The sequence below is a fragment of the Dermacentor variabilis genome, chromosome 3, assembly GCF_050947875.1.
Source record: "Dermacentor variabilis isolate Ectoservices chromosome 3, ASM5094787v1, whole genome shotgun sequence".
Classification (NCBI taxonomy): domain Eukaryota; kingdom Metazoa; phylum Arthropoda; class Arachnida; order Ixodida; family Ixodidae; genus Dermacentor; species Dermacentor variabilis.
The window spans coordinates 34,210,284-34,282,372 of record NC_134570.1 but is presented as its reverse complement, the minus strand read 5'-3'; the positions used below and the strand labels follow the sequence as shown (position 1 = coordinate 34,282,372).

The following is a 72,089-nucleotide window of genomic DNA, read 5'->3' as shown; positions in this document are numbered from 1 at the left end:
GCTTTCAATTTTCATATTTGAACAGCTTGGTGGAACCGAGGTATGTGAGTATCTTGACGGTGATGTACGCAGCAACATTCCATGCAGGTCATGGCAATTCAGCCCCAACTGCAACTCACGATGTCAGAACCTGACGCAAGATTAGTGTTCAGGTGCCATGCACCTTGACGAATTGCCTAGCAAGAAAAAAAGCTCGATGATGTGTACCGTATTATGCATGACGTAACTGCTTAGCCAGGTGTACGTTTGCTGTAGAGAGTCTATGAAACACGGATTCCCCCTTTAGTTACGCAAACTGCACTGAAATGCGTTGCGGAATCGTTCTTCGTAATGCAAGGACAGGTGACTCACTTTGGCGTAAGCATTTGGCCAGCACTGCAGACTGGCCCTTCTCATTACCGAGTACCACGATCTCTTTCGCAACACATCGCTCCTTGTCGTCCTTTTTCTTTTTTTTACTCATACAAAGTTTCGTTCTCAGAAGTCCACCGCACGGGAACAATTTTTTCTCCGAATAGTCTCCAAGATGCCGGCAAGATTGCAAACACACGGCCCGAGGCAGCTGTCAGTGAAAGGAGCGTTTGAGTAATCTTCCTTCCTCGTCGTCACTTCCTTCTGTCGTCCCAAGAAATGGAAAACCGTCTGCTGCGGCTAGTGTCTAGAGGTTAATCCGTGTAGTACCCGTGCAGTATATGTGCAGTATTCGTTTAGATCCGTTTAGAAGTTGATCCACTTAGATCCGTGCAGTTTAGTTCATCCGCGAACTCTCGAAATTTTGAAGGCACGTGTGCCTTCAGAATTTCGAGCTTGTGATTTTTCCGATACTCGCACTGTCTGTATCAAGCTTTGCTAATCCGTGGTGAAACGCTTTACAACAGCAGCAGTTCGTATGGGCGTAAATGTCTGAGGCAAATAACTGAAGGACGTGATGTCATGTTTAATGTAGCACCACAGATGGGACGAAACAATGATCTACGAGTGTCATCCTACAGATACCAGTGAAGAATGAAGCTCGCGGTGTTTCTTTATTGCTTGTCGTTCAGCCATCACAGCACGACAGTGCTCCGAACTAGTGAGTTGCGGTGATATCTGGTCTGTCGTGGAGAGGAGACGTCAGTGACGCGCTTGGTAAGCTTTGTAAGTTTCTCTTAAGCACGAGTGCGATGTAACGACTTTTCGAACACTGGAAAATCTACGTAACACGAACTGCTTTGGAAGCTGAGGTTTGTTCAAAACCGGGTTTTGCCAAACCTCAGCACCCGAACCCCACCTCCCGAAGGGAGGAAGACAGCTCCCAACGTCGTCGGGGTCATGGGATTCGTTAACTATGCTGAAAGGGACGCAAGTTCTTTACTTTCTTTGGAGAAGCATAAACTACCAGTAAACATATATAGCTGCGACGAACATTCAATGCAAATTAATAATTGTAATATATAGCTGTAAATAAACAGCTGTATAGCTGCAGCTTTCGTATAGCTACGTATAGCCGTAACTTTCGTTTAAGGCCTCTCTGACGTCTCACCTGTTCATTTTCCCGTACCTGTTATAGGTAATTTTTTCTAAACTTTGGCAACGTGCTGCATCAGATGTCTCGCGCTTCGGTCCTCGCTGAATTGAGTAGTAATTTAGACTTCCTGATCAAAATGGACCCTGCCAGTCACTGCCGGAGCAAGGTCGTGTGCATGCATTGCATGTAACCATGAAGTTGCTCCTATTCTTAACTTATCGGCTGGAGAATGGACACTGTGATACCGCGCAGTTTCGGGTTTTCTGGAGAAGGTGCGCTCTAAGCCAGCTTTTAAGTTGCGTTACTGGGCGCCTGTGGGTGAAGATTTGTGACAGAGTGATGCGAAGGAAGCATAAATAATGGGTAACTGCGTTTGCTGCGCAGGGAATGAAAATGCTAAAACCTCCTGTCTTCAAAGTCTATTATACTTAATATTTTCCTCCCTTTCCCATTCCCCCAGTGCAGCTTATCCAATCAGGTTCAGTCCTGGTTAATCTCGATGCCTTTCAATTATCCTAATCTCTCTCTCTCTCTCTCTCTCTCTCTATCTGAATTACAATAGGCGGGAATGTACAGTAAATTACATTTACACGCTGTCCGAGAGCGCAACCACAGTAACATTTCTCTAAAAAGTTTAGTCACGTAAGAAAGTTTGTGCTAATTATATACTGTTTATTCAGACAACTGGTAAGTACCTAGTTTGGCTATAATAATGCAAGCAAATAAGTACGTTTCACAAAACCTCTTGAACCGGTATGTACCAAATTGACCGATATTTCCCCCTGTGAAAGAAGAATAACATGAAAAGACTGTGTAAAAAAAGTGCTGTCTCTCTATCCTTTTTTGCATTTTACATGCGTGCAAATCTGACACATTGTCTTTAAGTGCAGGCGATGTTATTTTTTTAATAGTAATTCTTCTCAAATGCACACTCCTCTCCCGTGGTTGCCCGCTTGCTACATGTCAGTGATAGGAGACAATGGGTTGCTATTTTTGCGCGAGAGAAGAATAACGGGGTGCGAGGGGCTCTATTTCGGTTTAGCTACAACAATGCTAAGCAAACAAAAAGCGATACCTGAGAAAGTATAAGTGCAGTTAATTGTTACGTTTAATTGAACAATAAGCACACGGTAGAAGAAGGGAACCAAAAAACTCGCCGCAGGTTGTAGCCGAACACACATCTATCTTCCGCGTTTACGCGTGCGGTGCTTTAACCGACCAACCACATGCACAAAGCGCAAGCATTACGAGGAGACGTTACGAAGTGGCAAGTGGCCTTTTCGTCCACGTTGCTTGCAATTTTCCTTGTCATTACTGCGATAGCCGTTATAGGGACGCTAGGTTAATTTTCGCCGTCGCCATGCTGCTTGCGATAAGATCCCTCCCTCCCCGCGCCTTAGGCTGCGGGTGTCAGGGAAAGTGCGCGAGGGTAAGCCTAGAAAAAATGGAGGCTTGATGCTCGCCGTCTTCCTTCGCGCCCATCGTTGGAGGTCACGTGATCGAACGCGCACTAGGGTTTAGGAGAACTCGGGTCTTCCCCTCTAGCCCGGCCGTGGCTATGCGTGGCTGTCCGCGCGGCTGATGGGCGCATGCGCAAACCGTGCGCCGTGTCTTGGAAGTAATCTGCGGTGGGTGCACAGCTAGCCGAGATGGCTGGTGGCTTCGTGTGCGTTGTCTTTCGCGCGCACATCGTTGGAGATCGCCTAATTTCAGGTATCGGAGATGCGTAGAGCTGAGAGGAAGCACGAAACGTTAGCTCCGAGCTGCCAGTGATCACCTCGATAGCACTGTGACATTGAGTGATCGTGGTCATCGATAGACGTCTATGCATGTTTGCCTGTGTGCGCTTGAAACTGTGCTTGTCAATTTAACTAGCAAGCGAATATTTACTGCAAATTAAGAGGCCAATAAAACTACTTAGTTTGCTTCGTGTAGATTCCTAGTACATAGCTATCACTATGAATGCTTTGTCTCTCGGGCGAAACTACGACGTTTTTCTACATTTCAATCAAAGGTAACAATCACTTTCTACTCTTCTTTCTGTACTTTCATTGTCGATCTGCTTCACGTTGTAGCGGGTATTTCTGCAGGTGTATACTTTTCCGTTGCACGTGTGCATGCTTGTATATTTAGTACCGCAAATACCTTTCAGGCGTCATAATTGCTTTGTACTACAGACTTCGAGCGCTCTCTCTTCTTTCCATATCCCGACTATTACCGATCGTATTTGTCGAGTGGCAGCTAAGACGCATGATCTTCTAAATGAAGACTCTAAGCACTATAACAAAAAATTATTTATCTTCCGTACCTGTCGGGAAGCGATTTCTTCAAGCTGCTTGCCTTGTTCACATTCCTTTGGGCGACGCCACGGAAGCGAGTTTGTAGCGATGCCAGGGAAGCGAGCTTGTAGCGATGCCTTTGCCGATGCTATTCTTTTCCGCGTTTCGTCCGTGATCAGGCCACGCTCCGCCCGCATTATCAATGCGATCTGCCTGCTGTGAGTGGTGGACGATAAGAGTGGCATAGAATGGAGCGAAAGACATCGCTACAACATTGCGGAAAAGCTCGTGCTTCGAGCAACGACACATAATTGAGGAACTTAAACATTGACTAGAATTCTGAAACATGCAGCGCGCACGAGACCTTCGCTCGCCGTTAGCGACTACAGTAGTGCCTAAACCCGTATTAAAAAAAATATTCGAAAAATAAATGTTTTCGCTCAGACGAGATGTTCGTTTCGCGCAAGATGGACGACTGTATCTTGTTTAAAACCGGGGTTTAAGATGCATCTGGTCAACCGACGTCAGGTGCTCTAAGAATTCGAATTGGGAAATAATGCTTGCATGTCCACATTGGCGATCGCGCCTGTCTGTTTTCGTACGAACTTGGTAGTTAGTGCAAGTGTTTGTGTGTTTGTGCGCATGTGGGATTGTGTGTGCGATCGTGCATGTGCGCGTGCACTGAGTATGTGCGTGAGAGAGAGATAGAGACAGACTTGTACACGTTGCAGAGAACTACTCTTACCGATTAGGATTACAATTACTTCATTAAAATGTAATTGATTACAGTGGTTAACTAGTCGCGCACGGCGTTCAATAATAGATAAAATGTAATCGATTACATTTAGGTTACTTTCCTCTTCACGTTTATTAACATTGCACAAACGCACTAAACAGAACGAGCTGGCCTGCCTCTTCAGTTCGCACTCTGCAACGCTTCACACGCTATCTTCACTAAGAACTTATTTTGAAAATTTTCACTATTCATATACCCTTGTGTTCTCGCAAAGTCATCAGCAGCGACACTATAGACACTCGCTCAAAGTGCGCTCTAGAAAGAAAGGCTGTGTTGTTGCAAGGTTAGCGTCTGGGTTCTCTATGAAGCGAAGCGCTTCATTGTTGTCGAGGCTCGGAGAACGCACTCCCGCAGGTTCACTTAAAATGAGAAAAATTTGCCCGTAGGCGATTTCAGGGCAGCCACGTCCAAAGAAGTCATCGCTACCGCGCCACTTCAGCGCCTGTTCAAATCGTTGCCCAGAATCGTTGCCTACCGTGGTTTGCCTGTCCGAAGATGAGCATTCGCGAGGCTGCTGTGTGGCATGACCGCGGGAGATCCACTGCAGTTCCAATCCAACAGAAGTTCTCAAATATGATCATTTACATCATTCACGATCATTCTGCAAACGGTTCGGCGCAGAGCTGACATTCGCGGGGTTGTTTGCGGCCGTCTTACGTTTGCTTGCTCTATTGCTGGATTGCCGAGCTGGCGCTGGGCAGAGGCTTTTCGCCCTTTCATTTTCTATAACGAATCGGTGCGTACAGTTTCTTTATCAAAAGTACACGGGCTACTCCACGCATTCACCATTTTCGTATTGTAATTATTGGTTTCACAGACCAAAACAACAATATAACTTTGAGGGCGCATTGTGAGCTCTTCGAAACAAGTTTTACCACACTGAGGTTATTTAACGTGCACACAATGCACGGTGCACAAGCTTTTTCGCATTCCGTCCCCATTGGAATGCGACCGCGCAGCGGCTGGGATTGAACCTGCAATAGGTTGGCTAGAATAGTTCTAGCCACCGTATACTCGCGACCTCAGCAACGCAAAGCCATGGCCACTGGGTTACTAGGTGGGGTCTTCCCCATATACTTCGTTCAGGTGTGTGCTCGGGTTCCTTCGACTCTTCTGACACTCCAGACCTCTGGTTGGTGAGCACGAGAGTTCGTTTGGTTCCCCAGGGTGTTAGAACGATTGGCGTGCCGCAGGAGCTCCTTCAAACAGCCTGTATAGTCAGCATGGCAGTCACAGCCAACGTAACCTGTATAATTTTGACGACGGCTTTACATAGGTGTTCGACCATATGCGGTGCAGCCGGTGGATTGACAAGGGGAGGGGGGGGGGGAAGGGGGCGCCGATGCACACGGCACTGGCGACTCGGTGAGGAGAGCGCAGTTGTGTTGTGTGGCTGGCGATTGCAAGCATAAAACGTCGCGGCGTCCGCCGCGGAGACTTCGAACTCTTCGAATACCTGCGCGGTCTCGTCAGCGCCGTCGCGTCGTCTTTCGTCTTCGGTGTCGTCAACGTAGCCCGCTGTGTCAGTCCAGCACGCGCCGACAACGCCTAGAAGCCTGTGCCTCCAGAATTTTCGTGTGAGTACTGATTTTACGCAGTATACGGCTCTCTCATTTTTCCGCCCTTATTTTTAAACGCTCGGAGAATATGTGATCCATGTTGCTGAGTCCGTGCAGCTTCGTGGGAGAAAATGGTAGTTGTTTCAACTAATAAAAAGCTTAAGCTCTGGAGTCGTACGCGATAAAACAATGATATGATTATGAGACGAGCCACATTGGGGGACTCCTAAATAATTTTGACCCCCTGGAGTTGTTTAACGTGCACCGAAGTACACGATTGCTTTTGCATTTCGCCCCCATCGAGATGCGGCCGCCGCGGTAGGGATCGAAACTGTGACTTCGAGCTCAGCACCGCAACGCCATAGCCGCTGCGTTATCATGGTGGATTGTTTCAGCTATTCCGACGGGCGAGTTTGATGAGCTAAACCACCGATATGTACGGTAAGATATAAACAGACGCGTTTTCTGCAACAAGTTCACGATTTTTTTTTTCTTTCGTGTGAACCGCTTGCCGTTGGCACACCGCGCCTCGTTAATATGTCCGACATCACGATTGTTTCGAACCTGTTCTTACGAATATTTCTAGCGCAAGAATGTTTCTGCAAATATGGGCCCCGTTTCGTAGCGACCGTGCCGATTCGGGCTAGCCAGTGATCAAACGTTATTTTAGAGAAGAAAATAATGTACACTTCACCTGGGGCGTTAGATGTACACAGTCGCTTTTTGCGTCTTTCTCTTGTCGTGCTGTGTCGGTTTGTGTCAACATAACTATAATCCAATATTGCAGCATCTCCAAACGTTCGATGCCTTAAACGCAGGGGTCCCCGACACTTGGTTACTGTCACGGCTTATCACCCGTTTGCCGTCGGCGCGAAGTCGTCGACGGGGTATATACAAGCCGGTTGGTCGTTCCGTATTCAAGCGAACACAGCGAAGGAGTCACAGTCGGGAGAAAGAGAAAAAAATATTTATCGACTGACAATGACACAAAGATGAAAAAAAAAACGCAAGAACACTAACTCACATACACTTAATCTAGATCAACGATGAATACAAAAGAAATGCAGCGAGCAATTAGCAGTGGATATAAAAATGAACGCTACACAAGAATAAACTTACCGGTTGTCCACTAAACAGAGTTCAAAAGAAAACAAATGATAGCACACGCATGGCCGGGCAGCAGCAGCAAGTGCATCAAGCGTGGAGTCGACGGCAGAGCTTTCCCGAAGAGTGCTGGCAGGCCGATCTCGTTGCGGTGGATGCGATTGCTGGGCTGGGTTTCCCGGAAGTCCAAGTCTGACGACTTCCCTCGAGCAGGTTGAGCTAACCTGAGGGGAACTACCGTGAGCTTCATTGCAGACGTTGGTTTGTCGTCTCTTACGCCAACTAGTAACTCGCAGTTCAGACGTGGCTAGGCGGCCCAGGCTGTACTGGACGGCTCAAGCTCCTTGAGGCTTCTCGGCAGATTGTAGGCTCAGCTTCTGGACTCTAGACTCTAGACTCTGGACTGCCTAGCTCGGTCTAAAACCTGCGCTTAAATAACTTCTTACCCCAGTGCCCTGGGTAGGAGGACGGCAGATATTGGTGACGATCCAATCAAGTTCACCCAAGTGTATACTGGCTCCTCCCAAGGTCATGGCTGCGGCCCTTTTAATTAGGGGCGAGGCAACGGCTGCTTCCCCCCTGCTGATAAAGTTCGCGCACTCGCATGGCACCACACACGCACACCTGTTGAGTCTGTGCCGGGCCTCCATTGTCCGTTCATAAACATGGGAGAAACTACGACAGCTGGCCATACGGCGCTGTCGGCACACATACACTGGCAGCAATTCGTGGACACGGGCTGGCACAGAGACGCCACATACACTGTCAGCACTTCGTGGAAACATGATCTCACAGGCCCACCATACTTCGGAGTAGTCACACCCCCACCTTCTTAGTAAGCTTCTCAGTGCACGCGCGGGGCAGAGAATACACAGGGGTTCCTACAAAAAACCGTCGGGGCTCAACGTCGCGCCGACTACAAAAAGCCAATAATCTTGCCTAAAACTTGCCTTCGACCCTTTTCGGCTGCTTGCCCGAGTGGCCGGCAATAACCGTCTTGCTTGTCGGTTTCTCTTACTACGACCCTTTTGGCGCCCGTTGACCGGTGCTTCTGTGAATGGAATAATGCCGCACCATGACAGTCACGCATGGTAAGGCTCGCGCCACTCGGCTCAGTGTCAGTTACTGAAAACACGTTCTTCAGAGGTAGCGGCGCTACCCAACTGGGGAGAATCGGTGAAGAGTCGGGAAACACGATATAAGTTCTTGTTTCAAAACATGGTTCACACCAGCGACTGCTTTTGAGAACAACGGCTTTCCCTGTTCACTTCGTGCCGCTGGCTTGTATTGAGCATCTCGGTGCTGATTCACTGTGGCCTCACTCGCTGGAGCGCACACTTCAATCGCTGTTTCGTGAGGAAATGCTGCTCGCAGCGCCCAGCTGCCCACACTTTGTCAATGTCGATTCCAGTTGGCACAGTTGTCGGAGTGTCAGTTCTTTCTTGAAACGAAGGTCACTGGCTCGAACTGGCTAAGGTGCTACCCTTTTCAGCGTTTCGTTGAAACGATGGCGTGAGCTAACCGGGGCACCTAAAGCGGTGTCTTATTTTATTTTACATCCAAAAGACCGGGAAGGTAGACTTATTTAGAGCCCGGTACGCCAAAATCCCAATTACATTGCTCAAACAAGAATAAACAAACGTTTGAGACATCGCATACTTCAACTTGTCTATATTTCAGTGTTTCGAAGCAAAAAAAAGAGAAAAAGAAAAGCAAGAAGTTGCAGCAAGAAACTCCCGTGCAAATAATTTGCCAGCCATTGATACGTTACTGGACAAATAAGGGAACAGATTCGACACTTTTGGGGTCCCATTTCAAGGCCCCTCAGCAGGCTTGGGCATTGCAAACAAGCAAGCGCGGCGCGTAGATCGCGCAGTGGCGACCATGTCTGCAAAGCAGGAAGCAGCCGCGTGGCCTACAAACGGTCGAAATTTCAAATAAATGGCCGCGCGCCCTTTCTCTTAAGGGAGCAGCGCTTCGAACGAGACAGTCAAGGTGAAACGCACAAATTTCTCTATACAAGACGCACTGTCTGCAACGTCACCGAGCATGGCGCGGGACTTCGGTTAATCCTCCAACGCGCAACGCGCATTGACGCCACTGGAAGCGAGCCGCGCAGCGAAATTGTAGGGTGTCTCGATGCAAGTAGATATTAAAGGAGAGAGAGGAGAGTAAGCAGATGAGGCAATATGCTAGACTGATAAGCATGTACACCATGCTTAATTAATTCAAGCAGGCTAAGTGACTTTTTGTCACCACTCGCTTTCAAAGGACATACCAGTAAATCGCCATCATCATCGTGCAATACAAAAGTTTCAAATGAGGCCTTGTGAAGGACCCTTCAAGTGTCACCCAACATCACCGCCTTTTAATTATGCTTTATTTTTTTCTGTTAGTGAGTATTTGTTGAGTAAATTTCATCACTCATAGTGCCTTAGCCTATATGCAAGTGAAACGGAGTACAACGAGGCACGTACTTTCAAGATTTCCAACGGATTACCTTGCTGGATCTATCTTGATGTTCGGTGCAGATGTTTATTGCAAACCTCATTAAATTCAAGTCACCGATCACTAATAAAGACGAGGATTTTGTTTCTTTCTTTTTATGTGCACGTGGACCTAGCTTTGCAAAAGATCACTTCTAAAAGTTGAAATACGAGGCAGTGAAGGCGCACAGGTAAACGTCGCAGTCCCTGTGCTTCTTATTTACAAGAGCTGCCGTCGCTTAGACAAGAATGCTGATTACATGTCCCCATCAACTCGCTCGGAAAGCGCCGTCCCACAGTTCTTGTCACTGCCCGTATACAAGCAGAATCGCAGTTTCGCTTCGCACCAGCAACTTTCTTGGAGATCGGGTAGTAAGCCGTGTTTACACGGTGGAGAAGAATCACATTACTGATGCGGCACTGTTGTGGTTATATAATTTTGGTCGTAACATGGCCACTTGTAGTTTATTCCCTACATGGTGTGTAGTGGTTGCGCGTGTTGGTCACGCGGTATTTATAATGAAGACGTTAGTCGAAACCAACTTTGTCTACCACTTTATCCATCATGGAAGCACGGCGACAGCACAACCTGTGCGATCATATTTCAGGTCGACCGAACGCTCTCAACCCGAGAGCCACGAGATTTATTGGTTGTTGCGCTCAATGACGACGTTGTTCTATCTTACCTGTTTGATCTTGGACAAGAGCTGATGCCTAAGTCGGAAGCAATTCGTGTTTTGTGTAGACTCCACTAGACTACAAATTTTGCTGTCTTTCATGCTGTTACGGTTCACTTTCTGCATCAACAAATGGAACAAATGCCGAACACCAGGAACACGGCATGCCTAATCATTACGCTCGTCAACATCAAAACATTTGTCCATCGGGTGTGTGACGGCATTATGCGCGGAATGTGCAAATCCTACTCCCCTCTTTAGGAGGCTCAACCCCTCTACGCCGAGGAGTGGATTTCCTCCCGTGACCCTCTGTGTTGGTTGCGCCGACATGTTCTACGCTCAACCACTTCATGCGAAGGAGTGGGTTCTCTGACGAGCCCCTCCGTGTGGGTTGCCTCGACGTGACCTGCGCTCAACACCTCTGCGCCCAGGAGTGAATTCCCTCCGTGCCCCTGCGTGGAGGGTTGCCCTGACGTGACCTGACAAGGCCCTCTACCAGGAGGCAGTAGAGAATGAGGATGCCCGGATGGTGGAGGGTATAAGAAAGCCAGTGAGCCTTGACGTACGGTCGCATCTTCTGTGCTCTTGCGTGCAGGTCCACGCACGCTGAATGTTTTTATATATTTTTTTTTCCTTCGAGCGCACCGCTCACCCGCAACGATGTATTAAACTTATGTAATTTGTTTTTCCATCGCGTCGTATTCCGTGCCAAACTCTCCGATGGTCAATCTGGTTCGAGCTCCAAGCAGGCGCTGTTGAAGGTTCACAAAACACCGTCCCTTTGACAATGCCCACCTTCGGATTTATCATTCTTGGCGCGATGGCATCTCAGTGTGTGCAAACAGGAATCCGGTGCTTTGCATGTTACCTTGTGTGTTGACTGCGGCTTACAACCTTCTGTGGGAAAAGCTAGCTAAATCCGTCTAAAATGAAGACGGATCAAGCCATAGCTTCCGTGCAAACCGACTACGAAGATACGAACAACCGACGCTTCCATAGAAGGCATCCGCACGCGACTCTAATGCTTAGGAAAATCGCAGCTTTTATTTTTTTCTTTGCTTTTAAGTAAGGACGTTACAAATAAAATCAAAGCCCTAGAATCTGAAGCTTTAGAATCTGCCACGAGGAAAAATGTTTTTGCATGGAATGCCTGGTAGGAAATGCAGAGGCGCGATCGTGTACATTTAGCAATGCACAGTAAGAAGAAATCCGGTAGCATCGAAGCTGGTTTCTATTGTGAAAATGTGTCTATTCAGCTATACTCCAACACTAAACTGACGACGTTTTTTGTAGGATGTTAAAGTGATTAGACAGCAGACCATTTTCAGAGACTAAGATTCTCAGACCATGGCTCCACGCCTCACAGGCTTACAAGGCGACGCGGGCACTGCTACAATTCATGAAATCAACTGGCCCCAGGGACCGATTTTAGGCTTTAAGTGATGGACAACCGCTCGCGTTCACACTGAGAGTACCTGCTTCCCTGCCTCACCTCGTCTCCAAATGCTGAAATATTCATTCCCCCACATACTAAACAAGTTCAATTTTTCATTAGAGCGATTACGTCTTCTTTCGCGACAGGATATGTCCAATCTTATTTACTGACATGATGCACTTCTTGATGTGTTTTCTTGGTGCAAGAAATGCGGCGTGAGATGCTGCATGTTTACGATTTTTTTTGTCTTCTCGAGGAGTACAAATTTTTATGCGTTTTTCGTTTTTGTATAACTATATTTCCTTATTGTACCAATTTCACTATGTATTTATGTGCCTATTTACTTGTTTCCATGACTACGAATGCTATCACTTTTCTGCCTTGTATTGCTGGGATGTGGGGCCAGTCAAGCTGCGTTTATGTCACAGATTTTTTCCCGCATTCCACACCACACATTGTATCTTTGCCTCATGTATGAATATGTAAACATTGAATCACTGTGGTGAAATAAACTCCAAACTCCAAACTCCAAACCTTTCTTTCTTTCTTGTTGTCCTGGTTAACCAGTTAACTGGACGTGCGTCTGGTTGACCTCCCTACCTTTTCCTCCTTCTTTTCCTCCTTCTCCGCTTTTCTTTGTCTGGTAGAAATAGTTACACACAGAGTCAAGGCGTAAAGATTGTACGATGGAGGAGGGGACACACGTGTACAGCTTTCCAATGGAAAGCCTCTGTTCTTTCAACTGAGAGCTGGGCCAGCATAAGTCTCACAAATGCATATCAGTATACTTCCTGAGTCAGCATGTGCAAACGGCCACCAATGGCATCCTTTCGGCAAATATAAATACACGTGGAACAAGACTGTGACTAAACAAATAAGAATTTAATGCAAGATGGAAAGTTATTTAAAATATTACTCATTAAAAAAAACGGATTGTCAGGCGTTTGTTACCAGACGTGAGTGATGAAAATAAGGCGTCGTCATGTATGAACATGCATGAATTAGAAGCAGCGTTATTTATTCATGTACGAAGATAATCAATGCTTATTCATGTTTGTCGCAAATGCTAAGCAGTTAGTGCGCCTTATGCAACAAAGCGCGCAAGGAGCTGAAAAATTAAGAATTGGAGATAATTGCAACTGACAGAGGCCTAAACCACAGTTATTCGGTGTCCTTAGTTCCACTATGTAGGTCGACGCCAATTATTGTTACTTTATTCGCCAGCAGCTCTATGCCACCATCAATGCGAACACTATAGCGCTATCTAATATCACCATAGTCGAACAGGCCATTAGTCAGAGTGAACTGGCACAGGTCTCGAGCCTGCATCGACCTTTTATCTTGATTAGTTCATTGATTTATTATTTGATTGAAGACTGCGTGATTGACTGCGAAATTGACTGTGATGAAATGGGGATTGACAATATGTAAGCGGCTTCTTCACAGCAATAAATTATTGGGTTAAACAATCTTTTGCAGCAATACATCAGTTCATTATCATACCCGGCGTAGTCGTTTCTATAAAAAAAACATGACAAAGAATGACAGAGGTTTGACACATTTGACAACGTCTGCGACAAAGCACAACAAACTCACACGCCCTCTCTGTCACATACGTCAAATTCACTTTCCGAATTACTTTATTTCACCTTCTTGCAAAGTAACGAAAGACGAGCTCGACAAGAGAAAAAAAGAAGCTTCAATGACTTTTTGACAAGCTTCAAGAACTATTTTTTGGACAAGACAAGTCACACTAAAGAACGAACTTAGCGCGCGTCCTGTAGGGCTACCGCTCGATCTGGCAATTGTCAGCCCATAGTGAACTCACCGATAAATTTCAGCAGTTTACTTATGACAGAGAGAGAAAGAGAAAGCTCTAATGTATGCTAGAGAGACTAAGCATGCTACTTCCAGATGCAGGTTATGAATCAAGTTGAAGCCGATTCAATCTCAAGTTAAAGTCGATGAAAGACTAACCGCCGTATTGAGAAATGTATCAACTTGAAGCGCATGTTTGACTTGATATTAATGACGCCTCATGCGAACGTGCCCAGGACGCTCATTGTGTTTCCTTCGGTGCATTCAAGACAGGCGTCATATTATATATATATATATATATATATATATATATATATATATATATATATATATATATATGATGGGATATGTGTCATTCTTATGTGTCCATAACGTGTGAATTAATTTATTTATTCATACGCTGGTATCGGTTTCATTTGCTTGTATTTTGAGCTTCAATTATTGTAAGCACCTTTTTGTATTTGTTTATTTGCTTCATTAACTTCGTGTATTCTGATGTCTGTCGCTGCTATGTTGCTATAATGTATTAATTGTTGCATTGTTAAATTATTAATAGGAGGTCCCCCTGACAGTTCTTGTAACTCCAGGACCTCCATCTGTACTAATGATGAAATGAAGTGCGTATATATATATATATATATATATATATATATATATATATATATATATATATATATATATATATATATATATATATATATATATATATATATATATATATATATATATATATACATATATATATATATATATATATATATATATATATATATATATATATATATATATATATATATGCGGTCTCAGGGGCAGATACCCAGTAGCATATATCGGGTCAAATACTTAGGCTTTGTTACATCCGGGATCGGCCCACGAAAAGGGCGAGAAACATACGTGATACGAAAAAGCGGTGGTAACTCGCTAAATATAAAAGACTTCTTCTTTAATAAAATCATATGCACAGTGCACATCACAGGTACACTACACTACACACTACACTACACTACACTACACTACACACTACAAATAACGAACAGGCTAACAAACAAACAGTGTATCTCATTGAGACGAGTGTTTCGGAGGCAAGTTAAAGGCGACTCCGTTGCACCGAGAAGAACACACAGCGTTGGTCCATGGGCCAATCACATGTCATAGCTCGAGGAATGCCGTTTCTTTGACGACTTGTCAGCGCTGACATTAGCGCTGTTCTTTCTAATGTGCAGATTAAGTGGGCTGTCTTCTCTTACATTGCATACATGGCAGAGTCGTGACCTTATCGTTTAATTTTAAAAAGAAAGGACACGACAGGCTTTGTATATGGGCACTACAGCTCATATTTCTCCCAAGAGCCTACAGCACCAAGGGCACTTCACAGGTGATGTTACTCACATGATGCACCCTTACAGCGCTGTTAGAGAATTCCCAGGCTGGTTAAACTCAGCACAGGCATATGTCGTGCGAAAGCATTGCTCAACGAGGCTTGTTCCTCGATATCTCTCTGAACTGCGAGGTGCCCGCCACGTCACCCTTTTTTTTTATCAGTGACGTATACCGTCGAAGACCTGACGGGTGAACATGCACGAGGCCGATGGTCGGAAACACAGGCAGCGTCTCGGCAGCGCTGGCAGCGATGCGTGACGCAACTTACCTTTGCTCGCCTTTGTGCGTACTCTCGTCATTCTCGTCTTTTTAGTATGCGCGGGTGCTGCTTGCGCGCTGTCAGTTTTTTCAGTTTTCATCGAACTTTTGCCTAATTTATCAGCCAGCATGTGAATCGGGCTGTCTATGTTGTTTGTTACTGATACTGAAATAGAGCTGCTTGGTGATAACCATTTTATTTCATTATTCTATGCCTTCTTATTCTGCGTGCAATAACCTGCAGTGGCAGAAGGAAGAGATTTTACTGTTTTTCAAATGGCCCTTTCTTGGCGTCATCACCGCTCGTAGCACGTTGTCACGTGTTACTTTGTGGTTGACAAATATCCCTGGACGTGCTTAATCTCTTACACGCGTAATAGTCGCCAGGGCACGGAGTGTGGATGAGTTCGGTTGGAGTGGTCGACCTCACTCACGAGTGAGGTAGGAATAGGGTCAGAAGTTAGGGATTCAAGAAATATGGCGAGCACTGGTCTCGAGCATAGACACATCCAGTATAAGTGTGAATGAAGGACGCGGTTTTGTGACCCTAGCACACCTGGCAGGCCGGGTGACTCCGGTGATGCTCTATAAGGTTTTTCATGACATCGCTGGCCAGTGTGAGTGTGCTTGTGCTCTAGAACGACTTCTAGTTATGCAAGTCGGAACGTATTCATTATAAACGATGAGCGAAAGAACGGCGACTTGGAGCAAGAAAAGCGAAGCTCGCGGTGCTCTCACAACCGAAAAAATATTACGACGCAAGCGCCAGCCTCTAAATAGAAATTAACACAGCGACATAAAAAAAAGAGAAGCAGGCAAAATTTCACATCTCGCGCGACCATCAACAAAAGACTAGGCGATAAATATAGAGCATGCCTAAACGGGGAATATGTGTAGCAGATGAGGGAAGTGGCATGGTGTTTGAACGTATGAAGAGGCACTTCGTCGACTGTCGGATGTCTCGCAGTGTAGATCGATGCCGTTTTGTGTGCCCTGCGCGAAGAGTCTTTGGGCACTTACGCGTCAGCCGCAAAGCAGGGGTAACAGGAATATGTGTCTCGCGATCGAGGTAATTAAATAGCTTGTTACCATGCAACCCCTGGGCTTCCGCTACTCGCACCAGAAGAGATAACGCTTTTTTCACGTCAAACGTCTTTCAGTGCGATCAGCATAGGGGGTCGCTTGGTAAAATCGGGTCTGTAAAACCGTAAATACTTCGTTTAGCGCAAAACAACGGACACAAGAAAAGGCGACAGGACAAGGCGCTTTGTCCTGTCGCCTTTTCTTGTGTCCGTTGTTTTGCGCTAAACGAAGTATTTATGGATCCGCACCAACTAGCCCGCCAACACATTGTGCTGTAAAACCGCTTGGTGAAATCATGTAATACTACTGTCGCTTACATCTTTTGCAACTGTACTATCGATGCGCCTTACTTTGGCATCGTTGTGTAGAGGAAAGAAGTTATTACTCGATCATGCGTGGGTCGTGTACGCAAATGGCGCTCTAGTCACACCACGCATGATGCAACTGGAGCTAAACTTAGCCTCTCGCTCGGCGTTCAGAAGCATAGCTCGGCAGTACGTTTATTGATCTCAGCAGGAGTGGCTATGTTTGAGGGAGCTAGCTCAGCCATAGTACGTATGATTAATCAAACTCAAACCTGTGGTCATCAGAAAGTATAAGACTTGCAACTTTGTCATCAGTTGCAGAAATTTGACGGTTGCTCTGCCATGGCATCGCCGCGTTCGAGACGTAGCACTCAGAAATGATGTGAAGGGGTTCGGGCAGCAAGAAAGAGGGATGCCGATTGGCACCCATCACTTTTGACCACGGCGGAGCCAGTACGAATAGGAAGCGAAAAATATTGCAAGATTAGACCGTAGGACCCCCGCCAGCCGTATCATGAGTTAAGCATGCAAGCTTTGTAATACGCAAGTAAATGACATTTGTATATTTGGTTACGTAACTTCTGTGGCCTACCCATACACCCTGAGCTGCACAAGCAAGAGGGTTAACGCATCCCACTGCGACGGATAATTTTTTAAGCGCCTTTAAACCTTTTATTTTGATGGATAAGAATTTGTTTCTGCATTTCGTCAAGCCTATGTCCTTACATTACACGCAACCGACCCAATTTTCTGTCTCCGCCTGGTGTGCTGTTGTCACAGCACATTGACACGGTGATTGCCATGGACATGATGACATAGGTCGCAATGGAATGTCTCTTTCTGCTCACTTAACAAGCTGAGTAGTTTAGCGGACTTCCAAACAGCATACCCAACATGAAAGTACCCATGGATACCCTTTTAAACCTCTCGCTGGTCACGTTCTTCTTTTTCTCTCATTAATGCAAAAAAAAGAAACAAAATAATTTGGCATTCCATTTACTGTTCCAAGCACATACTTTGACATTAATCGAGTATCTCACCGCGCTCCTGAAGCTACTGCTTTTCCTCATAAAGATTATTCTTAAGCCTCGCAGAAATATGGAACGACGATTGAAAAATTTTGCACAGCGGCCTCTTGCACCTCGCGCACTGCGCGACCACTTCTAAATGCGAGTTACATTCTTAAGAGCACATAAGCAGCCGTTCGCTTTCTCTCGCGTTCTCTCTCTGTCTTTCCTATGTACTACAGCGGGCCTTCCAAAAGGCATGCGCGTGTCGACATTTTAGTCATCTTTTTTTTCGTTCAGTGTTCCCTTGCCGCTTTCACGCGCATCCCACGTGCCATATCTCATCTCCCCGGCCATGCCAGTCCAAGCAAGTGTTGCAACTGCGACGCGTGTGCGTTGCCGAGAATGCTGCCGCCGCTACTCGCCGCCGCCTACTGTGCCGTGGAACGGCAAATGTGGCGAAATTGCAGGCGATGAAAAGGGAAAAAAAAAACGGAGTAGCAGAAGTCCAGCAGGCATATTCTTTGTTAACGGAACGTAGAACTTTTCATTTCCTTTTAGGAACGAAAAGTCATTGTCATTGCCGCCGGATCCGAAGCTGCTGTAACGCGAATGTTGCTAAGTCCCTTGCGCGAACATGGAGTTAATTTCAATGCAGGTGATGTTGAAACCAGTGTTGAAACTTGGGCGAGTTGCTGAGTCATATTGAACGAGACAGAGAGAAAGCAAGAAGACGAAAGGCAGGGAGGTCAACCAGACGAGCGTTCGGTTCACAAGCCTACAAGAGCGGTAAGGGAATTGGGGAATAGCAAGAGGAAAAGAGGAAGGGAGTGAGCACTATGTTTGCAGCGAACCACCGTGCCACCAAAGTCCCATAGCTGGTGATGTGCGTTGAATACATCTGGAATGACCTAAAGGCCAATGGTAGTTGCGCGAATAGGAGGCTGCGAGTCAGCCGTGGGGCACTTTGAAAAGGGACAACGCAAATACTACGAGACACAAATGAAGGGGGTCGAACACGGGCACGAAGCGCCTTTTCTGTTTTTTCTCTGTGCTACTTGTGTGCGTGTGCCTGTTTCTTTGTGTGTCGGGTTTATTGCGCTGTTTTTGTCAAGTCCATGATGCTTTTTACACAGATATGTGAAGGCTTAGGCTGCAACTGTGTAGGGCACACTTCCGCCGCGTTTTCGACTTGGTGTGATCGCGTTTATTTCAAGCTGCATTGTGCCAACGCTTCTATTTGACTTAAACTTGAGAGAAGGAACTATATGTATTTGCGCTGTTTACACTGTGACTTCGCCTAGGGTGTCCGGTCCTATTAGCTGCACTATGACGGCACTGTATTCCTTAACGCTCCTAAGCTATGTTTGCGTCGACAAGGACTTTTTCTTGGTGGATTGTGTGCTTCCCGTGGTACCACAGAGGCACTTGGCAAATATAATCTTCGACTGTTCCTTGCTCAATACGCAGGTGGCAACACTTTAAAAACTCCTGCTTTTGTAGGCTTACAAGTGCTGCAGTGGAGTTCATTCTTCTCCCCACTGGCCTTCCGTCTCGACGTTATCAATCTTAGAGAGCCATTCTATCTTTTTTGATGGGGACGCGTTCGGCTATAATTTTTTCTGCAGTTACTGTGTGTGTAGATGTCATCAATTTCAGAGTCCTTTCTCTCGTTTTGGAATGGGCACATTCGTTTATCATTTGAACGGTACTTCAATCAACAGTGCTGCTGATCGAACTCTAAACACTCATTACCACAGATGTGGTGAAACTTTGTGTGTATTAGTGGACAACCTGCCGGACACTGAGTGATGCACTGAACGACCATGTGAGTCGTTCTATTAATTTTCTTCGGTGGGCGCACATCGCATTTATGTTTCTTTGTTATATTCCTTTTTTTTTTATTCTCTCTCCTCTTATTCTATCACCATCTATTTTTTTCTATGTACCTTTATTCTCTTTAAATTAAGCGTTTCTTGTGCCCTTACTGGCGGCAGTATTGCTTTTTTGACCACCAAAGAGGAGCGCCCTCCTTGGCACGAGAAAATATTTAGAAACGTCCACCCTAACAAATCAAGATTCTCGAATTGTAGTCTCGACCAACATCAGTGCGAGCAGCTTTCACGGATTATGTAACAGACTGTCTCTCGTTTAGCTATCTGAACTGTGTGACGTTGTATGTACGTGCACGTGACTTTTAATCGATACGTCACCAACCATGGCTAAAATGAGCTCCTATTTCTTGAACCAATTTTTCGAAATCAGGGCTCGTCTTCGTTAGGGCAACTACTTTGGCTTCAGGCTAAGGTTTCCTTTGTTGACCCGCTGTCGAGCGCTTTTTATCCATCTTCCTGTCATCATCTATTTTGTTTGCACGCTTTGTCAAAGTATCACAGTGCCGAAAGCGAGAAAAAAGGGAGATGACGATCAATGATGGAGATCACACAGGATGATGAAAAGCAACCATCGTCAGAGCAACTTGCCCCGTAGAAGTAGTCCCCTTGTAGAAACATTGGCTCCAGCCTGAGGCGTCTCTTGTTCGACTGTTTGACAGGCTCCTTATACAGCGTTCACAAATATAGTCTTAATAGTTTCTTCTTTCTTCCTCCCTTTATTTCTTTCCTCTTAACTATTTTACAGCACTTCCTTATCTCTAATAAAAAGTAGCCAACGGGAAATGACTGTCGAGTCGATTAACCTCCCTATATTTCATTTTCTCCTATTCTTCTTTTTGTGGTGGTGGTTGCCAGCCTCCGCTTTCGCTTCATCCCTATGTGATCATCTTAAGAGCCATGCGTCTTGGGTCTACAAATGGTTCTACCATCCCACTCATGTTTTTGCAGCAGCAGCAGTCGGGATTCCTACAAGTGGTATAAGCCGAAGCTTCAACGTTGCTCACAAGGCGTCTTCAACATCAGCGGAATCAACAGCTATCCATGGGGCATTACGACTCGTCTATTTGTAGTGACATGCCACGGCGGTGGATAATATTTTCAAATTCTAAGTCAGCTCTACAAGGATCCGGATATTGATTGAAAAGAGGAAGGAACGATCAACTCATCACAGACGTAGCTCTGCTACATGAGAAGGCCCACGTCATAGTACTCCAGTGCATACCCAGTCACTGCGGAATCTTAGGCAATGAGTCAGCAAATACAGAAGCGAAGCTTGCGCATACCGACGCCAACTCAGTAGCCACTGCCTTCTCCGGACACGAAGTTACAGCACTGCTCTCATCTGCGTTTGCAGAGATCCTACAGTTCTCACTGGGATAATCCCAACTCTAAGATCATCTTTTTGCACCAGACCCAGACTCAACACTCATAATTCCACTTAAAGCAAAGCGAAGCCATGAGACTCTACTGGGGCTCGTAGTGCCGCTCATGCGACGTTATCTTCATAAGATAGGACGCGAAAATGACTGTCAGGAATGGGAAACTTACGAGACGACCTCATACATCCTTTGCGACTGCCCTGCTTACCGCTTAACTCCACATTGTCTTGTTTGGACGATAGACCCCTTTCAGGGCAGCAGATGCTAGGGCCATGGAACAGCAGTAAAAATGCACTGCGAGCAACAAGAGCGCTCTTGGCATTTTTACTTGAGCGGCATCACTTCCAGGCTCTAGAGCTGCATGAGAGACGCCTGCAAAATGTGACGTGGGTGAGCGGCGTGAACATAGTTCATATAGTATGCGCACCTAGTTCCCTGTAAACTATCATTGTCATCTGCACTCCATCTTCCTCCTTTTTTCTTCCCCGTCACAATTTCCCCTGCGAAGAGTAGTAGGCCAGGGACAAAACTCCTCTGGTCGACCTCTCTGCTTTTCTCAAATTAAAATGTCCTTTCTCTCAGCGTCTACAGACCAAATTTAATATCACGTAAAGAAGACACCCGATGACGCCAATTGAGACCTTATGATAACAGCGTGCGTATCAAACCCCTTCACCCGCCGTGGTGGCGTAGTGACGTTGACGTCACTACCTTTGAGTCGTCGCCTTTGAGCGACCTTTTCAAAGTCATTGGTGGAAAATCATGGGTACCGTCGGTGTGCTCTATGTTTCAACTGTACAAAGCGCTCTTCATAGGTTTTCTGCGTTACAGCGCTCCGGTGCTATCAACCACCTGGAGGGCAAATCTCAATATGCTTGAGAGCGTGCAAGCTCAAGCGCTTAGAACGTGTATTGGTTTACCGCGATGCTCTTTAACAACCGCAACAATTGCCATCGCCAGTGAGCATCCCACCAGTACGTTTATCGCCACAGACACTCTTAGAAATCATCTTCGTCACTTTTCCCGACTCCGGTCTGAACCCCTTGCTTCTCTCTCTGAAAATAGACCAGAGACAACTTCTTCGGGCGTTGTAGCCTAATACCGATCCTCTCTTCCATTCGATCTCACGGCTGTGGCATGATCACCTTGTCCTCTGTGGCGTCTCCGACACCCACAAGTGTGACCTTCCATTCCAGGAATTGGAAAGAAGTCCGACTTGTAAACTTGTGCTTTGAATCAAGCCACTCTACATCTACGGCATGATTCATACTCCAATCGAGTTCACATTTATGCAGATGGCTCTTCGACTCTAGCTAGCTCTACTGGTGCGCTAGTCATTCCGTCGATGTCAATCTGCAATAAGTTCAAGATCAGACATGCCACAACATCGACAGGCTCCGAACTTGCTGCCCTCATTCGTGCAGTACTATATGTGCAGCAAAAGCTACCAAATCACTGGGCTATATTCTGTGGCCCAAAGGCAGCTCTGCAATAACTCTTATCAGCTCTGCGCCGTAGCCCACATGAACAATTGGTAGCTAGCAGAGGTACGATTACGCTAGCATCAAGCCGTGGACAAAAGCCAGGACATTGTACTGCAGTCACTACCTGGGCACTGCAACATTACTGGCAATCAAATTGCCGCCAAAGCTGCCCGCAGAACACGTAGAATGTGCCCGTAGAATGTGAAAGCCCCTCAATACCATTGGCCACAACGGATGCAGCACGGCACCTGAGCGCTCTTGCCCGTAATATTACTCTAAAGAAATGGAACACATCGGAGTTATCCAACCGGCACCTATGTGCCATAAACTCGCATATGAAATTACAACTTTACCTGGTTGTAAGCGACGGGAACTAACGTTACTGTGCCGCCTGTGAGTAGGAGTTTACTTGGAATAGCGGAATTGGAATGGCGGGCAGTACCAATTTCAGCCCGTGTGGTGTCGAAGAAACGACCAAACACCTCCTGTGTGAGCGCCCCACATACGAAGAAGAGTGCCCTTCAGACATCCTTGGGGCACGTAGACGACCGGCTCTTCACAGAGGAGAAGATATCGGGCCCGTAGCCTCGTGCGTCTGCTATGTGCAAGGCCACAAAGGCGCTGGTGCGTTTCTTGAAATACACCAGCCTGTACGACCACCTGTGACAGACTCAGCGATGAACGCTTGTGTGTATAACAGTACAAACTGTGAACTTCTTTCTACCTTCTCCTATTTCAATCCCCTTTCCCCCTCCCCCAGCTCAGGGTAGCCTACCGGGCTCAGCCTCGTTAACCTCCCTGCCTTTCCCTTATGACCGCTCTCTCTCTCTCTCTCTCTTGACGCTGAGCTGCTAAGCACGAGGGAGGCAGGATGAAATCTCGGCCGCGGCGGCCGCTTTTCGATGGGCGTGAAATGCAAGGGGAACGAGGGAAGCAGAGACAGACAGAAAGACAGGGGAAGACAGTTCTCAGATCGGCTGGCTATCCTGTGCAGGGGAAAGGGGGTGAGGGGAATAAAATATAATAAAAAAGAGATGTTACAAAGAAGAAAAGCAGGCCAAACAAAGAGGGAAAAAGAAACGAGAATACGGCACTGTTCAAAGTCTATCTCTAAGACCAGTTATCTGCAAGAAGCCCAACAACGCTTTCAAAGCCTTCTGTGCTGAGGACGGTCTCTGCTAGCGTCCCAGGACCATTTCCTTCGACAAAGCGTGTTTTTCAAGACCCTCTAACTCTCTTGTAAGTTCTTTCCTGGGCGTACTGAAACGGGGACACTCACAGAGAAGGTGGGTGATTGTTTCCTCGCAGCTACAGTTATCTCATGTAGGACTGTTGGCCATACCGATCCGAAGTGAGTACGCATTCTTGAAGGCAGCGCCAAGCCACAAGCGGCACAGAAGCGACTCCTCAGTTCTATACAGTCCTGGCGGAAGACGTAGCCGGAGATTAGGATCCAAGTTGTGGTGGCGAATGTTGGAAAATTCCGTCTAGTTCCACTGTGCAAGTGTAAGTTCACGTGCGAGCGAACGAAGCCCTGTAGCTACGTTTGTTCTGGATAACGGTATAGCTGCACAGTGGGGACCATCATGAGCAGGTCGGGCGGCCTCATCTGCACGGTCGTTTCCGTAGAAACCGAAATGGTTCGAGATACACTGATAAATCCTCTTGTGTTTTTTCTCTAGTGCGTGGTTGTGAAGAAGTCTCATGTCAGCGACTAATTATTCATTCGATCCATGACGAAATGGCGACATAATGCACTGGAGAGCGCTCTTGGAGTCGGAGATGACGGTTCCACAAATACAAATTCTAGAGCAGCACGGAGGGCGGCTAGTTCTGCAGCCGTCGATGATGTAAAATGCGATGTCTTGTATTTTGTGGCGATGGACTTAGCGGGAATAACCACTGCTCCTGCTGAACTTGCAGAAGAAGTTGAACCATCCGTGTAAATTTGAACACGTCCACTGTGTTTCTCATTCAGGAGCAATGGCGTGGCTCTTTGTAGGGTAAAAATGACGACTGCGTTTTCTTTTCAATTCCAGGAATGGTCACGATAGCTTGGACGGGATGTAGGCACCACAACGGTAATGGCGGTCTTGCTGCAGGCGTGAAGTTCGAGGGAAGCACTGAACACACCCGGGCGTACTGTGCGTTTGGTGCATGATAAAGAAGCTGAGGTGATCAGAATTAAACCGGAGTCCCCCACCATAATAATGTCTTGATTTTGGCATGTGAAACTACAGGATATATATATATATATATATATATATATATATATATATATATATATATATATATATATATATGTATCACTTAATAGGGACACACCGAAGCCGTTTGGCGCGATATACGAAAAATGCTTTCCGTGGTTCATTCTTGGAGCGGCACGTGATGACAGGGCGTGAAGGCATAAAAGACAAGACGCACGTGTTTATTCCATATTTCGCGCTGTTCTAAGAATGAAGCAACGCCAGCTAGCCTAGCTTTCAAAGCTGACGCAGTTCCACGATGCGTTGCTTACAACAGCGACGACATCGGATACATTTGAGCCGGGATCAAAACCTCAGTATATCGCTCGGCTTCGAAGCGACGCCCTAGCGACTTGCCGGAAACACGTCAGAAATTCGTTCTGCCTGTTGCTTTACTCAGCAGTGTACATACTGCAGCTTTGTGTGGCTGCAAGCATTTACTAGAACTCTGACGCTCCGTAGAGCGGTGCTACCTTTTCGTGACAGTTAAAATGACGTCATTGTAATAAAATATCCACTGGCACCTCGGAGGCACATGCAGCGTCGTAGTTGTCATTATTGTATTGCAAAACAATAATAACAATGTACAATAGTGCCGATGAGTCAGGCGTATAGGTCTTACCCATGCCAGTATAGCTACTCACTGCAGGTTTCTGCTTCTGCATTTGTGATGTTGCAACCAGAACCATACGAGCACTTCAATGGGGACTTCCGCAGTGATTTGAACTTGTCCACAATAGCGTCTAGGCAATGCGGCAGTAGTCTACGTATAACGTGTACTTCCGTGCGTTTATGTAGTCTTTAAGCATTTTTCTATTTTGAACAGATGTTCTTTTCACATGTCTCCCTGTTGATTTTCTGCCAAATTATTAGGGTAAAATATGTCCCTGAGGGTGCAAGTTTGGTAAACGGTTCTCGTCTAACCTACTGCATGGCTTCACGTCGATGCATATTGAAAGCTACCATCATCGATCATAAACGACGACAAGATCGTCGTCATCAGCCCATATTTATGTCCATTGCAGGAAGAAGACTTCTCCCATCGATCTCTAGTTTCCCCTGTCTTGCCCTAGCTGTTTCCAAGTTTCGCGTGCAAATTTCCCAGTTTCATCACTCCACCTAATTTTCTGTCGTCCTCGACTGCGCTTCCCATTCCTTGTCACCGATTCTGTATCTCCAATAGTCCACCGGTTATCTGCTCTACGCACAACACTGCCTACGCGGCTCAATTTCTTTCTCTTAATGTCAACTAGTGCCTATGCAGGGGTACATTTATCTAGGTCAATTACTCACAGAGAACTCCGGCCATGAGAATAAAATTTACAGAAGAATAAAACCGAGTTTCAGTGCATACTGCAGGCATTACCAAATCTTAAATGAGAGCTTACCGCTGTTGAAAAGAAAAGTGTACGATCACAGCATTCTACCCGTGTTAACATATGGGGCACAAATTCAGAGGTTGACAAATGAGCTCGAGAAAAAGCTCACGACCGCGAAAAGAATTGTGGAACGAGAAATGTTAGGTGTAACGTTAAGAGACAGGAGTAGGACGCTGTGGACCAGAGAGCAAATGGGGATAGCCGATATTCTTGTTAACATTAGAGACAATAACATCTGCAACGAAATTTCACTTTGGGTAAATTGGCTGTTACTGAGTATTATACACTGTTGAAAAAAAATGTGGCAAAACTGCACTGCTAGTAATCGTCTCATCTTCTGATTGGTAGCTTTTCAATAGCACCTCAGCACACGATGCGGGCACCTGATGGTTAGCGGATGTAATGCTAATTCCTGCACTTCACCTCGAAGATCTCCAGCTATCGGTGACGCATCCACTCCTACTTCAGACGTAAAATTTTGCGCGGAGGCTGCTACATCTATCCGAAATAAGGCTCTTTACGCAGTACGAAATTTCGCTGCAACTGGTCTTTAATGAATATCGTTGGCGCCGTGCCCTCGCTGCTCGCCATCGCCGCCGTCACAGTCGCAGACCCTCTGTCGTCGTCGTTCTGTTATCGTCAGCATGGTCATCCTCGTCGCAAGGCCGGTTCAACTATCACTGTTTCGGGCGGCACCTCAAATGGATGCAAAATCATCTTTTGGTAAAGCAATGAACGGGGCTAGACGGCGGTCGTTCATGGTTGCATTGGGCATACATTGCACTGAAGGACGGCTATACAAGGAACATAAAGAAAGCCGTAGTTTCACCCGCAAGGCTAAGCATCATTTGCAATAGCAAATTGGTAGACAGGTATACAAACTAAGGGTAGTAGCTTTATCGGCTTTATAAACTTGTAAATATTCTCTTACTAACTAAATTAACGAGCACGATGTCACGCACGCAAAGTTAAACATGAACACCTCTGACTCGATGACCGCGGAAAGTCGCTGTCAAAACGCTGGAGTGAAGAAGCGTGGTAGCAGCAGCGAGCAAATTGACCTTCGTGCTGCGTCTCGCTTCAACGCGAACTAAGCGTCGAAAGCACAACGCATACGAAGCTGCCAGCACTCGACGCACTTTGTACACATCGCAGCTCGCGTTGAAGGTGAAGTCCGCGCGACCGCGCACTTTGTCCACATCGCAGATTGCTTTGATGGGCGCTAGCGCACCACGAAGTACGCAGCAGCAGCTAGAGTAGAATGCCCCGCACCCCGTCTCTGCCCCTCCCCTGTGGTTCGCGCGCGACGGAAGACAGCGCGCTTCCACCCCGCTTTCCTCTCTTGCGCGCGCGAGACTGAGCCACGATCGTTGGCTGACCCTCGCAAGCTTGCACTCCCACAAACAGCATACGTCGCGCGGCGACCGTGTTATTTTCCCTTGGGCTTTATACGAAACATCATGGCGAAAGCGACGCCGACGGCAGAAATGCGCCAGGTGTGTGCATATCATTGCTATCGCAATAAAAGAACCAAAGATTGACGTACGTGGCGTAGCGTACGTCCACCTTTTCGACAGGACGTACACCCACACAGCATAAAAAGTGGACGTACTTGCGCCATGTGCGTCCACCTTTTCTTCTTTTATCTTCGTTCAATAGTCCTTCCGTCACTAAGGTCAATACAATCATGAAGTAAATCACCTTATATTGGTATACCACATACCGAATTCCATCATAAGGTCTATTCTCATTCATTTGCAGGAGAATTTCATTTATTAAATAAATGAAAGCCAAGTCTCCATTTAATAATGTATATATTGAAAGAACAGCGCTTGCACGAGCGTAAACTTTATTTTCCAATCATGAAGATAGCAAAAGGAAAAAAGAAGCCAACACATCCCACGCCCTGTGGGAATCGATGTTATGCGAAGCAGTGTGCAGGGAGCCTACCAAGCTAACGAAACGACCATGCGAGCACTAAGACGTAGGCGCCTGTTTCGTGGCCTACATAACACACTTGTCATGATAGCCATGTCATGACCTATCATTTATGTTAGTCATACACTCTTGTCATACTACGCCAAATTTGGTATTTACCAAGTTAACGAAACGACCATGAGAGCACTAAGTCGTAGACGGCTTTTTCATGACCTATATGACACGCATGTCATGACCGATCATTTATGTTCGTCATAGATTCTTGTCATACTATGCAAATTTTGGTACACACCAAGTAATTAAAACGACCATGAGAGTACCAAGATGTAGGCGGCTGTTTCATGACCTACGTGACACAAAAGTCATGATATTCATGTCATGATTAATCACTCATTTCTTCATGCACTCTTGTCTTACTATGCTAATTTTGGTACATACCAAATTAACGGAACGACCATGAGTGCACTAAGACGTACGCGGCAAGATAGATACTGTCAAAGTGGCAAATGTTCGCCAAGAAATGCTTCGCATTTAAAAGCATGTCCTCCTTTTCCCTTTGTTTCGTCAAAGCACTGGTCCTGCACAATCTGAACTGTGATACACCAACCGAAGCTTACACATTATTGAAGTCACTTTAGTGAGTTTCGCCTAGAAACTTCTGCTTCAATACATCAGTGCGATGCAAATGATATGCAAGTATGTTCACGCACTTGGGCCATCTTGAAGCATGTCGTTTCAGTCCTATTCCTCTGCAATCGCGGCTAGACAAAGAAATACGAAAATTAAAGAAGAAGGAATGGAGGCGAAGCATATGTCTAACAGCTTGGAAAGGAATTTCCAGCAACGCGCCGCTGTTATGCTGTATGCTCCACTCCAGCTTTCGACATCTATAATACGCACCACGTGACCGTTTAAAAAAATTCCTATTCAATGTCACATCCCGTGAGATGATGGAATGGTTAGGCTCCTGCGTCAGTACAGCATAATTTTGAAGAAAGCACGAGCTCGGTGCTCATTTCTTTTGTTCGCTTTAGCCAATGTTTAAAGATATTCTGGAGTGCTATAGAAGAATACGAATAAAATTATGTTGTTGGCCGCTCTATAAAATAAACCAAGCAATTTTCGCATTGTACAATTAGTCAGGATTAATTGATCAACTTCGCAGCTCCTAAATTCAAGATAACTAAATTATATCTTGGTGCTTCACGTGCCGAAACTACGATCTCATAATGAGACGCGCCGTAATGGTTGACTGCGAATTAATTTTGTCCAGCTGCGGTTCTTTAACGTGCGAAATGTGGCCGCCGTTGTGAGCGTCGAACACGCGACATCGAGCTCAGCAGCGCCAGGCCGTAGCAACAGGAACACTATCCCTGTTGAGGCACGGCTTCTTGCGTCACAATTGAAAGAAAAATACCAAGGAGACGAAAGGTCAAGCACTATATTTGTGAGTGCAACTTCGCAGCCGCAACGGGTCTTAAATTTAGAGCAAGGCTTCCAATACGGAATTGTAGAGCGTTCTAAGAAACCCCCGATTCAGCAGTATTTATTTAACTTCTTGCTGACGGCGTAATTATTTTTTCCGCGTCGTAAAAATGGCTCGTGAAGTATGCGAGAAAAAAAAAACGTGATAACGCGCTCGCAGTGCTCTCAAAGGTGCTACATGTGAACGTGTTGGCCTTTTAACGTAGCGAGCTGCCATCCTGCCGTTGTGAAAATGGCAGGGCAGTGACGCAGGCGCTGTCTTCGACATCCACGCTATAGGGTTGCACCGCCGAAGGCACTAGATGCGCCGCCCCGTCACTTCTCGCGGGCAGCATACAAGCTTGTAAGTGCCGCTCGTTTCTGCGAGCGGTACATTACGGCACTGAGAGCCCTGCGATCGCGGCGCTCGAACGTGTAGGCACTTTTTTAATGCGTAAGCATTCTAGGGCTCCTTCCCTCGGAAATGTGTCCGTCTGTAACGTGTGACTCGATGCGCTCTATAGGTATGTTCGGGGTCCAGTGGAGGTATATATATGATAATGCCTCATGACTACGTAAGACTGCGGAGATTTATGAGTATGACTATGTGTAGGGAGTACTGAGGAAATGGTGAGATAAATTAAGGTATAAAAGGACTGATAATGTCAATTACGACGAAATTAATTAAGCCTACATAAGACTACCTAAACCTTAAAGTAAACGAAGGGTAAGGTAGCCCAATGGAGTCTAATCGAACGCGATTAGATTTAAATTAACTAAGCCTAATTTTGGTTAATTAAAATTAAGTTACTTAACTCTAATGGGACTAATTAAGGGTAATTAAGATACCAAGTCTAATGAATTATAGTTAAGATTAGTACAATTAAACCAAATCAATGTTAATAAGTGTAATGAAAATGAATTCACCATTACACTACCTAACTCTAAATTAAATTTATTACTACATTAATTTCGCCCAATAACATAATTGCGACTAATTAGGTTCGCCAATTAGGTAAATGCAGCAGGTCATTGCAATACTTGAAGAAGATTGCGTTATACTTTACACAGTCTGGTGTGCGTAACTCGGCCACTCAATGAATCATTCGTTGCATGAATCCAAGAAGAGCGACTGGAAATAATGCTGACGCATATTATTTAACAAGTCTCACTAGGAAGTTTCTGCAGTAATCTTTCCTTTTCATAGTTAGCTAGTTTTCTTGATGACATGGAAAAAATAAATGTGTGGTCCGTTCAGGAATTTAAGCACTGCTGAATCAACCGTTTCCGAGGACGCTCTGTAGCTTCTTCATTGGAAGTTCTTTCTAAAATCAAAAGCCTCAAGTGGCTCGTTGAAATGGCTCATACCTAAAAAATGAGGCGCCTAGTCTAGTGGTACTGAAATATCACCATCAGCAATGGCTCATACGCCCGTAAGCAATGGCTCATACCCCCGTAAGCAAGCAAACAATTCAATGGTTCATACCCCCTTAAGGTAGAGGCTACGATTTCTCAGCAAAGTGAAGCGAACATGGCGTACAGTCATTGAAATCCCCCTAACAACACACAGAACAGCATGCTTTTCGATAAAGAACAAGCTCAAAACCAGCATCCTAACCCTCAATAAAGCACTGCATACCCCCTAGTAAGTACGCTACGGCCGAGGATGCTGGCCAAGCGAGGCACGAGAAGCGGCGGGAGCAACGCGTTAGGCCGCGAGTGCTGCTTTCCCCTGCAGAGAGGACGCAACGTTAAGCCGAAGAGATACGTCGTTGGCGCGAGTACGACCCCGCTATACGAGCGGGCGAAGCCGCAGCCATGCGTCGAAGACGAGCCGGAGAAGCCGAACCGCGAAAGCCGCAACGCGACGATGTGAGCCAGTAATGTTTACTTCGCACTGCGGCTCGTTATGTCTCGGAAGGAGACTGACCCCCTCCGATCGTATGACTTATTGCATTACCAAGGGTGCAGCAGGCTTTCGCCTTGACGTGTTACAAGAGTGTAGCATGATGCCGAACTTTCTTTTTTATCTCTTAATTCAAGACTGGCAAAGTTCCATAATTAATGTTGACTTAATATGCAGCTAAACAGAACGCGCAAGCTGTTTAATTTGCTCCGCAGAGTGGCCAACAACATGCTTCTGGTCCCACCCTCCTGTATTAAGGTATCCGAGTGTTTTTAGCATTGACTATATAAGGTTAGCTGGGTCACCCTCTTACCCTTATAGTTCGTGGAGATTCACTGCAAATGACAGCGCGAGGAACCAGCACTTGTGCTCAGGGAACGCGAGTAGCCTTCCATATTCTGTTCCTCCTCCTCCAAATGTGCGCAAGCCCAACAGTTCGTCTTGCCCTATTGTTTTCATCGCGTATGTTACTGTCATGTAGCAATGATTACCACTGTGAGAGTGGCTTGTTGAGCTAGCAGATACATGGTTCATCATCATCATCGTCATCATCAGCCTGGTTACGCCCACTGCAGGGCAAAGGCCTCTCCCATACTTCTCCAACTACCCCGGTCATGTAATAATTGTGGCCATGTTGTCTCTGCAAACTTATTAATCTCATCCGCCCACCTAACTTTCTGCCGTCCCCAGCTACGCTTCCCTTCCCTTGGAATCCAGTCTGTAACCCTTAATGACCATCAGTTATCTTCCTTCCTCATTACATGTCCTGCCCATGCCCCCCCCCCCCCATTTCTTTTTCTTGATTTCAACTAAGATGTCATTAACTCGCGTTTGTTCCCTCACCCAATCTGCTCTTTTTTTACCTCTTAACGTAACAGCTATCATTCTTCTTTCCATAGCTCATTGCGTCGTCCTCAATTTAAGTAGAACCCTTTTCGTAATCCTCCAGGTTTCTGCCCCGTACGTGAGTACTGGTAAGACACAGCTGTTATAAACTTTTCTCTTGAGGGATAATGGCAACCTGCTGTTCATGATCTGAGAATGCCTGCCAAACGCACCCCAGCCCATTCTTATTCTTCTGATTATTTCAGTCTCATGATCCGGATCCGCCGTCACTACCTGCCCTAAGTAGATGTATTCCCTTACCACTTCCAGTGCCTCACTACCTACCGTAAACTGCTGTTCTCTTCCGAGACTGTTAAACATTACTTTAGTTTTCTGGAGATAAATTTTTAGACGTACCCTTCTGCTTTGCCTGTCCAGGTCAGTGAGCATGTATTGCAATTCGTCCCCTGAGTTACTAAGCAAGGCCATATCATCAGCGAATCGCAAGTTACTAAGGTATTGTCAATTATCTTTTATCCCCAATTCTTCCCAATCCAGGTCTCTGAATACCTCCTGTAAAAACGCTGTGAATAGCATTGGCGAGATCGTATCTCCCTGCCTGACGCCTTTCTTTATTGGTATTCTGTTGCTTTCTTTATGGAGGACTACGGTGGCTGTGGGTCCGCTATAGATATCTTTCAGTATATTTACATACGGCTCGTCTACACCCAGATTCCGTAATGCCTCCATGACTGCTGAGGTTTCGACTGAATCAAACGCTTTCTCGTAATCAATGAAAGCTATATATAAGGGTTGGTTAAATTCCGCACATTTCTCTATCATCTGATGGATAGTGTGAATATGGTCTATTGTTGAGTAGCCTTTACGGAATCCTGCCTGGTCCTTTGGTTGACAGAAGTCTAAGGTGTTCCTGATTCTATTTCCGATTACCTTAGTAAATACTTTGTAGACAACGGACAGTAAGCTGATCGGTCTATAATACATGGTTATGCTAGGAGAATTCCAGAAAACTAGGAAAAGGGGAAAAAAAATCGAGGGGCAGACATATAGGCAAAGCGACAAGAAAGTGGCTGGAGGGAAGTGGCTTCCAGCCACCTTCCTGTCGCTGTGCCTATGTCTGCCTCTCGATTCGTTTTACTTTTTCCTAGTTTGCCGGCATTCTCCTCGCAGTAGTACTCTAGCCTATATAAGCGACGCTAGAAAATGGAGTGACCTTTTTTTCTCGCGGAAAGGTCAATGGTTCATCGCCGGCGACGGTATGTATCGTCACGCAATTACCGCTCGCTGCTTCACGGCAACGGCTTCCCTGCGTGCGCCGCCTCCGAGGAATCGTGTGTAGACACCGCGGGGAAGGGGTGATGCGTCACCGTCGCAAGCTGCGAGGAGCAGTTGCGAGACTTCGAGGCGCGGGCGACAGCTGCGCGCCTGACTTCCAAGGCGGGAATCGCTGGCTCATGAAATAAATCAAAATGGACCGGCACGCGGTATTTTAGCAGTGCCGCGCTCAGTAAAACGCCGCTCGCGGTGGATATCTCCGATGAGGCGCGTAGATCGAAAGCGGTGCCCGTGAGCCCCCCAACTCTTAATTTTTTTTGCGACATCGCTACCAAGTTGCCGAAGAGGAGGCGGGAAGAAAAGTCTACAAAGGTACATTTCTGTCTTTTTTTTTTTCTGTAGTCATTGCTGTCGTTTTATATGCACGACGAGGTTAAAGAGGAAACAACAGTTCAGGGCTCATGGCGCAATTGCTGTTTGAGCTGGATTATACTAAAAGGCGGATATTATTTGCACAAGAAATGGAAACGCGTAATCAAATAATCAACAATATTCCACAAAATAATTTCTAAACTAATTAAATCATGGCACACGACTCAGCTTACGAATTTTCGCATGTGAGTTCGCAAGGCTTATCCACTTGGAACGATTTCCGAGGATGACACCAGTTTTGAGATATTTATTCCCACAGTTTGCCACGGAATATATTTAAGGTCATGGGCATGGGCAGGACATGTAATGAGGAGGGAAGATAACCGATGGTCATTAAGGGTTACGGACTGGATCCCAAGGGAAGGGAAGCGTAGCAGGGGGCGGCAGAAAGTTAGGTGGGCGGATGAGATTAAGAAGTTTGCATGGACGGCATGGCCACAATTAGTACATGACCGGCGTTGTTGGAGAAGTATGGGAGAGGCCTTTGCCCTGCAGTGGGCGTAACCAGGCTGATGATGATGATGATGATATTTAAGGTCCTTCGTTTGCGGGCTTTATATTTTTTGAAACTAAAGGGGTAAAAATTTTTTTGTCTGGCAGCAAAGTTCGAGATGTTTCTGATAACGTTAGAAAACGATGAACACAAGCAATGGCCTCCTTTTCCACACAAACGTTCCATTTAAACAAGCGAGCTCAATCACAGGAACACGTAATGGCAACAACATCTTCTCGCAACTAGTCTCCACAAATCCTCGTTGTCAGACGCTATTAGTACATTTCAGAGAAACCTCATTGACAAAAACAATAAATATAGACGGCTATTCTGATCCCTTCATTACTTTTTTTTTCCTCTTTAGTTTCTTAACTATAGAAGGAAAAAGTACAAAACGCAGCGCACACGGGCATGGTTGGGCATCTTACAAGCACTTGTTAAAATACATTATTATATGGTTTCGGAGCACTTCTGTGCCGATACCATGAGGGGGGAAGGGGTGGAGGGTGACCTGTCGCGCCTTTCCTGCCTGTCTGTTGCCGCCCGGTTTTACCGGTACCCAACATGCGCTCTTGCAACAGAATTAATGAAATAGCAACTATACGCATCAGCCACCCTTGCTTCAACGTATCGTAGTTGCGTAAACTTCGCCTCAACGTCACAGCTATCGTTCGCAATGCATAGCAACGTCAGCGCTGTTTTAATTCGCTTGCCAGTGCATTACCAATGCTTACAGGCATACAACGCGCGGCGGATGCGATGCAATGTGCCGTTGTCGTATTCTTTTTTATTATTATTGTTACCATATAAGGACATGTTGACGCACAATGTAAGGCACCGAATGCTCTTTAGCTCTTTAATTGGTCTAGCCTACAGCATATACAGGGTTCAAGATTACATATCAAACAACCTTCTCGTACAAGCACCAGAACTTGCCGAGCAACGTTTTCAAGTTAACGCTATGACGTAAATACGCATGGTACATACAATCTACAAGTTAAATAGCTCCACAGCGCTGTAGAAGAAAGTCTCAAAAATACAGATGATACTGTCTCCTGATGATAGTCTCTAGTCAGTGCGTGGTGCATACATCGTGCAGATGCATTTCCACATTGTCGTATTCACATAAACGCGGCTACTAAAGAAAAGCTGCAAGGTTTTGTTTATTCAACGCCGGCAGCCGCTCAATATATAATAATTTTAATATATGCGGGTAAATGAAAACGAGGTATATTTAATATTTGTACATTAATAATAGTGGCAATAATACAATAATAGCTATATAAATTGACCAGTCGCCCACAATAGGTAGGCAGCGTTTATTAGTTTTATCCTTTACGAAAGGGCCTACTCCTGAAGGAAATCGGTTTTAAATCAACTTGTATTTTTTTTCGTGGTGCAAATATTGGAAATTTAGTGAGTTCTACCCGAAATCGAAGGACTCCAACTATATTGGCGTCGCGGTTACTTTTGTGCTTCAGTGCGTAAAACCGCGTTTTGATAAGAAGGTAAGTTGAACGACAGTGCATTTTTACTGCAAGTTTTATAGCGAATCTCAAAAATGATGCCATCTACAGAATTATTTTCGAGTGCATATGGCTTGCAGTCTCACCGGCTACAATTTGAAAATTGCAATCTATGACGTATTATAATTAGTTAGAAACTTCATTAGTGAAAACATTGGCAATTAGTTTATTACGCATTTCAATTTCTCGTGCAAGTAATGCCCACCTCTTGGAGTAATTCAACTCAAGACCTTGAACTCTAAAAAAATTTTGATAATGACGTATATTAAAAAATGACGTCAATGCTGAGTACGTAGCCAGTACTCAGCAAGACTTCTGAGCCCTCGATGACAAGGCCCTCGATGACACATTCTACATCTGCGGGTGTTCCGCGGCCGACAGAAATGACAATGCTGGAGCGAGGCGGGATGCTGACTTGGTCCTTAAGTACACCTCCACCAGGTGGTGGTGACGGTCGAGAACACAGTGACAAAACTGTGAATGGCGAAATAACTTTATTGGGCGAACCTGTGCCCAGAAAAACAGGGTACACTCAAAGCTCAACGAAAGCGGCGATTACAGTCGGCGATCGTCGAAAGTTTGATGTGTGGGGCAAGCGCGTGGCTTTTATACATGAGTCATCGAAGGTTCCAGAATAATCGCCGGTGCCCGCGTGTCTTCCAGAAAGTTCTACACAATTCACGTCAAAAATACAAGTAATCATATTATACAAGCTTCATTGGCAGGAGACAGCGGATAGAACCTTCGATAACATTCGAGAAACTTTCGATACATGCAGGCGCGTCCTACGCTGAGCTATAACATTTTAGACGGTGTAACGAGGTCACCCAATACATATAAGTAAGTGCACGTGTCAAGTACACGCTCAGGTCTCGTTCATGCATATGGTTGCCTCTTGAGACTGTGTCTGGGACACTACATAGCGTCACGAACTACTTGAATGTAGCACACCTGACATCTAATCTCCCCAGCCACAACAAAACTTTAAATTCTCAGCGGCAGTAGTAATCTGCAACAGTTATCGGATGTGTATAACTTCTATCATCAGTAAGAAAGAGATTAAGCTTTGTCGTGGCAACAAAAGCGATCTTCTATAGGGTTAACAAAGTCGGAATAATGCTATTAGAGTATTTTGTCTGTGTAATACAGCTCCATTGTCGTTATTACACGACCATCAGAGCGCTCTGACAAAGCTCTCAAAGGAAGATTCGAATGTGCCTTAAATGTTTGAAGAAATCGTTTGCAAACGCACCCAGGTCATCCCCAGTTCAAACTATTACACTGTTCTGAGGCTGAAGTCGAGGGTTCGACGGAAGTCTGTCTGATCGGGATGAAACATGAAGCAATGAAACGACAGACACCGACCAAAGGAAGTGCTAAAAATGAATAAACCTCTAAGACGTTTCGGCTTCGCTATGGAAGCCTTGTTCATAATGGGTTGAAGGAAAGTTCATGGAAGCTTATGTATTCTTCAGCACGTGACGTAGGCAGCGCGTGAACGACGGGGAGATGGTCCCCTCACTTCGATTGAGCGTGTGACATGTTTTTTGTATCTCCAGCGATTCCAGATACAGCCGCGATTTCAGGTTTCTTTCTACACCATGTGACGTCCCATTCTGAGCAAGGCCTCCGTAGCGAAGCCGAAACGTCTAAAAGATTTATGATTTTTAGCATTTCTTGTGGTCGGTGTCTGTCGTTTTATTGCTTCATGTTCTGAGGCTTCTTGGCGTGGAGACCCTCGTCCGTGGCGACATCCGTTCACAGACTGCTTCAAGCGAGTGTTTGTACTTTTTGAGAGTATCTCCAGTGTGCTATGATATTTTAAAATTGGCATGCACTACCGACATTGTGTGCGAACTTTTTTTAATTTCTTTTTCTCTCGTTCGCTCATGTTTCAACTTAATTTCTTCCGACCCCTCAGTGCACGGCAACGAATATAGTAACCTGATTTGGTCGTGATCGGTGCCCTCGGCTCACTTTATTCTTAAATGTACACGTTAACATTCTAAATACCCAAAGCAAATTCAATTTGTAACAGTGATGATTTGCCACCAGGAAGTGTTTGAAGATTTGAACACGGCATAGTATTAAACAAAATCGCCCAACACTAGTTCCAAACGACGTAAAAGCACAATCGTTGCAGCCTCCCGATAAAAATAAGAACACAAAGGCTGGGCAATAACGTCAGCAAAAGTAATGCACAGACTCGGCAATTTTACACACAATAAGTATATAGGGCGCTCCCGTGGACTATAATATTAAAAAGAAATCATGGGGTTTTACGTGCCAAGACCACTTTCTGATTATGAGGCATGCCGTAGTGGAGGACACCGGAAATTTCGACCACCTGGGTTTCTTTAACATGCACCTAAATCTAAGTGCACGGGTGTTTTTGCATTTCACTCCCATCCAAATGCGGCCGACATGGCCGGGATTTGATCCCGCGACCACGTGCGCAACAGCCCAACACCATAACCACTGAGCAACCACGGCGGGCCTTCGACTATATTAGGGCATGCACATATCGTTACCATATATAAGAAAAGATAAAAACAATCATTTTTCGTATAAAGAAAACAGCAACGAAAAAAAGATGATCACAGCTTAATAATGTCCATAGGATCTTTACAAGAACTGCTCCTGTATCTTTGAAACACGCCCGGACTTCGATGCGTGAGAGGCGGCTGATTTGAAGATGCAATACGTGTAGCGCAGGCTGAAAGCATCACTGTTTCTGATAATGTCTGTGCAGAAAACTGGCGTTGCCTCATTTAACTACTACTGGCCTCGCGAAAAAAGGGCGCGGAGGGACTCTCTCAAGGAAAAAGCCACATGTGCAGTCACCAAACGCATATGATGCATGGATATCGCATACATCTTTGACACGGGACAGAGTGCACGAAAAGACGTATTGCCGTTGTGCCGGTCACAAATGGGTTATATCGAACAGCAAGGTGCCACAAGCGCAGACAGTCAGCATTTTAGAATTTATGCTTGGAAAGCTTGGCGCTGTACGCTGGGACTGCAAAGCGTGGCGCGCGATGCTTTCCTCACGATGTGCTCACAAGCGCGACAAGTGACCGCAATAAGTTCAAAATAATGCCGTTGTGTAGCTCCAGCTACGCGAATCGGATGCACAATCACGAGGACTTTCTTTCGCAACTGCCCGAATGCTAGAAGTCATTTGATGAATGCCTGAAACGTTTCGTTCCAGTTTCTAAGCACTCATATTAGTGTCTCAGAAGGCCGCATTGTCCTGCAGCGGAGATTTTAGAGCGCTGCTCTTAGGCACCCGTTCCTGTGGCGAGCGACGGCGTCGTCCCTCGGCGTCCTCGTAGCCGAGCAAACGAGCACAGCGAAGGATGAAAGAGCGAACGCGGAGGAAAGACAGCGATAGCGAAGAGAGCGCGAGGAGGAAAACGGATGAGGAGGGTGCAGCTGAACCATGAGGCGGAAAGCGGAGGAGGAGGGTACGGTGAAAGCGTGAGGGAAGCATAGTGCAGCTCACGACATGCTTCGCGGCGACGATGGCTACGAGATGGCCCCAGAGTAATGCGCATCGTTTGTTCTCTGATGACGCCACCGATACCATATATGAAAACAAGGCCCTGCATGAGCGGAGGTCTGTCTGTGGCGGCTGCTGTGAATCGCGTCCACGCGCTGCCTCTCGCGATTAGCGATGAAGTCGCGACACACTTCGCTCCGTCTGCAACGTGCCGCGTGAGACAGATTGTCAGCGCCAGCCAATATATCGCGAAATCAAAACACGCATAGAGCTACGCTCAAGTATCGCATTAGGGAGTATCGTAATCGTCGGTGAACTTATTTCCTATTGCGGCATTTAGAACTATAAAAGAAGGTTGATTTTAGCTCAAGGGGGACGAAGATGGAGTGCCTGCGAGTCAGGACGCTATTTCTCTAGCTCAGCTGTTTTCTCCTGATTTCTGCGTACATCTTTGGAGAGCCGCCATGGTTCGCGGCGCGGATGCAAGTTGACGTCCCCGCGCCTCTGCCGGGGATGGCAACTTCAGCGGCGGCTGCGTCTAGCAAGCAAACCAGCCTCCAGAGCCACACCGACGGCGATGACACCAGTGTCTATTCGCTCAGCAGTGAGGACTTCTCCGATGATGCCTTCGAGCTTGTGCGGAGCCGCCAGGCGAGACGAAGAAACACCACCAGGGCATCCATGTGTTCGAGCACGCCAACGGTAGGACCAACTCTGAATACCGCAGTCAGTACGATTCTATTTGTACCAGAACTCGCGACCGACAACCTGAGGCGACTCAACAGACAGTCTTTCTCTGTCCAACTTGAAGCGGTAGCGCCAGATCAAATCACAGACGTTAGAGTCAACCCACGAAAACATGTCTTTGCTATTGACGTCACACATGAGACTGCGCTGAGAAATTTGAGTGAAGTTACAGAACTTGGGGGCATACAGCCCCGCTCGTACATCCCTCTGGACAGCGGTTCCACTACTGGTGTCATCTACGACGTGGACGTCCCCATCTCCAGCGCTGACTTGCCGATTCTAGTGAAGCCTGCCGTTGATGGCGTCGCTATAACTCATGCGTATCGCCTCAGCACACTGTGTGAAAATAATATTCAAGGGCGAGACTCTCCCTTCGCACGTCAAGGTAGGCCACTTTAGGCAGACTTTAGGCAGACCAAGGCCACTTCAATGCCGCAATTGTACGAGGCCGGGACACGTGAGCGCCGTAGCGAGAACACGAGAGTTTGCTCACGCTGCAGACTCTTGTGCAGCCAGGGTTCTCAAATGCACCAATTGCATTGGGTATCATGATGCTTCCTCAAAGGGCTGCCCCAAAATGAAGAAGGAAAAGGCGGTCTTGAAGCACATGTTGAAAGACCGTCCGTCTCGTCGGCACGCTGTTGCGGCCGTTAGAAAGTGACGCTCCCGGCGCCGTCGGACTCCAAAGAACCATGATGCCTCTGTGAAGAGTACGCCCCATCCGACAACACCTCCTCCTTTGCCCCCTAGGCCTGGCGGAATCAAATCTAAATCTGACAAGGTCATGGCGGAGAACAATACAACTTGTTCCGCGCTGCTAAAGCCAGAGCCAAAGCCACAGCCACAGTGGAAACCACAACCGATACCGCAGCCAGAGCCACGCCAAGTGATACAGCTGCGCACCGCTGTAGAGTGCACAGCGCGGGTTCTTGACAAATTACCCGAAGCCCAGCAAGTGGTTATGGTGCTCTGGTCTCTGATGAATACATTGGAAAGCTCTTGAATAACCTGCATACACTGTCAGCGCGAAGTGCAATGCAAGTGCTGGGGGGGGGGGGGGGGGATGCTCTCAATTCAGTACTTGCAAGTCTTGAGTAAGCATCATGGCTCACTCGCAGCATTCTATTCACACTGAAGTAAACAAAAAAGGCTGGGTTTTACTTTAACGATATATTGCCACCTACTGCAACGTACTGCTGACGACTAGTGGCTCCTTGGTCTCCGCAGGTGACTTCAACGTGCATCGCCAGCTATGGGGAAGCACCAAGATTAGCTTCAGGCAGCAGCCTAATGTATCAGCGGGACTTACTTTGACTTGACTGATTTCAAGGCGCTTTGCTGCGTGCACACGCAGTGTTTCCTCCATCCCGCTTTCCTCTTTCTGCTCCCCCTTTCCCTTCCCCCAGTGTAGGGTAGCAAACCGGATGCTCTTCTGGTTGACCTCCCTGCCTTTCCTCCCTTTGCTATCTCTCTCTCTTCAGCTCAAGGCTAATTAAATGCATTGAATGGCGTAGGAGTGACATAATAAAGTATATGGCGAGCTCCCCATGTTCTGAAACTCGTGCGAAGCATATCCCCGTTGAAGATCTTAACGATGATATATCGTTCAATCCTTTTGCTCAGCGCCTAATATTGACTGCAGACTGCGCTTGACCGGGTCCTCTAAATCACTTTTTGCGACTTGTTTCGAAACAGGGAGCGTGCGCATAAAGAAAGGCATTTGTTTCGCAGTGAACCTAATTTTGTTGATGGTGTTACTGGTTATGAACGTTAAGCTTTGTAGCAAGTATTCTATCAATCAGTAGATCGCGAGATGTCTGCAGGAATCGCTCATGCAAGCAGCGCAGCTGTTTCAATGTCAGTGTTCGAAATCAGTAGCGACGCGAGCACTCGAATACGCTCTCTGGTAATGTGAAAACTTTGTGCAGGTTTAACGCCGTGCGAACTGCAGGGGTTCCCGTCAGCACAGCCTACTGGCCCAACGTAAAAGACTTCTGACCGACAAAATAAAGCCATGCTAAAGTCAGCCGTAGGGTTCATACGACGGTCACAATCCCTAAGACGGCTGGCTGCCAAATGTCTGAGTCTATAGTTCTTTTTATATATGCTTTAAAAATCAAGTCGGAGCTTAGATAACGCAACCAGGAAGCTTTCCGCCTGCATGTGTGAGCGTGTTTGAGAGCGTGGCACAAAGCCTGTCGGCAGACCGCGGTGGACTCTTGTCATTCGCATTTTGATTCCAAGCGGCGGCCGTTATCTTACTTTGTGCAAGATCATCAGTGTTCGCATGACCTTTGTCATAAGGGTTGTTCCTATTCCCCTCCTACTTGGCTATCGTTGGTCGTATGTACACTCGGCCACAAAAGTTTACGGACCATGGGATCTCATAAAACGTTCAATTTCCGAGCAGCCTGAAACAGTAGTAAATAAAACCGAACATCACAATGTCATTCACATATACTGGTAGAGGCTGTAATTGCGAATACTAGGATGCGTTGTGAGGCTTAGATCTCTGCAAGAGCGGCAATGGGCGGGTAGATTCTCGAACGAGGCCGCAATGACTCCCGGTTAACTTTCGTGTTCCCTGGCGCGTTCGTTGGCACAGCGTCCACTTCGACCAACATACCCTTTGACACAAGAATGGGGGATCTCGTAGACCACGCCCGTGGCCCGTAAGGCTACGTGTCGTACGTAAGGCTTTGCGTGCTTCATTCCACAGCCGGAAGTCGCAGGGTCGCCACTGCTGACTGTGAGCCACGACTTGAGGGAATAAAATAGAAGTAAGAACAGATTAGCTCGCGAACTATCAGAAGCCATTTTTTTTTATCATGCAAAAAGGCGACACGTGCGTCGACACCGCATCAGTCTCGCTGCGAGCCAGTGAATTCAGATTACGAAACAAAGGGAGATAATATGCAGTCTGTTCACCTTAATCTAACTTTTTTGAGTGTGTGCATAGATTGTTTTCATGCAGTCATGAATGTGCATATGTTCTGTGCCTTCATTATTCATAAATGTAACGTTTGTCTCTTTCATTAAACATAGAGACAGCGCCCGTCCTGTCAGGTCTTTCTTTTTCCTCGTCTTAGAAAAGTAGCGCTGGACTACTTTCGTAAAAAAAGAATAAAGTTGCGTGAAACACCCTGTATGGGAGCCGGTGCAGCCAAATGTACATTCGCTTTTGTTACTGCTTGAAAGAGGAGCCTGCAGGCCTGTGAGAAGAAAAAAAAAAAGGGAACATTGCAATAGGGCGGGAAAGCGGTTGTATATCTGCAGTCTGGTGGGCTCCGACTGTTAAAGTGTGCGTCTCTAAAGTGGAAGTCTTGGTCTTGTTTGGTCTAGAGCGACTGCTCACGTGAGCGTAGCCTCAGTAGTTATATTGTAGGCATGTAGCGTTGATAAAAAAAAAAACGTCGGGAAAATGGTATAAAAGTAGATTTAGAGGTAGATATGAGCAGTATGGATTGTCTGCATGGCCCCGCAGTGCTCCTAGCGTATTTACCGTAATGATTTGAGCACAAGCCAGGTTCAGGTATTAACGCTGCATGGTGAAATTTGGAGGGACTTCGTTACTGTTTAAACGGAAGGCCTTTCGTCGTTCATACGTGTTTAGTGGTTTCTTAGCATAACAGCACTAATTTCTCGATATTGTGTTGGGTTCGCACTTAATATGTGGTCAATTACGCATGATGCAAAGGCCATCACAAGGCCAGCCTGATGTGTCGAGCGGAAAGAATGGTGAATAATACACGATCACCGAGTTCCCCGAACTTTTCTTTTTCTAAATAATATATGTTATTTTCATGGCCACTTGCAGGGCGCAGCCTTCTTTTTTTTTCTTGTGCGAGACATATGGACAGCTTCACTTTTTCGAAATCAATTAAAAGCGGCAGTTCGGCGAGCTCGTACTTGAACGAACCTTGCAGAGGTACAGTAATACTGGCCGGATCTGTTGAGAGCCAGCACTCTAGTTCTGTCGCCCTCGCCACGCAATGCTGTTTGCGAACCGAGTTGCGGAATTTAGTTTTTTTTTAATACCTCTATCGCGCCGAAAGTTCAGATACTCGTTGAAGTGAACATGCATCGAACTGTACAAACGCTATCCAAACAAGAAGCATGTCCGAGCGATAAGAGAATCAAACTCAAGCGTGCTTGAAACCGATTTCTAGTTACGCTCCATCTCAACACGGACTTCGCTCTGCACTCAAATGAGCCCGTTCGAGAGCCCGCGAGTGAAAATTGCACGGGCATTTCCGAATCTCGCTGAAGTCGATCTGTGCTCAACATTCCGAGAGCGATCGGAGCAAGAAGAATGCGCAACTAAGAAGGATTGAAGTTACAACGTTCTTGAAAGTTACCCAGGCACGGTCGAGAGTACCAGTGTTACAGGGGTTGTAAATTACAGACACCACGCCATGCCCTCTCACAAGCAAACGCACGCACACATGTCACAAAAGCGCGCACGCACATACACATCTGGGATTTCTCTCTTTCTGCAGACGGTAGGCCTCGTCGAACACTCCCAAGACTCGCAGCTGGTGCCGACGACGAACAGGCGCGCGAGGAACGCGCGGCGCTCCAGCACGTCCGTCTGCGACCTCTGTGCAGGCCGTTGTGGCGGCAGTGGCGGCCGCGAACAGAAGCTGCTGCGCGATCTGCGCGAGGAGGAGAACAGCGGAGCCGTCGTCGGCGCTCACCGCGAAAGAGGAGGAGGAGGCGAAGAAGAAGCCCGCCCCGAGAGACGCGCTCGCTCCTCGCCTTTTCTCGCCCTCTCCGCGCATAAAAGCTGCCGGCTTCGACTTGCCGGGCTGTATTCGGAGCGGGACCCGCGTGTGTCGTGAAAACGCGCACCGCACGCGCAAAAAACAAAAAACAAAAAGAGCGCCGCGGCGTGCCGCACACCGATGTCGTCCGCTGCACTAGCCCGTCGCCTCGCGCGTCAAACCGCGGCCGGACTGGGCCGGCGCGCGCGCTCCAGTGACACCGCCGGCTGCCCATTCCATCGCGGCGGCGCGGCGCTGGAACCGGCGACGAACCGCTCCGCGGGAGCGGAGCAGGCGTCGTGGAGCGGAGCGGAACCGTACGTGTCGAAGGGGTCGGCGCGGAGGCCCTTCACGTCGCTGCCCAGTCCCAAGGGGCTGCCCGTGCTGGGCACGGCGATGGACGTGCTGCGGGCCGGGGGCGCGCCCAAGATCCACGAGTACTGTGACCGGCGGCACCGCGAGCTGGGACCCATCTACCGCGAGACGTTAGGCAGCGTGGACGCTGTCTTCGTGGCCGACAGTGCGCTCATTCAGAAGGTGTACACCAACGAAGGCAAGTTCCCCATGCACATGGTGCCCGAGGCCTGGCTCATCTACAACGAAGTCAAAGGAATTCAGCGCGGACTCTTCTTCATGTGAGTAGTCCCTTTCCCGGTTCGGGCCGTCGGTGGACTGTGAACGCGTCTCGTGTGTGCGCTTGCTTAACGCGGCTAAGAAGTGTCACTCGGGTCGTTCGTAGTGCGGCAACTACTTTCATGCTTTTAATCGTCGACGATTACAGTGGCTTGGATGAAACAGTAACTCGCGCTAGCTTTCCTGGCAACAGCCTGCTGTAGAGACGAAACTTAAGCGATGCGCGTATTTTCCCGAACGTCATTCCTGTGTGGAACCGTCTGATATATACGATGACGTATGTAGCTTCCATCAACGTCGTTGCGAGCTTATACGACGATTTCTTTTATTTCTCCGCTACGGCTGCACTACGTATTTTTCCCGTGTTTGTACTTTCCGACGAAATATGCCGTGCCGAGGTGCCAGCATGCTTCCAAGTGTTATGTATGGAGATGGATGTTCGCGAAGTCTGACGCGTGAGGCTCTTAGTATTCACCTCTGCGACGTTTCAAATGTTCGATCACCCACTTTATTTCTTATACGTTCTTAAAGTACGGTACCAGTGTGATCACCGGTTTCTCCCTCGGTAAGGTGTGCGTTAGCTCTGACAGTCGCATCGCCGCAACTTAAGTGCTTTTGCGGAGGCGAGTGGCTGTTGACTTTATCCATTAGTCCGCGCCCTATCTCTACAACACTGCTTGACATGAGCACGCCGGCGAGCGTTCCTTGCAAGCTTCCTACCAGTGCGATTGTGTAATTATTCGAGTCTTATCGTCTCTAACCACAGAGAACAATGGGAATGCGCTCCAAACTTCGGCGCGCAGGTAATCGATAGCGGCGCTTGACACTATTCGCTGATATCGGCGGTGAAGGACAAGCGTACGTGACAGATCCATTCAGGTAGGCGCCACTGCAACTCGATCAGCTCATGCATCGCTGCGGAGCCTCTATTCTACGCGCAGCATTTGAACTTCGCACGCGTGCTGCCTTAAATGCTTCGGAATGTACGGCATGCCTTTCACATAGTGTGCAGCCCACTGAATGAAAAATTAGGAAAGTCGTAGTCATTTCAAGACGCGCTATATCAGAGCGCTGATAACACTTGGCCGGCAGTGAATAGCAAATGACATTTAATCTGCTGTTACATTAAACGAATAGTCCACGCTAATGTTTTCCGTGCGCGCATTGCAAAAAAATTACATAATTCTAAAAAAAGGTGCTATCACGATCGGTATGGTTAAAATGCATATGCAGAATAAAGCTCCAACTGCATGTTAGGCGTTGCTGGACTATAAATAATAAACGATGGCAGTCATTCGCTCGAGCTGAATTGCCGATTCCTTTCTTGGAAAGTCGTTGCTGGATAACTTGTTGTCCTCGTGCCAAAGTTTTGAGTTCATGTTATTCCAGCACGTGATCCTCGTGCTTGTGCATGCGTATCCGTCAACCGAGGAGCGTGGCGAAGTCCAGACGTTCAGAGAATCGGTTAGCATGTTTACCGCATTTCGTGAATCAGTTACTATTGGCTTCACGGCTTAACTTGCAGGCATGTCGGGCGGCACCCCTTGTCGAGTAACCGAATGAAGTGCTAAGCGGGTGAGGCGAACTTCTACAGTAGTGGACAGCTTCGAACAAAGAAAACAACGACGCAAATTCCGATATTGTTTGACTATCGACTGTTTTGTGAGACGTAGATGCTGCTTTTAACACCTGCTACAGCGGTGCCATTCGCTGCTTCCTCCGCAATGTTTTTCTCTGCTTTTACTGAAATTACCTATTCGTAAATTTCACCTCTCGAAAATTCTTTGAGATTCATCTCCGTTTTACAAGCCTTTGGGGTTTACAGAACCTAGAGTAGCTCGGCCGCTAACTTGAAAACTTTTCTTTTGCTTTCTTAAGGCGATAGCGTTAATGGCCCCGCGTCGCAGAAAACGCGGCGTCGGCAGAGTTGTCCATGAGTGAAAATTTCCGTATATCTTTAGGTACACGTATATGCCACGTCTTGCTATATGACATGCGGGTTATATTGCCACACCATTGTATCGCTAAAGCCTCTCATATCTTGTCTTAACTTCTTGACAAAGATATTCCTGGGAATTTTGAGGGTGACAACCCACAAACAAATGTCACGACACAAACAGCTGGTGTTCTATTTGATAGTTAAAGGGCTTGTGTTCACGTTTGTGTTTATAATGCGCATTTTGCACGCTGCTAAAAAATATGGCGATTGTTAATGGTTGTCCGCAGTAAAACGCGCTAAACTGAACTTGTTAAGTTGTCGGCGTTTTCTCTTAAACGAAAGAAATTTGCGAATTATAATAGCACGCACCTCGCGGCACATCTTGATGAAGGACATTTGCATTTCGCACGAGTTCATAATTCGCATGTGTTGCAGGGGAAGAGAAATTACTAGCTCAGAGCCTACTCAACTTATCTCGTCCAGACGGGGACTTTCATCTCAGATCGTTACTTGAAAATGCGAGTAAATCGCATCACAATAACACGAATAATTCTGAAGACGACCACCATGAAAGCGGATGTGTGACTGACTCGGGACATTGATTTGGAAGAACAGCTCAGAACACACATGCATTGTTACAACAGTAAGAAAGACGCTTGACGCGCTGCCGCATTGTGGTGGGTACCTTTCTTGAACTGGTACAGCGCAACATACAAAGGAAGAAACAAGCCGAGCCGGTCAGATAAAGGAACAGAGCGCTTTCTAGAATGCAATACCAACTCGCCCAATCAACCCTGGTAGGTACCTTCCTTTCTGATGTCACCTTCGAATTATCTGTAGAATCCTTACAACTTAACGGACCAATAACCTCTGAGGCAAGTAACGATAACAAATGGGATTTGGACGTAACAAATACACACCAACAGGCAGGTGACTGGCTCACTGACAACGCAATATCGTAGCGGCAGGTTAGGAAGGCAAGCCTGTAGCTGTAAATACGGTGTTTTGATCGTAAAGACTGCGGCATATCGGGTAAAGTGCAGACGCTCTCGAGACGAACTGCTATAATTACGAAACGCTGCACTGGTGCCAGGCATGCTTCTTCACGCGATTGTCGTGGTGCTGTCATCGAGTCTGGTAATCACGCAGATATCATGGACAAGAGCCGGCGTTGAGTTGAAACACAGAGTTGAGGAGATAAAGGCTGCACAACTTGGTATAGTTGCAAACAGGGCGACAGAAGTGACAGCGCAGTTCTGTATCCGAGCATCCATCTACGCTTCTATATATATATTTTTTTTCTGTTTCGCTTATCTCCCACACGGCATTCTTCTAGTCAGTTTTGCGATACCACCGCGAAGCATTGTCGACGGCCTCGACGCCAAAAAAATGCGGAGCGCCGGTTCCGTTACAAAAAAAAAAAAAAAAGAGGAACCAAAAATGAAACACAATTTGATAGCGGTTCGCGCTTGCAGGCTCGAAAGCATTACAGTGATTCATTGGTCGCTAATAACAACGCAGGCTGCAAATCTGAACACGAAAGAAAGGCGAGATATGATTCATATTTTTCAACAGCTGCGAAACAATACTTGCGGCGGTACATGTATTTGGGCAGTTACTACCCGCTGACAGTTTTATGTCTTTTAATGGACAGTAGAAAGGTATTAAGGAACTGCGCTTACTGTTGTTTCCCATGAACTCGCACCAATCCCGCAGAAGGAAACGCGCGGCGTATTTATCGTGGAAAATGTGCAGTGAGCGAAAAACGCGCACTTCCCAGAGATCAGTTTGCCTCGCGAAGTGCCTATGTCGCTTAGCGGTGGCAATCATCGCCGGAATGTTTTAGCATTGTGTTCATTAAATGTCGTCTCGGCTGAGCATAAGCGGCGGCTCGAATTGTAGGACGTCGTGTTAATCGTACAAGCTCCACATGCCCGCGTGGTAGCCAAGCAGCGGTGGCGTTTACGAATACGGAACTCTTAAATCTTTTAGGCGAAACTATATATATATATGTATATATATATATGTGTGTATGTGTATGTATATATATATATGTACACCTTGTCTATTTCCGGAGCTCAGCGTTAGCACGGAAATATGTCATGTATCTTTTGTTGAGCTTTTGTACATGCATGCTTTTTCATTGAAGTGTTAGGCATTTGAAAGTGAGCACTCATCCTACTGCTTACTAGCCGATGTAGTTCTGTCGCATCGTGTACACCCCACGAAAGTACTACATTACTTGTTTGTTTACCCCTCCTAACGTTCCAGTATCACTTGTTCTCGGGGGAGGGGGTATTCCATGGACACCACTTATCCGTGGCACTCAATTTCATGTCCCTTTATCTAGCTTCCTTTCAATCCTGGGAGCCGTATGCTGCTGTCTGCGGATTGTCTTTGTATCGGAAGAGACACTCGGTTCACATCGTTCCCGCTGGCATCCCTCACTGTCCATTCTTTCCCTTATCGCGTCCATTTAAACTGGGACGACTGTCTACACTGGTGTGATACGTCAGGCACGCGCTTGGCGGGCCTTCTTTCTTGCAAAGACGCCGTGTCATACCCGTGGTGTTCCTGCGAACCCGGCCACTGGAAAAGGTTTCTTTCCGACACAAACTAATTGTCTCATTGTTCAGATAACAGCGGCTTGGTGAGTGTGTCAGTGCAGTTGCGGCGTTCTGCAGCGCGCATGGTTCGATCCACGCCAGCTGCGGCCCGCATTCCTATGGGGGCAGCATGCAAGCCGGAGTCCTCGACTACGGCGTGTCTCACAATGAGAGCGGGATTCCGGCACATAAAATCCCCGAATAAAAGTATAAATATAATTGGTCAACCCAACGACGGGTTCTAATGCCCTTGAAATTGCCCCTCCCCCCTTTTCGATTTTTACGCTTCTTCACCCAGCTTAACGAAATAAAAGAAACAGCTCAGTGAGGCGGTCGTTGACTTCGATCGCATCTGCGAGACCGAGTGATACACGAAACAACTTGTTTCTTGCCAGCGCGAGCGGGTTCTTTGTGCCATCTTATCGCTCAGTTCAGTTGGCCAACCTCTTTAGAGTACACTGCCTTGCGTCGCAATGCGCCCTTGATAAAAGCTTTTCTTCGCCTTATCAAGCAAAAAAGAAATGAGAAACGCTGTGCGTTACGGCGCCTGTGTGAATCGTGCATCAATATGCAAGTCTCGGGACCTTATGTTCTGACAGATCTACGTATATGTTGCACTGCGCCATTATCGACGGCAAGGAACAAAGTGGCAAAGACAAATGTCTCTCGGCCGATAAATGCGTAGGATCTAGTACAACACGAACTATAATCATATGGACGTACGAAAGAAAAAGAAGGAAGGAGGAAAGCGACAGAAATGCTTTACGAGAGCATTTATTCAGCCTTGCGCGTTTGTTTGCCACTTTTTTTTTTTATTCGCTGTGATTGCAGTCCGTGAACGAGATCCCGAAACCGATAGAGCGGCGTCAGTCGGGCATCGGGAGAAGCGATACGCGAGCACGCGCGACAGCACACGCCCACACGCAAAAAACCCGTCCGCACGCTATTGTGTATGTGCATGTAGTTAAAACCATTTCCAAAACCTTATGCCCCCTTCTGCAACACTCTCCTCCCTTTATGTCCTTGACAATCCGACTCGACTAAGACTGCCACAGGTTCAATTTTGACTATCTTTGTATTGTTTTCACGAGCCAGTGTTAAATCTTGGAGGGTCATTCATTCATTCATTTCCGTCTGATGCGCCGACAATGATCGGTACGCCCGAATATTGACGCAACCGAATCACTCAAGACCAGATACTGACAGCTGGTTCACTTTATATGCAATCACCGTCGCCGGTTTTCCGACACAGACCCGCCGTGGTTGCTCAGTGGCTATGGTGTTGGGCTGCTGAGCACGAGGTCGCGGGATCGAATCTCGGCCACGGCGGCCGCATTTCGGTGGGGGCGAAATGCGAAAACACCCGTGTGCTTAGATTTAGGTGCACGTTAAAGAACCCCAGGTAGTCAAAATTTCCGGAGTCCTCCACTACGGCGTGCCTCATAATCAGAAAGTGGTTTTGGCACGTAAAACCCCAAATATTATTATTTTCCGACACCATCTTGTTTCCTTCTTCGTCGACGAATCATATCGAGTTTCGCATACGGGCGCCACCTATGCGGAGGGGGAAAAATGCGTGTGAAGCGAGTCGGAGTATAAGCGCGAATTTCTTCAATTGCCACGAGAAATCGCAAGCTGCACCGAAAACTATTCTTCTTGGCATCCACTGGCGAAACTTGTCACCCTTTTGAGGTTGTTTCTGACTATACGCTCAGCCGCATCTTTAGGGATACCAACAACGCCACAGCGCGCCGGCCGCATTGCTTCCGGCGGTGGCAATACCTGCCCAGTACAAAGTTGCGATTTCTGATGATGGTGATGGTAGCCGTACTATGAGCTGAAAAACGCCCGTAACAGAACGTTTCGGCGCCTAAAAGAAGAGCTAACACATGTGAAAAAAATCTCCAAGGAGGTCTATATATACGTAGTCTCGTGGTGTCCGGATGCGTATAGCATTTGGTAGACAAAAACCAACCAACGCCTGCATGGGCTATGCGATTTCAAACTCATTCGTGCGACGGCATGACGAGATCTCCGTATTTTAGTACAATACACATTCACTTAATTATGCAATTTGACTTATAGACTTTAGTTACGCAAATGTTGCATTCCAAATCAAAACATAAAATAAATTATGGGGTTTTATGTGCCAAAAACACTTTGTGATTATGAGGCACGGCGTAGTAGGGGACTCCGGAAATTTCGACCACCTGGGGTTGTTTAACGTACACGGGTGTTTTCGCATTTCGTAAGTTCATTTCACAGGCCATGGCGGCATGTAGGCGTTATTTTAGCTACAGCTCCCCAATGAGGCAACTCGGCTGCGACAAGGGTGCCCGATTCCTGCATGGGCTATTTATTGTGCAGACTACTTTGTTGCTCATATTTATTTTGCAGCTTTCATTTTAAGGTGTTTTTTTTTTGGGGGGGGGGGAACGTGGGAACGCCTAGATTATCTGGTGCATTAAAAAAAAAAACGTTCCTGCTACTCCGTATTCCGTTATCCTGCTTTATCAATACGATGGCTACAGAATTTAGGACTTGCTACGTGCTGGCAAGCTTTTCGTGAAAATTGCGCGGAATAAACTGCGCTGACTTGCGTGGCAGGCTCATGCGAACAGGCGCTTACTCCTCGTCCATAAAAAAAAAAAAAGTGCCTCAGCTGAGACAACAACCTCAACTTCTACATAAAGACCGCGGGGTGCAACCCCAAACTAGGTTACGACGGTATCAGTATGTGGCAGTAGCTGTCCCGCTCATTTTCTTTTTTTTTTAACGTGCCGTATTTGACGTCAAACAAAAATGCACAGAATTTTAACGTCGTCCTACTATTATCAGAAAGCGCTCAATTTACCCGTGCGTTTCATGGTCTCAATGACCGCGCTGTGGCGGTTTCATTCAGCGATAGAAAGGCACCAAATTTGGAAAGTGTGCACCCAGCCCCGCACATATGACGGCACACCCTGTTAGATCTGGCAAAAAAAGAAGCAAAGAACAAAGATACCTCTTTTCAGGCAAAGAAACGGGGGAAGAAAAAGAAAAAGAAACGATGAAGCCGAAACCTGTCCTTCGCAAGACGGCAACACTTTATCTGCAAGAAGCGCCGACCGCAAGCTGACTTATCATTTCTTTTTTCATTTCATCTTTCTCTCTTGCCTGCAAACTACTTTTGAAGTCGTCTTTCCGACCTCATGCGTATTGCCTCCCCAGTCGCAGGAAACACGTCTGGTGGTCTCACCTGTCTCCACACCCTTCTTTTTTTTCTTTCTTTTATGAATTGTTTTCTACCCACGTCGCAGCAGCGCCCTCTCGGAGCTGACCCTGAATGGCGAGATAAACGAAGCCCGTCGGTTTCATTGATGTCACGTGGCTACCAAAGGTGGCGCGAATCCATTCACGCCACGCAAAACCCGAACGCGGTGTGTCTATCTTAAGGCTGGCTGTATGACGCCGGTTTCTTTTTTTTTTTTTTTTTTTTTATAGTCTAAGCATTTCACTCTTCCTTCAGTATCTTTCTTACTTTTATTGCTTGCTCTAAATGCCATTTCATCAATTCTACAAATACAAACGGCAGCCTTTGGACTACAATGACCTACACTGTTCGTCTAATATTGTATCTACAGACCATGCCTAAAAGCAATCATTTGGAAGTCTTTGTATCATATGAAGCTAATGACTGCGGCCGACACACAGCATAACAACTAATGTATAGACTTAAGGAGAAGTCTACAGGATAACAAAGGCAGTCTATCGGATCTTTACAGAAAGTATACAGACATTGAAAATTTATTTTTACAGAGACTCACAGATTGGTCGTCAGGAAATGGCTCAAAGGTTTCGCGTAACGCTAGTGTCAGCTGTGGGAATGTTTCGGCGCATCTTTAATGCCCACTACATTGTCTCCTGCACTCATTAAATGTGCATGTGCGACTATTGTGAACACTCGCTCAGCTGGCATCCCTCCCGGAGCAGAACAGCAGTGCGTTAACAGTGTGCTGTAACAGCGAAGCGAGCGCCTCCTAGCTTAGTACTTACACTTGTTGGCGAAATTCGTTTACGAAATGAAAAACTTTAGTGCGGAAAATTTCAGTGTGCTAATTTATTGCCAGCCAGCAAGGCTAACAGCTGCGGTGCAAAAGTATGGATCGGTGTAAAATCTATGCCCACGTGACGACTGCATGGCGGTTCGCGGGGTATACGAAGTGTCTGGCGTTCATCGCTTCCGTTTGACGCTATAGAATTTAATCAGCTTTAATAATGCGCGCTTTATGTGCGAGATTGACGGCGTTTCGTGCGTAGAAATGTCAAGTGGATCAGTGCATTGAGAGAAAACAATGAAAGAGAACAGCAGGTCCGAATCACAGGGGGGATTCCGGAAACCCGGGCTGTGTTATTTTTTTTTTTTTATTAAATTTCCTTTTTTTTTTCAGCGTCGTCAAGAATCTGTGCGCCGGCCTCTGTCGCGAGGGAGAAACATATTCAGTACTTTTTGTGGAAAATAACGAGCTGCTCCTTCCTAAGTGGAATATGAGAAGATTACGAAAACGGTCAGTCTCGCATTCGGCGCTGCTATCAACGCGATGCCGTTTTGATCGTGCTTAGGTGGAACGAAAGAACGAAACAATGTGTGCTGTGGATTTCTGGCTCTATGACGTGGTTTCTTTTCCCTTTCTTACTACATGCGTATTTTTGATGTGCTTCTGTCTGCTATGCGGAAAAGAGATAGCCGCGAAGGCTATAGGATGACTACATCTGTTTATTTATTTATTTTTCATTCCTATATATATATATATATATATATATATATATATATATATATATATATATATATATATATATATATATATATATATATATATATATATATATATATATATATATATATATATAGAACGCCTTAAATGAGGAGCAGACTCATCGCTGTCGTCACGGCAGCTGTGCGCGCGTTAGCCGCGCGCGGACAGAAAGGTCGCGCGCTGACGCGGGTGTATGATCGTGCCGTGTGCATAACCACGTCGCAAACGATCGAGGCGTATACAGTGTGGCTTCCCGGGAATTCCCGAGCTTTCCGTGCACATCCGTGCTTTTGTTCGGTGATCGCCAAAGGTGCGTGATGCGAATGAAAAAAAAAAAAGGCGGAAGGAATGAAAGACCGAGAGCATCACGGTAGCGGCAGCTCGAAGACACGTCGCCCATTGACACACGTGCGCGTTGTCTCCCCAGTGTCAACTCTGACGCACACCGAGACTTTGCTGGCGTTCGTTTCACCAGGTGACGTTTGTGATCGGCGAGGTTTAAGGTAACCAAATGATACTAATATCTCGAGTTTGAGCGCCTGGACTTTAAGGGCGCCTTTGCGTTGGACGTGTGAACAATGCGACAGCCTTGGCAGCGAGTCGTACGCTAGACTTTATGTGCTAAGCAGCTAAAACGCAGTGACCTTTGAGATGCCGTAGCGGGTCATTTCGACGTCGAAGTTGCAAACAGTGTGAGCGGAGTAGTTTGCAGACAACGCGAAGAGATCCGCGACGGGAAATTCGCAGAGCTGTACGGAGGTGCGTATGGTGTTCAGATTGCGCATTGACAGCTTTCTGTAGAGCGCGTTTATGCATTTCCACTGGTTCACGATTTTAACATGAGATAGTTGCAAACGGGCTAATTGGAATTTATGTTGGCCTTGCTTCACGTGTTCACCCTAATGATCAAGTCTGCGGATTAATTCTACATATATATAGTATTGGATAATTGTCAACCTTGACCCTGAGGGACGATTTTGGTGAAGGGGGTTATCAATATCCTTTAGCATAAGAGAAAATTGAACAAGCCGGTGATCGAAGTTAACATTAATCGTAGCTACTTGTAATGTAAAACAACTAAATTAGTTAGCATTTCTCATCCTTTAAAAAATAGCCTAACCGAACCGAGAATGTCGCTGAAATAGGAGAACGGTATATTTGAAAAGGGCCTTTGAGCTTCGTTAGCACCGGCCCCGTTCTGTTCTAAACTCTACTCTGGTTCTACGTGCGAAAGCAGCAACATATCGTAATTGGAAAGCGTGTGGATGTTCGTTCGCCATGTTGATTCTTTTGTGAACCTGCTTAGCTGATGACATACCTAAATTCTACACGCGGGAGACACTGCGTTGCAGCTTGTTGATCCCTGAAGGTCCATTTTTCCTATGCCCATCTTCGTAATTGCATTCGCGCATTGTTCAGTTTCCAGTGACCTTTGGGCGGGGGGGCGTTTGCGGCGTGATCTTTACGTGTTTCTTTCCGTGTAGACATGCCGACAGTTTTATTCCTTACGAATCGTCTCGGTTTACCTCCTCACAAATAGCACCACTTGCAACGGATGGTACTTGGGAGAGAATAAACTGGTGGTTTCGGTCACGAGAGCTAGCTGCGTGCTTTGTGGGAAAACAGCGATGAAAGTTCTCGGGGGTTAACCTACCCTCAGCTGAACCAGAGCTGTGCGTCGAATCGGTGGGCTGATGGAACGAAAACAAACGCGATAAAGAAAATGCGAGAAGCTGGCGTGTATCCGTACAAGTGCTTTTATAAATGCACTAGGCGTGGGTGTGTTCACATAGGTTTCCAGAACTCTTCTTGTTCACAGTATGACACGTCGATGATCATACCTTGGTTTCCTGAAATGAAGCGTGTGTGCTGAAACTGCGCTAACTACTCAAGACTACGGAATTACCCAACTGCAAGGCACGACACTGATTAGAAGGTAAATATAAAAACATAGTTGTCGGAGAAGAAAAGAAAATATAGAGATGCAAGGAATATGAGGAATGTTCACAATTGCAAACTACACGTCCAAAACGTAGCAGGAGCGCTCGCATCGTTAGCAGTCAGTCTCCAGTTGACTTCGACGTCTCTCCCTCAGCGACACAGAAAAGAATGAGCAACACCTCGAGGCTCACATAGTGAGCAGATTTGACTCGGCCGTCTCTCATGCCCACCGGGCCCGCATACACGACAGAGCCAAGCGGGCGTGATGGGGAACGCCTAGAAAGCATTCCGCCAAACCGTTACCAGAGCCGCAGACACGCTTGAGCAAAGCAGCAGCAGCAACCGCGGCAACAGTGCTACAAGAAACCGAGAGTTATATAGCCATGCCCATGAATCACAGCCGGCCGGGGAATGGAGGAACGAGCCGTCCGGTCCTCCAGGGGCGCTGAAAGTGGTTTCAAGGCCAAGGTTAGGTCTCCGCAACAGGTGTATGCGCAGAGGCCGACCGACCGACAACCCTGATGGGAACCCCACATGTGGTGGCCCCCTCTCCTCACTCTTCGCCTCCTGACGGGAGACGCGCGTCTCGTTCATTCCAAATGCAGGGGGTGGCGGCTGCCGTTCGCGTCCGCCACGGTGTACGCCGTGGCGTCCGCAAACCAACATTCACCTCCCTTTCCCGTGGCAGAGGGGGCCCGTGCACTGCCTCTCCTCCGACAAGGGCAGCGCAGTGCTCGCGTGTGACAGATGGCGGTGTGACAGGAGGCGCGTTCGCTCGCACACAGCACAGGCGGACATCTCGTAAATCATCGTCCACCGTTTCTTCTTCTACTACTGCTTATGGTTTGCTCGTTTGTTTCGCTACTCTTCGGTCTCTCTCGGTGAGCGCTATTGCGCATGCGACTCGGCAGCTGCCGCGAGATTCGTTTGCCCCTTTAACATTTGCGCGCAAGCGCAACTGGCCAGCCCGTAAAATCGGCGCAGTCTATCTGAAGCCGCGAAGCAAGCGAGCAAGAAACGCGCCTGGAGGTGAAGAGAATCACGTGCCGGGTAAAGTACGAAGGAGCGCGCGGCAATGTAACGCCACCTAGAATAATGTGTACGTAACGTTGAGCGATGTGGAGATGGAGAGGCGAGGCGTTGCGTAGGAGAAAGGTAGGCCGAGGCGCACTGGGGTTGACCTCCTCTGGGAGTTGCTAAAGGTTTTCTTTGCTACGAATACGTACCGGGTTCGTCTCGTGATAACATTTTCCTCGCGTGCCGTGCGCCACGTGCGCGAAAGCGTGCGGCGGTGAGCCGACGATGGCGGCTCAATCTCACGTGCGCAAGGGGAGGAAGCGCACCGTATTCCGGCGCGCATGGCACCGTAGATGGGGAGAAAGGGGGGCGTTGTTCTGTGGCCGCAAGCGGTAGCACGGGCTTTACCTCGAAAGCGATTTACTTTGCAGGCACAGTCTGGGTGGGCCGACGGCTCGCAGCTTTGCGTGCGCTGTGCTCTCACCGCTCAGTTTGCGTTGAAGCGATAGACCGCGTGAAGGTAACTTCGCTCGCTGCTTCTGCCGCGATTCCTCACGCCAGCGTTTTGACAGCGAGCGTCCGCGGTCGTCGAGTGTGAAGTGTTCATGTTGGTTTGTGCGCGCTAACACCATGCTAAGTAATTTAGACAGTAAGCGAATGTTTACAATTGGGCATTCTACTCCGGCGGCCGCAACATAGGGCGCAGCCGTGCGAGTCCCGTTTTTAATACGATCTGCGATGCGGAAAGTGTAGGTGTCTTGGTGCACCGAGGGCCAGTAGCGTCGTGTGCGCTATATCACCGATATGCTTCCACGTGACCCGCGTCCACGAAGTGAAACGTTACCGTGATTTTTTTTCGACCTTGTTTTTACTTGGCGCACGTTGCCGACTCTCTACCTCTCGACTGCCGTATCGTTGCTTTCTTACTGACGTTCCGGTCCATCGTACGCCTCTAGCGCAGCTTTAGATTCCTGCCGTTCGTCACCAACCGCGCAAAGAAACCGCTTTGCTTCTGCTGCGCCGCTAACTGCCAGGTTGAAAAGGCGGGAAGCCTGGATACGAGCGCCAAGACTTCCGGCGAGAACTAACAGTTCGAACAAGGGGAACAGTATCTACGCTTTCTGAATTGACTCTTTCTAGTTGGGCCATTCGTTTGTTTTATTTTCCTGTCGTGCCTTGCGCATGCTTGCTAGAAAAACGAGTCAGTGTGTTCCATGATGCTTGTCCAATAACTCTCACAGAGACTTGCGCCGACTCGCGGCGTCTGTCCCGCAGGAGAATACAGTGACTGGCGAAATCGCGACATGGGGTGGATGTACAGCAACCAAGGGGACTTGATTTAGATGGTTCCGATTACACAGTAAAATTTAGGGAGGGGTTCATATGACTTATCGGCACTCATTTTCTTGTCCTACTTTTTTGTTCACTTGACCGCAGGGATGGCCCGGAGTGGATCGACCGACGCCGAAGCCTCAACAATGTGTTCCTCAAAACGAAGACTGTCACTGACAACGTGCCCGTCTTCAACGACGTCATCACGGACCTTCTGAATCGGTGGCATGAAGCCCGCAACGACAGAGGCATCTTGGAAAACGTCGAGCGTGAACTTTACAACTGGTCCATAGAATGTACGTTTCACGTTGTTATGATTTTATTAGAAATGCGAAAATGATAATGAGCGCTAAAAAACTCGGGGGCCTAAGTGTGCCCTCTAGACAGGAGCGCGTGTCATGCACAGAACTTAATATAGAGCAACGTAGTTACAACTTGACAGGAGCAATGAATTGCTAAAAATGTCAAATTGTTTGAAAAACTTGAAATCATATCAAGACGCAGTAACTCATTTTCGTTTCGGATTTCATTTTTCAAATCGAAGTGATGAAGGGCGCTTTTGTTCTGCAAATCGTACCAGTTCTTTATACAAAACGGTAATACTGGCCTGTTGAAGTATGCAGTGTGAGTCCTTGCTTTTTGTGCGGTCAGCTAGACTGTCGTGTCTTGCGCAAGCTTGTGCAGCCGAGGGCACTTGTGATTGCGAACGCGAAGCTTGTTTTGTCGCAACCCGTGGCACGTTTAACGGTTGTCCTGCACTCTTTCTGCAGCGCTGGGGGCCATGATCTTTGGCCGGCGGCTGGGTTGCATCGCGCAAACCTCGAGCATGGACAACGTGCACGAGTTCGTCCACTGCGTGCAGCAGATCTTCAACGAGTCGGCCAAGATGTCCATGTTCTCGCCGCGCCTCGCCTACCGTCTTCGGCTGCCCGTCTGGCGGCGCTTCGTCCGGGCAGCAGGACGTGCCCTCGAGCTCGGTAGGTGTGCGCCGTACTGCGGCGGCTACTGTTTTATCGCTAAGTATGCAAATGCAGTGGCTTGCCAAACAGTTCTTTTTAAGTTAACGAGCACGGTTGTTGCACAATGCAAAGTAAGGGAGGAAACCCATGGGCACGAGCACGTTCTTCTGGATCCCACGTTCCTCAATAACTCGTCTAGCAGGCGAGGTATTCGGGGAAGCTTTAAGGGTTAGAAATGTGAGCAGCAGCATAATCTGCAAATTCGTCGCCCAGGTGGTTGCCAGCACTTTTCACGGTCTGTACTGCAATTTTCGTCGTGTGCGATAAACAGTATTTTGTATCTAATAATCATGGGTACAACAAAACGTAGTGCTGTATTCAAGCTTGTGCGCAAGCTGATTTGAAAATGTAAGCTAAAATGGGTCCTGCTGCCACAACGTCAGTAACGGGTCAAGAGTCTGAAAAGAGTAGCAGTATGCCACGTTGATTGCGGAGTAATGCCAATAGGCTCTACATTGTTTTCCGCTGCCATCGACTTTTTCGAATCTCTTTCGTATGATGCCTAAACCAGAGATCCTACGCTTTCTTTTTTTACTCGCAGCGAGAGACTACGTCGAGGAGAACGTGAAAGCAATCGCCAAAGATCCATCGTCCGCTGCCCAGCACAACCAAGGCATTCTAAGTCAACTCTTGCTCAACGAGAAAATCTCAGAAGAAGAACTCGTCCGCATCGTCACTGACCTCTTCCTCGCCGCTGCCGACACGGTCAGTATCTCCACTCACAAAACGTCAATCTGTATCCGCGTAAATCGAAAAGAGGTATAGCTGTTAAAGGGAACGTCACCATTGTGAAAGATTTTTGCTTCTACACTCATAAAATTGACGTTCCATCATGCACAACTGTAGCGCGATTTTCAACTGCGTTCTGTATTGATACAAACCTCACATGTTTTCTGCTGGCTTGGACTTTTTGGTCGTCAACCTCACCTTTGTCGAGCATTTGAAATGACTCTGCTTTCACCACTTCAATTCCGTTAGCGACACGACAGTCAGCAGCGGTGCAATCAGTAGGTTTCGCGGAAGCATTCGCATCCTAACGGCCCCTCATTGCATCGCGCATGGCTATCCTACCACTTAGCCAATGTACGTTTTAGTTTCAGTTGCTGTAGCGTAAGTATATGCTAGAGAGTGTGACAGTGCGCCGTTAAAGTAATGGCACAGAAACAAGGAAGTGTGAGAACAACGTTATCTCGCACGACAACGAAGGCAACACTGCAGCAGTTGCCATGAACGAACGCTGTGCCTTTTTCGATATATGTTTGTTTTACTTGGTCTGATAGTTTTGGTATGGCGTACGGACAAACGCGTCCGCACCTCGAAAGTGCTCACGATGGCCACGCTCACTAACCAGTTGTCAATTCTTTTCTCGCAGACGTCGCATGCCACCCAGTGGGCGCTGTACCTTCTCGCCAAACACCCCGAACAGCAGGAGCGGCTACTCCACTCGGTGCGTAGTGTGGTACCTGCGGGGCAGCCAATCACCGAGGAGAGCCTCGCGCGGCTACCCTACGTCAAGGCGGTCATCCGGGAGGCCCTACGGTCAGTCCCAATTCCTGAGAATTTTCGCTCATTCTCGCTTTCCTACCTGAGACAGAGTATAAGCGTTTACAGAACACTGCTCTTAGCAAGTGAACAAAACTCGGGACCCGGAGAAACTGATTATCAGGTGTAACGTGCCAGCCTACCGTCAATCGGCAATTCGCTACAGCCATTCTGTCCGATCAGTCCAATATGCCCCATTACCACCAAAGATGCTGCTGCAAGCTAATCTCTAGGACTGCATTATCAGGATTTGGCGAGTGTATTAGTGACCGTGAACTGTTTTGAGGCGTGTACGGGTGAGTCTAGCACATTATCAAGGCTGGTGTACTGTCATTCAATGGTATAACAATTTAGATCTGGATCTATTGAACAATCTCACCGTAAGAGAATCTTATTGGTTGTCCCCTGGTGTACTTCACATTTGACCGTTCAACTGTACCAGGAGTCAACTCGCCAACTTGATACTTGCCATAGGTGGAAGAGCGTAATTTTTGTTGGAAACAGTTCCCACAGTGGCGTGCTCACCACAGAGACTGAAAGAAAAGAGAGAAATTACTGAGTCACTAGTTCGTGCAGTACATTCTTGTTTATTGCGTCATTTCTGCACACGCAGTTTGCAGTTGGGTTGCAGTCCTATTGAGCTTCGGCATCGGGATCCTTTTTTCAGGTTGTACCCGGTGGCACCTTTCCTGACGAGGATCCTGTCCGAGGATATTGTCCTGGATGGATACCACATCCCCGCTGGGGTAGGTGCCTGCAAAGATCACTCCTAGTCTTGGGCGCTTCATCTAGTGCATTCTTCTCGCACATATATATTTTTTGTCTCTGCAATATTTCTTACATTTTTCAGTCAGTGATGTTTTTTTTTTGTGAGCTTTAAAGAGTCGGTAATGTTTCACGTCCTCCCTCCGCCTCCTTCTTCCTGAGATTCCGCCATGTTCCTTCTTTCTGCTGTCGTGCGACAAAGCATATATGCTGGCCACCTCAAGAGTTGCGCACTTGTATCTATCTCAGCTTCATATCACGGCGCCAAGTTTTTGTACAATCTAAGCGGACCGTGCCAGACACCGCTCGGTCTTTTCTTCGCAGTATCGTGTTCGCAGAGGAGCGAAAAAAAAACACTGCACTTCCCCGCCGAGCGCTCCCACGTGTTACTTGGATGCGCGATATTGCTGGCTCGCGTGACACCCTTGAAGGTTGCCTCTGTTGCAGGGAGGTGGGCGGGGCGAGAGTTGACGATGGTTCAAATTGCATTGCAGCACTGCACTTCCAGCGAGTAAGACGTTCCAGAACCTTCGTTGCCATTCATTCGCACCGCTTCTCATATAGAGGCCGCCTTCAATGACCCAACGTGAATCACTAGGCATGCCTCACAATCACCCCATTCGGATGTATATTGAAAGGGAGGCACCTGAAAGGGAATTTCCGAGAATTTAACGGGAATGGGAAATAACTTGTGACAACTTGGATGCCACTAGCAAAACCTTAAAACAACTTGGCTAGGGTTTCCCGTTAAAGAAAAAACTGTTGTTTCGCTATTGTCTACCTTTCTGTTGCTCATCCAAGGTACACGAATATAAAAGCACAGAAAGGAGGGTGAAATCTACTGACGTCACCTTCAAGCACCATGGCGGATGAAAGGAGCTAACGTCTTCAACACACTATACTCAATAACCAGCTATCAAAGCGGGCACTGATTTGATTAATCGACTAAACTGACCGTCAGCAACTGTACTGCGTGCGCCTTGACCATGTGGTGTGCTGAGTAGAGATCAGGCTCATTCTTAGGCAAAAAATAAAAAAAATCGGACACACCTATCTTGTTTACACCACTGCCCGATTCTTGGCCGATCATCCAGTGATGTGCTCCAGCTTCTAAGGTCATCATCATAATAATGTAAAATGTACTCGCAGGAAATCGTTTTCTCGTTCTATTAGTATCACCACTCCGTCTTTCGCACTTTTACACGTAATTAACTTGTGGCTGGCCTTAATTCAACGCAGCCGTTGGCACAGTGGTCACGTTGTGACTGCTTCTCTCACCGTAGACGTGTTCGCCTTTTTTTTTCTCTTTGCAGAAACTCATCTTGATGTCCCTGTACACGACGGGACGGGACGAACAGCACTTTTCGGAGCCGCACGCGTTCAGGCCCGAGAGATGGCTGCGAGATCGCGACCGCACGGGACAGGTCAACTCGTGGGCCTGCCTTCCGTTCGGCCTCGGCGCCCGTTCTTGCATCGGACGCCGGGTGGCAGAGGTCCAGATGCAGTTCCTCATCGCACGGGTGAGTACCGAGCGCGTGTACTTTCTCGTTAAGCATGGCCTCCGGGTTGTGTGCTGCCCGCTGTCGGAGGCCATGCAGTAATCACCAATTGATTGAGTTATGCGGAAACTGTGCAAAATGTGTCAATAATTACTAAAGTCTGTTATTATTTGCCGCTTATTTTCTGTACCAAGTTTTTTTTTCCGTACAGTGCATCCGCTATCTACGTTTTGTATCACTTATAGAATGTTCACGCTACTGCTGAACAGTACGTGGTGGTAGGGCTTTTATGAGGCAGTCTTTTTGCCATACCTTCTCTTCACCTGTAATTTGTCGGAAACAATAAAATTGAAAATGAAATGAACAAAAAAAAGACAGACACGGCAGGAAAGAAAAGGATAGATACGGGACACGCCCTACTGTTAACTGTACCGTGTCTATGCTTTTCTTTCGTTCCGTGTCCGTTTCTTATGCGCTTTTTAATCCTGTCACATATGCACCAACTACTCCCTGAATTTCTATAAAAGTTTTCACGCAGATGCCTAAATTTTTTAGCTCGAAAGTGAGCCTCTTGCTCCCGCTTTTGTGTTACAGCACTAATCTTTTGGAAATGAAACTTAAACATGCCATACACTGCATTGCAGCAGCCACCAAGCGGATGGCAAACATAAATCACTTAATGAACTACCTTTATCATGCTGCTTTCTGCGGGTACTCTTTTGGGCAGTGTGTTATTTCAGTTACTAGCGCTTCCATTTGTATAGATTAGCTTGCCTTTGCACAGCCTTCTGCAAATCTCATGGTAGTTCAGTTAGTATAACCACGGATTCTGATTGATCAGCATGAACTTTCTTGCCACAACAAAACTTTACTATTTAGCTTCTGTGGTATGTCACTGCAAATTAATGGGTGGCAGCTATGGATTAATATTACGGTCTCCCTGCGACGCCAAGGAGAGCTCCCCATTGTTGAGGGGGTGAGTTGCGAGGACACAGTAGCATTGGCTTAGAAATGGGCTCGTACATATCTCTAATGAAATATAATGATGCTTACAGGAAACATGTTTTCCGCATTCGACATGTGCTTCTTCAGTACATGTATTCTTAGCGATGTCCAATGTACAAATAACCTAACGTAAACTCAAATTTGCACCACAGAATTGAAAATTGGTGATATGTTGTACATCGTTTCCTTAATTATTATCTGCAATTTGAGTTGATGTCAGAAACCAAATGCTTTGCTGTTAATATAAGTAGCGAATGTAATGAGAGCGAACGCACAACATTCGGTGAAATGGTCTCTCATCTGCTTCCAAAGTGGATCCAGTGGGCCTATGCCATTTAGTTATGCTATCTTTTCTGCAGTTGCCGCTGCAGCTTAAACAACATCACGTATGCTTCTTGATGTCAGCTTCTACAAAGCTACCAAAACATTGCACAGTGCTGTGAATAGAGTTGTCACGTGCCTGTTCTGCATCAGCGCGGGTGTCGAACCTGTTGGACTTTCTCTACAATACGATCTCTTCGCTTTCTTCTTCGGCAGACGGTGCAAAAGTTCGAGCTGACGCCGAGCACGGACAAGGACGTCCAAATCAAGATGCGGCTCATTACTACGCCGGAGGAGCCCATCTCGCTACGGATGACCCCTCGGTAGCGTCCCTGTCGTGGCTCGCCGACAGAAACGAGCGCGTCACAAACGATCCGAGTCGTCCGTGGCTCGGCAACGTCTACCCCGGGTCCACCGTCGGTCCGAATGCCGGCCATCGTGAAGCGACCGTCGACACGACATCCTGGAAGGCACCCGGCGTGCCGGTCGCGTCGGCGTCGCACGACCTCGTTCCCTCGCCACCGTGGGGCGAGCGAACCACCACTACCGCCAAAGACGAGGGCAGCCCAGAGCACAGCAGCCCAGCTGGGACCATGCCCGAAACGCCACACGCACACTCAAACACACACACACACACAGCACCCGCGCGACCGCGGCATTGACGCTACTTCCGCTGGCCGGAAGTCAGGCCTTGCAAAACAAATCGTGACCGCGCATCACGAGTTGCACGAGCCGTGCGTCACAACTAGACGTTTTGGCTATTGCCGATCGACGCTCCTTGAACGCGTCGGCCCGGCAGCGGGCGATTGCATTTGTTACCTGTACTCGAACGAGGAGCAATTACGAAGCCCTGGTCTCAGGCACACTACTTAAGGACGCATTCTTCTTCTCCAAGCAGTGCTATTGTTTGTGTTCACGTCCAGCAAGCGCGGTGATGACCTGTTGTTTCTCTTGTATCCAGCAACGTCAAATGCTTGTCGGAAAGCGCAGTGGCACGCAGGGAAAGGGCTGCATTTTCACGACACTTGTATGCATGGTCTCCCCTATACGCCACACGATAGAATTGTAGCTATAAAAACAAAGAGCTGCCGACACTAAGTGCCTTTGTTCTGCACGGAATGGCTGTCCTCTAGACGTCCGCGTAACTGAGTCTTGATCGAACGACTGTGTCGTGGCAGGTTTCACGTTTGGTGATACAGGTGCCTTCCTCCAGCCCGTGTTCATTGAAAACACTGATCAGGCACTGAGCTTAGCCGACGCACGTTGACGTTGCTTTCACTAAGCAATGTGTGCCTCATTCAATAGAGCTTGCAGTTCTTGCGTCCGTTTTTGCGATGCAACCGGAGTATGTGCGCGTAGAGTGCACCAGGAGGCGCTGTATGACAAGTTAATGGTCGATTTACCAATAGAGGGTTTTACACATGTCTACATGCTTACTGACCTTTTATCTGTTTGATGCTGGGATCGCAGGTGCCCGCTCAGTAACCAGTGTTATTTAGCGATGACCTTCAGAATCACTATTTCTGCATATACTCTTTTTAATGGGCACTTCCTTCCAAGTTTCTTGCGACGAATGAAACACATGCATAATTGTTCAATAATGCGAAATTTTCACGAAATGCCACACGAGCGTCTCTCGTTCCGAGTGTGTTCTCGCGAGAGAGCGCGCATAATTATCCAGTATCGTCGCTGTGCGCGTTAATGTATTGTTCCAGTGAATATGGATAGATTAACAGGTGGAAGCACTAGTCCGTTGGAGTCTTTTTGTGATGTATTGTGAACCAAGATGGCGAAGAGTGACTGGTGCTATACGCATGCCACGCAATCCCAAATAACGATTTGTAACCACAAAAGTATGTTACTTTGTTCTTTCTCTCTTCTTTTAAATTTCTTTTTACCTGTAACTTTCACAATAACCACTAAGGACTCACTTGTTACGATCTCATGCGTGTTCTTTTGAGGACTATTCGCAGCCTTCAACTGACGCCTCTTGACGAGATTCTACCACCTCGCTCTCTGAGGGTCAGGACGGGTCGCGCTAGTTTGGAACCGTCTGGTTACGCTGCTAAGTTCAAAACTCAAAGTGCTTTAAAATGAGCGTTCTGTTCTGCGTTTAACTGCGCTTCATATATGCTGCCGCTTCCTGGTAGCTGATAATGATCTCTCTTTAAAACTCGTTAGTTAGTAAAGTTGTTCACTGTTTGATCAGCCTTGGTTTGACTAGACGCAATGATCTGAACATAAAAGAAAAGCCTTGTGCTCGACAGACTGCATGAGAACCCACTAAACATTAGCTCTGCTTTAATTTAACACCTCCGGACGTCAGTGCGGGTATCAGAAGCCAGCGAGTGCCGTTGGGCGTCTCTTTATCTTCAGCAGCAGAAGCGCAGATAAGCGTTGCCGAGTCTGAAGGTCGCAGGACGTTAGCTGCAGCAAAGAAAGTGTAAGAGTAGAAAAACGAATCTCTCAGAAATGAACGGCATCTGGGCCAGCTTGCTCAGAGGACACCGTTGTCCTTCACTACGAGTCCACATTACCACATTTCCATTAAGAACCTTAGAAAAACTAGAACCGTATTTAGACTAGCAACGTATTTGAGGTTCTTGTGCGTGGCAGACGCTTTCATAAGAAAAGTTTAATAGGTGATCAGAAGAAAGCTTTCTCGATAAGGTCGTCACGTATGTTTCTACGGTATTGGCGGGGGAAAGGTATACAAACGTCATATGGTGGTTTCACTGTAATCGTAAAAGCGGGAAGCTTCCCAGACATGCTCAGTAGTTTTCCGCAAGCTGAGCATCTTAATTGTGGACTAAAGGTGTTTTCATTTAAGTGAAAGAGAAAAAAAGCAAAGAAAGGAGCGCACAGCTTCGGACCATTCCTCACCAGCTTGCCAAGTCGCGTACTTGCCCGACGTGTTCGACAATATTGCGGGAGGCCCGTTTCATTTCCTTGTCGATGTTTGTCCATTTCTTAGTGTTTGTCGAGTATTTATTTCCTGACCTTGGTGTGTACACTTGAGGAGCCTTGATCTCTACGAAGCGTTTTTGCGCTGACGTCTGTGTTCCTTGTTCAATGTGCCCGTGTTTACACAAACACCTCTTGCGTCGATCAAGCGTTCCTGTTATCTCATTCCTTTATTACCTCCTTCGGTTCCTCGCTTATCGAAAACATTAAGTTTCTCTCTAAAGGCTGTCGATGTGTGAAGCTTTGCGGCATCGCTAATTCAGCGAGCAGCACAGATGAAGCAATGCCGATCCGTTGCCCCGAACTTTGATGCCTTTTCTTTTTACTTTCATTTGTACGGCGTCGCTTGCCACACGACAATCACAAATATATTAGACTTTCTTTCTCCTTATCTCGGCAACTAACCACCTAAGAGTCAACATGCATTCTGTCATAACGTCCTTTCATCGTCACAGATTTTATTGCACTGTATCCCTCGAACCCTACGCGCAGACACCTTTTTAAAACCATCTCACTTCATCTCACATTCTATTTATCTGCTCATCTTCATATCTATCAATCATAAATTAAAACTCGCAGCCGCATGTGCAAGACGTGTTTCAAGGTTCTTCTTGGAAATTCTCGAAATGGTCGTTGCTAACACATACAGACACGCAGGCACACATGTGCACACACATACACTGACACACACAGAAACACGGTTAATGAGGCATATGTCTCGAACAACCCACCGACTTAAGTATCACGTGCTCAGTGTTCATTCTCTCTTTGTATAGGAAGTTGTGACTGGTATTGATTGTCTTGTTAACTCGAGATTCCTTTGTGCGTTTACACATATTTTTGTACAGTTTCGATGCCTTGACACTGTTTACTCTTGTCCATAGCTCTATCAGCAGATCAGTGCCACATTGTACAAGCTCTCGGGTTCGGGGTTGACTGTTATCTGTCTCCTGCATCGCGCTCTGTGACCACTAACTTGTCGCGCCTGTGTTTTCTTTTTTTTTCCACTACAGATGCCTGACATGTGCAATCACATTATTATTTTCTTTGTGCATCTGCTCACGTTTTACCCTCGTGTGAAAGAGCATTGTGATTTTGTATAAATAGGAGCAGTGCTTTCGCAGATGCTACATGCCCGTACGATGCTGCCTGTACCTTATTCACAATGCTACACGTCATATTAGGATGCAAGGAACAATCAATGCACGAAACTGCATATGCACTCACACGGCTCTGTGGTCGGCCAATAGCCCGAGCAATGCACCTCTCCGCGCGACTTGTGTGCGCACATATCTTTTGTATAATATGCGGTGTACAATCGCGGCAGTGTGCCTGTACAGTACGCAGTGCACTGTGACGCTGTACTACTGTTGTGAGACAAAGGGCGCTTTTTTTTTTTTTGCCCTAACATGGCCAGTCGCTGACCTCTTTTTTTTTCTTCGGCGCGAAACAAACAAATGAAAATAAACGACCTTGCATTTCTACGAACATTTCGTCTCCTGTAGTTTCTTTTTCTTTCCTTCTTTCGAGTGGCAGAAACGCCAATTTAATTTCCTTCTCACCGTCCGTTTAGCGCATCAGTTTAGTCATTTTTCTCATGTACCAACAAGCACGTACTACTTTCCACTCTCTTGAACTCGCCTGATCGTACCGCATTGCTATAAAGGAAGTGCAAACTGGTTTTCTTATGGCATTCCCGCAATCCTCAGGTTGGTGGCGACTTTTATTTTCCTGATTGCAGCTTCGCTTTGCGGATTGCTATGGATGTCATTTGGGCATTTCTACGAAATTAAAAAAAAATGATATTACCAGCGCTTCGAATTGCCAACTATACTTTGTAGATCTTATGATATCGGATGTGTGAGGTTGAGAATGGAAAAGTATTGACACAACCTTATTTGAAGGAGCATTGACACATCAAAAACATCAAAATTTCTTTTTGCGAGCCAAAAGCGCAATCTCATTGTGGGTCACACGTCGTAGTGGGGAGACTCGGAAATAATTTTTTCACGAGGGGGTCTTGTGCACTTAAGTCTAAGTACACGCGCTTCGTCGCTGTCAAATACGGCCGCCTCGGCGCGGATCAAGCCCGCGACCGTAGCAGTGCCACGCCATTGCGGGCCCCGTGCACTTTTGAAGCTGTAGAAATTTCTCTACACAATCCACGAGAGTGAACTAATGATACTCACGCAGTATATGAAGGTTGCGAAACAAGCTGTGTTTATTAAACAGTAAATCCAGACTCGAAAGGCCACAACTGCCGTCCTCAGCATTACCCATGACGTCGCGACACAGGAAAATATTTTTGCTGAAGTCGTGTCGCAGTAAGGTCTGGATATGATGGCAGTGCTCGTGCAGAAAGAATAAAGAGTGCGGCGCGCCTTTCTCTCGGCTGCGCATTCATGAAACAGCCGCCGTGGTCACGGCATGAAGAAAGGAAGGAATTCTGCTAGAGCATTGCGCAACACCGATTGAAGCCAATCCTGTCAGCCTAACACATGATCATCATATCAGAGTTCGTGGTAGGCTTTAGTGCTCGCGCTCTGCAAAAGGCAAAGCTTCGGCAGAGCAGCCGAAAAAAAATTTCGTCGATTAAGAACTACCGGAAAACAAATTTTCTCATCCAATACGCAGTTTCGGAGGTCACGTGCTGGACCAATACTGCGAGGGTGAACAGCGAAGAGAATTGTCTCACGGCGAGCTTACTTGTCAAGGCTGGCTACGTATCGCAATTCTTTTTCCTAGTTTATTTCCCCTTCCTCCATTCGGTCAGTATATTAACGACGCCTGTGCGTGGCCTCCGAAATGCGTGGCGCGCCGTGAGTGGCAAACGCTGAGAAACGCGCCACGCCTGCAACCGAGCTCCGCTCTCGCGCTTCTCTCTGGACAAGTTGCTCCATCTGTTGGCTCTGCCGAGAAGTGCACGCGTGCGCACCGATCTCAGCAAACGTTGAGAATTCTTCCCACACTTGCCGCACACTCAGTGGCACATACTAGGCGACTGTTGGAATCGCACCGCTGGCACGAGTTGTTGGTAACTCGGCGCTGACGCCCGTTGTTGCACCTGGGTCGCAAGCCCCAAGGGTAGCGTTGGCCTGGCGGCCTGGGGTACAACTGGAAGCATCCGAAGGTCCCGGCAAAGCATGAGTCGACTGGTAACAACAAAACAACTTGTTTATTCTAACATCGCAAAGAGTGGGTGGTCAGGTCGACCGAAGTAGAGAGACGGGAGTACACGTTACTCAACAGAAGAAATCGGAGCCTCTTTTGGCGTCCGGGGGCAGCTGCTTTTATACTCTCGCAGTTGAGGGCAAGAAGGAACCCCTCTATAGACGAGCACGTGACTGTGCCGCTCGGGCACAATGGGATGAGAAGGTGGAGCAGCCGTCGTGCCGGCGCCGTTCGGGCACAATGGGAAGAGAAGGTGGACGCATCCGTCGTGTCGGCGCCGGTCAGACCCCCTCGCTTCACAGTTGGGGGAGCTCCTCTCCCCGGCTGCCGCGCTTCGACAAGCGTGGGCACCAACATGCACATACACACACACACGCACATGAAGACACGTGGCATTGGAACATGCCTGGACGCGCTTGGCGGGGAGGCGTAGCGGCGGCGCCGAACGGGCCAAAATGTCTGCCACTTTGAACGAAGCCCCAGCGTCCGTTGCATCCGCGCCGGCTATACCGCGCGTCGTAGGCGAAACGTAACACGACCTACGTTGGCGAGAGGTTCATTGGAAAG

At 47.1% G+C, this 72,089-nt stretch overlaps 1 protein-coding gene across 1 annotated transcript; it reads left to right on the top strand.

Annotated features, from left to right (window-relative positions):
* The first annotated feature begins 44,644 nt into the window (after window positions 1-44,644).
* On the top strand, window positions 44,645-69,837 carry sad (Cytochrome P450 family protein sad). Its single transcript, XM_075684733.1, has 8 exons — window positions 44,645-45,607; window positions 59,342-59,532; window positions 60,007-60,213; window positions 60,797-60,960; window positions 61,628-61,794; window positions 62,465-62,543; window positions 63,876-64,082; window positions 65,604-69,837. The coding sequence occupies exons 1-8, from the start codon at window positions 45,114-45,116 to the stop codon at window positions 65,712-65,714; spliced, it is 1,620 nt and encodes a 539-aa protein (XP_075540848.1). The 5' UTR covers window positions 44,645-45,113; the 3' UTR covers window positions 65,715-69,837.
* Window positions 69,838-72,089: the final 2,252 nt, after the last annotated feature.

Excerpts from the sequence above, each read along its gene's own strand:
- sad (XM_075684733.1), top strand. The coding sequence starts at position 45,114 with ATGTCGTCCGCTGCACTAGCCCGTCGCCTCGCGCGTCAAACCGCGGCC. Across the intron at positions 45,608-59,341 it reads CAGCGCGGACTCTTCTTCAT|GGATGGCCCGGAGTGGATCG; the intron begins GTGAGTAGTCCC and ends ACTTGACCGCAG. Across the intron at positions 64,083-65,603 it reads TGCAGTTCCTCATCGCACGG|ACGGTGCAAAAGTTCGAGCT; the intron begins GTGAGTACCGAG and ends CTTCTTCGGCAG.